This window comes from Hyperolius riggenbachi, chromosome 9, assembly GCF_040937935.1.
Source record: "Hyperolius riggenbachi isolate aHypRig1 chromosome 9, aHypRig1.pri, whole genome shotgun sequence".
In the NCBI taxonomy this organism is placed as follows: domain Eukaryota; kingdom Metazoa; phylum Chordata; class Amphibia; order Anura; family Hyperoliidae; genus Hyperolius; species Hyperolius riggenbachi.
The window spans coordinates 38,719,884-38,791,972 of NC_090654.1; the positions used below are offsets into that span (position 1 = coordinate 38,719,884).

Sequence of the window (72,089 nt, forward strand, 5' to 3'; positions counted from 1 at the left end):
TGTGAATGTTTGTGGTTTCCTGCAAACCATGTACTGTTGGTGGGCCTTGAGGACAGGGTTGGGGACCCCTGTGTTAAAGGACCACTGAAGTGAGAGATATGGAAGGTGGCATATACATTTCCTTTTAATCAATACTAGTTGCCCGACTGTCCTGCTGATCCTCTGCTGCTAATACTTTTAGCCATAGCCCCTCTGAACAAGCATGCAGCAGATCAGGTGTTTGGCCCAGTACACAGAGCGGTTTTGGATGCAATCCGCCGGCCACATCTGCCTGTAAACCGCTTGGCTAATGTATTTTAATAGGCTGGTGCACACCGGCGGTTTGAAGCAAACGTGCCTCCTGCTGCACGTTTGCAGAAGTGTTTCTGCCTCAAAGTATAGGAAAACCACTGAAAACGCTACATCAGAGCGGTTTGCCAAGTGTTACAGAAGCTGTTCAGTAACAGTTTTTACTGTAATATGTGTAATCTGCTACACAAAACACACCCAAACCCACTAGGTATGTTTAGAAAACCTCTAAACATACCTAGAATAGCTCTGAAATCAGCTCCAAAAACCACTAGTGTTTTGTGGATCTAGCGGTTTTGGTGTGCACTGGGCCTTTGACATGGTCAGATCTGACAAGATTAGCTGCATGCTTGTTTCTGGTGTTCTGTAGACACTACTAGACCCAGAGAGGCAAGCCATGCAACTGGTATTGTTTAAAAATGAAAACTATGGCAGCCTCCATATTCAATTCGGTTGTCCTTTAAGGTGGCCACTAAGGATCCAATTTCCAACAGTGAATCTGAAGGGAATACCAAATCCAATGATTGGAAACTATATAGCTTGATTGTTGCTGGCGATTTGCAGAAAACTAAAACAGTGCAGCACTGTAGTGTATTGCAAAGTTGTAGAACTGTGATTGCTCAAAAATAGAGTTTTGTAATCCATGTGTGAATGGTGCCCAAGGACTGGTATGCCAGGCGGCTGCAAGGGACCAGTACAAGACAGGCCTGGACTTTTTTGTACTGGAAGATTCGATGTATATACGTAGGATATAAACTGGCATGCCATAGAGCACAGGTATTAACCACCACATCTTACGCAGCCCTCAAGAGCTTCCAATGTCCATCATTGTAAGCTGCAAAAGACGATTGAGGTGGCCACACTACAATAAAATCCAATTTTACAGCAATTTGATAAACTCTGTTGTCTCGAATAAACCAATTTTTTTTGATTCGTCCGAGAAATCTGGATTTCCTGTATTTGATAAGATCAGGAGTGTTGGATTTTTAGATTAATTTTTATGAAGAGTGAAAATGGCATGTGTGGTAGATTGTCAATTACTTGATATACAGACCCAGGGAATATTAATTTTTTCATAATTTGGGAAAATTGAATGCGCGGTACATTGGTCAGATTTTTGAAAGGTTATGCAGGGAATACACTGAGATTTTTGGCAGATTGTTTGGAAAATCGGACATTCTGAAATCTATCATTCACTTCTATGAGAAAGTGATCAAGCAAAAAAAAAAAAAATAAAATAAAATCTGAAAGTAAATCTGCTAAAAAAAAAAAAAAATAAAAAATTCCCAGCATTAGTCAACAATGTATTGCAATTTTTAATTGCAAAGAAAAAAAAATTTGTATGGTGTGTTGCCACCTTTAAGGGCTCGTTCCCACTGTTGCGACGCGATTTCGGCCGCATTCCGACGCTTGTAAAAACGCATGCGTTTCCACATGCGTTTTTACCCGCGATTTCGCATGGCAGGGTGCCATGCGAAATTAACCATGACACTGCCAGGGCTAAAAATTGAAAAAGGTGCGAAATCGCACGCGAAATCGCGGGTAAAAACGCATGTAACAAACGCATGCGTTTTTACTATTAAATACATTAGCGGCGATTCGCACGGATTCGACGCAGGCGAAATCGTTGGCTCTTTTGTGCGTTTTTTTCACGCTGAAAAAACGCACCTCAACAACGCTACAGTGGAAACAGGCCCATCCACTTGTATTACATGTGCGGATCTGCATGCAGATTCGCGATAGTGGAAACGAGCCCTAAAGCTTAATTTGGCCTGCGATTTTTGACTAGGTTGTAGATTTTGGCCCTTTATGTGATTGAGTTGACACCCCTGCCATAGTTTTACTGAAAGACTGTATACATACACCGATTATATACTAAAGTCACAGGAGTAATTAAGAAAACGTGTCTTGCGCATGACATAGCAGATGTGTAGGGTGCAGATTACCCCTAATCTGTCTTGGCGTTGGGCAGGTGTGCCATCTTCAGAGCTGTTACTCTGCATCCTGATGTAAAGCGATTACTACAGGGTCACCCCAGTCAGAAAGGAGGAGGTTGCAGTATATATGTTGCCATTCTCTATACAGTAATGGTCATTAGCCTAGGATGGGATTAATCAACCGCTAAACCCATTTAAACTGGCGTCCAGATGGCCAGTAAAGTCATTTTCCTGAGCTGAGGCTAGAAGAAAAGCTTGCTGCTGCCCCCTGCGCATGCTAAGCCACCAACAGACAGAAGGCTTATTGGCCAATAATCTGATAAGTACTTTCACTAAAGCTCACAGTAATCAACTGCTGCCGTTGGCTGAGCAGGAGGGGAGGAGGGAGGCGCTGAGCAGGAGGGGAGGCGCTGAGCAGGGAGGGAAGAGGGAGGCACGGACACAGACAAGAGACACCAGACGAAGCTGTGCAAAAATGTTTAATGCAGGGTCACCCTGCACACATGTGGAGTGCCAGCTCTGCCAGGCAACACAACAGGAAATGACTTTAGGAGACTTTGACCACTTGCATGATGTTGGTGAATCCAGCTCCTGGTCTCCAGCCAGTCACAATAATGACGACATCTTCCTTGTTCAGAAATCCTCTGACCTTTCCTAGAAAGAGAAAATAGAAAAGTTACGATGCAGAAAAGATGGTATGTGAGATATAGGTGCAGTTATCACTTTCTATTAAAAGTGAACCCAAGGGGAGCTTTATGGATGCTGCCATGTTTATTTCATTGTAAGCCATACCAGTTGCCTGGCAGTCCTGCTCATAGTCTGCCTCATACTTTTAGCCATAAACCCTGAAAAAGCATACAGCAGATCAGGTATTTGACATGGTTAGATCTGACAAGATTAGCTGCACACTTGTTTCTGGTCTTGCAGCCAAATGGAACAGGACTGCCAGGCCACTGGTATGGTTTAAAGGAAATTAGTATGGCAGCCTCCACATCTCACCTCAGGTTTACTTCGATGTGGCCTTTAACTGTTCCACAAAACATTTGGACGACAATGCAAGGGGCGAGCGCTGTGCAGACACAATTACACTTCAGGCGTGCAGAGCGCACATGTCACTTTTATTGATCCACCATGGCAGATGGCTTAACAGGGCAGCATGCACATTAATCTTTGGCCAGAATCTCAAAAATAATCTAAAGAGTACAAGACTTGCAGTACCACCTCATGCAATAGTCTATGGCAGTGGTTCCCAACCTTTTCCGGCCCGGGGAACACTTTCTGACCATATTTTTCTCCGGGGAACGGCGGGGGGCGCGCGGGTGTTTGCGCGACCTAGTGGACAGTGCCGTGTGTAGCAGGCTATGGGGGGGGCTGGGGTGCGGCTGCATAGCTAGCATAGTTGCCCCAGTATAGGGAGTTTAGTTGCCCCAGTATGGTTAGTATAGTTACCCCAGTATAGCTAGTATAGTCCCAGTATGGATAGGTAGTGCCCCAGTATAGGTAGGTAGTGCCCGGTATAGCTACTATAGTGCCCAGATAGCTAGTATAGTGCCCAGATAGCTAGTATGGTGCCCAGCATAGCTAGCATAGTGCCCAGTATAGGTAGGTAGTGCCCCAGTATAGCTAGTATAGTTGCCCCCAGTGTAGCTAGTTTAGTTGCCCCCAGTGTAGCTAGTTTAATTGCCCCCAGTATAGCTAGTTTAATTGCCCCCAGTATAGCTAGTTTAATTGCCCCCAGTATAGCTAGTTTAGTTGCCCCCAGTGTAGCTAGTTTAGTTGCCCCCAGTGTAGCTAGTTTAGTTGCCCCCAGTGTAGCTAGTTTAGTTGCCCCCAGTGTAGCTAGTTTAGTTGCCCCCAGTATAGCTAGTTTAATTGCCCCCAGTATAGCTAGTTTAATTGCCCCAGTATAGCTAGTTTAGTTGCCCCCAGTATAACTAGTTTAGTTGCCCCCAGTATAGCTAGTACAGTTGCCCCCAGTATAGATGCCCAGGAGGGGGGAAGTAGCGCTAGAAGGAGGGGCAGTGGAGGCAGCGGTGGGGAGGGGGGAAATATCCCCCCCCTCCCTTACCTGGGACCCCTCCTTCTGCCTCTCTCCCCCTCCATTTATCGGTGGCAAGTGCGGGGCGGCTCGGCGGCGGGGAGACATGCGCAGACTTACCACTTCTGCGTTCCAAGCGCCGGCAGCGTCATGTCGTCAGATCTCCGCCTTCAATGCCGCCCACTGTGCTTCCTGATTAGCGGAAGCACAGTGGGCGGCATTGAAGGCGGAGATCTGACGACATGACGCTGCCGGCGCTTGGAACGCGGAAGTGGTGAGTAATTCTCCGCGTGCTAGAGATGGGAAGTTCGGATCTTTTCAATGATCCGGATGATTCGAATCGGATCATTGAAGAGATCCGGATCTTTGATCCGAATCTCGGATCATTTTACTACCGGAAGCATTCGGGGGTGAAATGAACAGCAGGACAGGTCTGTGGACAGGAGAAGGGGAGGGAGTGGACACAGAGAAAGGGAGAAGATGGACAGAGGGCAGGGAGTGGACAGAGAAGGGAGGAGGGACGAGCAGAGAGCAGAAATGTTTGCACGTAATACCCACATGCTGAAGTCATATGCTTTACATATATTTCACCTATATGCTCATCTGTGTACTTTGAAAGAAAAGGTCGCACAGTGAAAGAAAGCATTCCCAGAAGATAAGTGCAAGAAGATAAGTGCAGCTGTTTAGTGCCGAGTGCAGGAGGATCATATAATTGCCCAGCAATCACAGTGTCTGCAAAGTTACTGAGCTGTGCTGAGCCAAAAGTTTCCAATGTGTTCACTGTGCAGCTCTACGGAACAGCCAGCCTGTAATGGGCAGCACATTTCAGCCAGTATGTGTGCTCTACACATATCTGGCAGTGGCAGCCATGTCCCCTCTCTCTCATCTACCTGTCTCCCTGCAAGGCTGCCTCCCATCCAACAGAGCGATCCCTGCTTCCAGGACCCCGCTGCCCGCTGAGAGGGGGCGTGTCGCTCCTGGCCCCGCCCCTTTTGCGATCCGAATCGTTCATTTTGATGATTCGGATGATCGACTCATAAAATAGATTCGGATCAAAGATCCGAATCGTTCATGATCCGGACAACACTACCGCGTGCCTCCCCGCCGCCGACCCCGCACTTGCCACCCATAAATGGAGGGGGAGAGAGGCAGAAGGAGGGGTCCCAGGTGAGGGAGGGGGGGGATATTTCCCCCCTCCCCACCGCTGCCTCCACTGCCCCTCCTTCTAGCGCTGCTTTCCCCCTCCTGCGTTCTACATACAGTAGGAACGCACGGCACACCAGGCAACATGCCGCGGCACACTAGTGTGCCGCGGCACAGCGGTTGGGAAACGCTGGTCTATGGTGTAAGCACACATGAAAGTCTCCATGGTTTCCTGCTCTGTTCATGTCTGACTGCTCCCACCACCAGGGCTGCTCAGACAGTACTCAGCCCAGGCAAGGAAAGTCCTGAATTTAGTGTGAAGTGTTACTAAGGGGAGGGATGGTGGCCCAGGCTGCAGACCACATGCCTAAAGTACTTTCCCTTCTCTCTCCCTGCAGAGTTGCAAGTAGGCCATAACAGTTGGGGGTGAAAAAAATAATCTTACCAGATCGCCGATTCCAGCATCACGCCATCAGGATGTGCCAGCCACTGGCACGTGACCACATGGAATTGGTGATCAGGTAAGTTTTAACGCACTTTCATCTCCCGCGACTCTGCATTGAGGGAAGTGGACAAAGACATCCATCTGCCTATCCAGATTACCAGCACATGCTGTAGTTTGCTCAGTGCTGCTCTACCTTCTGATTCTGTTCAGACAGACTTCTATCATCTCATCTGGACCACACCTCTTGGTTCCATCCACCATAGCCATAAGCTTGGTATAAACATTTGTTTTTGGTTGACCAAGGATTGGCCAATTTTACCACCTCCATGTGTGAGTGCTAACAGATTTTGTAGGCAAGTTTTCATACTATGTGGGAGTGGTAACATTGGCCAATCATAATTGAACATGTGTACCATGCTTAAATGCCAGTACAGATGTTAAGATTTTAACTACTTGGCCAGAATGTTTAGGTGAGCTCTCATACTACATCAACCTATGCCAGTCTCACCTATTTCAATAGCAAACTGCACCCTGCGGTCCACGTCATCCGCCCAGGTCTCCAGCTGCTGCTCGCGGTACAAAACAGGAAACACCCCACGGTTCAGATGCGCCTGGCGAGCCACCTGGTCATTCCGAGTCACTGCGATGATGGGAGCACGAGGGCGATAGCGTGAAATGAGCTGGGCAGACCTGAAGGAGAGAAAACAGAATGAAACTATGGTGGGTGAATGCCCCCTGCAGGTGAACTCAGCCAATGACAGGGTCCAACTAGTGGGCCAGAGTGGCATGATTAGAGCTAGATTACACACACCTGAACGGCAAATCAATTACCAAAATTTTTGCCACCTCCATGTAGCATGAGGGCCAACAGATTTTGAATACCATGTACAGATTTATATCATAGAGACCAAACAAAAAGTTAAGCGTTTATAGGCCAGTGAGAGTGTCAAGTATATATAGAATGCAACTTTATTCCTATACAGGAATCAGGTATGTAATCAATAACACAATTTCCATGATCAGCGCTTTGAGTCCCCAGGGAGAAAAATCGCTATACAAATATAGTTATCATGCAAGTATGCAGCCTAACATTTCGTAGCTACACAGCTACTTCAGAGGCATGGTATTGCAAGTAGAGGTTCATGGAAATATCTATAAACCAAGAAATATATACACAATCCAGAAGCATATAATATAGTGTTGTGCATACCTGGTCATTATGAATCATTGCCAGTGCAAACAGATATGAGGCATTTGGCTTCCTGACTTTGTATGCATTGGTTGTTTTATACAACATTTGGTAGATACAGGAGATACTAAGATTTTGTCTCCATACACATCTACTTGCAGTTTTATGCCTCTGAAGTAGCTGTGTAATGTGTTAGGCTGCTTACTGTATCTACTTACATGATCATGAAAATTGTGTTTTGAGATTTACATACCTGATCATATTGGAATAAATGCTACGTTTTAGTTATACTTTCGACTCAGATGTCAGTAATCACATCTTTACTGATTTCTATTTGTAGACCATAAACAGATTGTGAAGACAAGTCCTAAATACATGGAAGTGGTAAAATTGGGCAATCAAAACATTGCCTACGTGTACTGGGCTTCGGTCCAAATAGGGCCCGAGGCAGAGCATTTGCTGATCAGCATGCTGGGGCCTCCACATTGAGCTGCATGTAGGCATTGCCACATGCCAGTGGGTCACACAGGTGTTGCTATACTGGAAGCCATGGAGATGCCAGCATGCTGCTCAGACAGGCTAATTACAGCTCCAGTATGTTCTGATCGCTACTCTGCATTTACTTTGCTGACCTCATGAAGACCTGCAAAAAGCCCCCTATGAACAGGCCCATGACCAGAGTTGGGACAAGGTCCTCCAGCACCCAAGGCTGAGACACCAAAGTGCACCCCTCCATCCCTCCCACCCCAGCTGTCACACACTGATTGCTATTAGACTAAGAGGCACCCCAGGGCCCCCAAATACCTTAAAGAGACTCCGTAACAAAAATTGCATCCTGTTTTTTATCATCCTACAAGTTCCAAAAGCTATTCTAATGTGTTCTGGCTTACTGCAGCACTTTGTACTATCACAGTCTCTGTAATAAATCAATGTATCTTTCCCTTGTCAGACTTGTCAGCCTGTGTCTGGAAGGCTGCCAAGTTCTTCAGTGTTGTGGTTCTGCTATGCACTCCCCCCTCAGGGGGGAAAGAAACACAAATGATCTCTTGAGATTCAAAAGGAAGGCTGTATACAGCCTGCTTGTGTATGGATGTATTTTCTATGTGTGGACATACTGTACATCAACCTACTTCCTGTTTTGGTGGCCATTTTGTTTGTTTATAAACAAACTTTTTAAAACTGTTTTTAACCACTTTTAATGCGGCGGGGAGCGGCAAAATTGTGACAGAGGGGAATAGGAGATGTCCCCTAACGCACTGGTATGTTTACTTTTGTGCGATTTTAACAATACAGATTCTCTTTAATCTCTTGTTATCTGGCTTGAAGGCACTGCCATGCATTACCTTTTCTTATTTCTCTCTGCTTCAAACACAATAGGGGAATGATAGCTAAGTGATTTGTGCGCCCCTTCTATACTACGCCCTGAGGCTGGAGCCTCTCTCGCCTTTGCCCAGCCCATGACCATTGCCTTTGTGGCCCTGGGTGGGATCAGTTGCCAAGAGAAGTAGACCCAGGACTCAGCCTGGATTTTCAAGCAACTAGCATAACTAGTCAGAAGATCTTTAGCAAATGCATTTAACCACTTCAGCACCACAGGGTTTTTTTGCTTAAAAACCAGAGCAATTTTCACATTTCAGCGCTCCTCCCATTCATTCACCAATAACTTTATTGCTAATCAGATTTAAATGATCTATATCTTGGTTTTTTTGCCACAAATTATGCTTTGTGAGGGTGATATTTGCTTTTAGTAATTATGCTATTATCTGTGCATTTTAAAGGGAAAAAAAATGAGGAAAAAAAATACACTATTTCTCCATTTCCATGCACTATAGTTTTCAAATAAACAATGTTACCATAGGTAAAACCCACACATTGTATTTGCTAATTTGTCCTGGTTATCTCAACATTTAAATAATGTTCCTAGTACAATGTATGGCGATAATATATTAGTTTCTTGTTTGTGTTTTTGTTTTCTCATTGTACTCTATCAGTAATTAAAAGCCCTTTTCTTCATGATTAACAGTAATACACTCTCATGGCATACATATTTTAAAAGCTAATGCTACGTACACACATGCGACAACGATCGTTCGTTAAGAACGACGAACGAACTTTTAACCACCCTGGCGTTCTGATTAAATCGCCAGGGTGGCTGCGGGAGGGTTTTTTTTAAATAAAAAAAAAAACTATTTCATGCAGCCAACTGAAAGTTGGCTGCATGAAAGCCCACTAGAGGGCGCTCCGGAGGCGTTCTTCCGATCGCCTCCGGCGCCCATAATAAACAAGGAAGGCCGCAATGAGCGGCCTTCCTTGTTTTGCTTATATCGTCGCCATAGCGACGAGCGGAGTGACGTCATCGACGTCCTGACGTCAGCCGCCTCCGATCCAGCCCTTAGCGCTGGCCGGAACTTTTTGTTCCGGCTACGCTGGGCTCAGGCGGCTGGGGGGACCCTCTTTCGCCGCTGCTCGCGGCGAATCGCCGCAGAGCGGCGGCGATCAGGCAGCACACGCGGCTGGCAAAGTGCCGGCTGCGTGTGCTGCTTTTTATTTGATGAAAATCGGCCCAGCAGGGCCTGAGCGGCGACCTCCGGCGGTGTTGGACGAGCTCAGCTCGTCCAGACCGCTCAGGTGGTTAATTGATGAAAGAACGAAGTGAAGGTAGTTTTAAAATGTGTGTAACGATCTGATTAGAACGAACGTTACATCACGTAAAGCAACTATTGCGCCTGCGCATAATAATGAGAAGTTTCACGGAGAAATAGTGAAATGCGCATGTCAAGCCTAGTACGAGCGACCGTTTCCAACGATGTACTACTTTTGCAAACGATCGTCGTTGGTTAAAATCCGCCGAGACAGAACTTTTGTAGCGATTTGGCTCGTTCGTCGTTTGCCTTAATAGTCGGTGGTTCGTTTTTTGTAACGATCGTCGTTGGTAAAGATCGGGGAACGATCGTTACAAACTACTATAGTCGCATGTGTGTACGCACCTCAAGTCCCTAGGGTAACTATGTATTCTCTTTTCAATGCTGTCACTTGCTTTACAAGTATTTATTTAGGGGTATAGAGTACATGAAAATAACAGTTTTATTGCTTTTCATTCAGTTTTCTGGTTAAAAAAAAAAAAAAAAAGTCACATGACTTAGCCCTCAGTTGTCAAACACCACAAAATCTATTCTCTCACTTGTCACGGTTAAAATGATACCCTATATACATAATCGATAGCTTATTGGGCATACAGCACACTGTTTACCACAAGTACGCCTATCTACTCCCCTGAGCTTCAAGTAAAGTTTTGTGGGGAGTAGATAAGCGTAGCAAGGGAGGTAAAGTGGTTAATAAAGTTCTTCCAACCAAAATGTCATGCCATTGCTTGCATAGCTGCATGAAAATCTAGGTTGAGCTGTGTGTCTACTAATGCTAGGTACACCATACAGTTTTCTGGCAGATTTACCTGCTAGAGCGATTTCCAACATGTCCCGATCGATTTTTGTTTGGGTCAAAGAACCATCTGATGACTTACAGTTAGAGGTAAACTGAATTTATGGACAGTGTTCATATCTCAGCTATGAGAAGTGCTAACCATCCTAGCAACCATTGAAGGACTATTAACCCTGCTAAATGAATCTAGGACCCACAACAGTGGAGATGAGGCCATTTAGAGGGCGTGGCTTTTTGTAGCTCACCTGCCAGAAGTGGTGAGGACAATGATGGCTCCAGCGCAACATTTAAAAGAGGCCTCCACAGCACCGATGGCGGTCACCTCTGTCAGATCTGTTGTCAGGGGCGTCACTCTGCGCAGTTCCTCAAAAAGCTGCTGGTTGTAAATGGCAGCTTCAGCTTCTCGTGCAATCTACAAAAATAGAAAACTGGTCATCAGATTAAATAGTGAGCAAAGAAAGTTTATGCCAAGACTTCCATCCAATCCAAAATTCACTTCAGAAGGTGGAACAAATCTCGTGTACGATTACACAGTTCTGTTTCTCTGCCTTTCTGTTGCAAGAGGTTAGATAGAGCACCGTCCCCAGCTGCTCTGCCAGCCCATGCCAGGCAAGGTGGAACAGAATCTCCACATACCAGATGCCCTCTCCACAGCAGTCACTTCCGGCTGGGAATTTAGGTCAAACATTTTTGTCATAAAGCAAGGACACCTGTGCTATCAAAGTCATGTGATTACTTTAGCTCACGTGACTGACATCACTGAAATACTAGACAGTGTACCAGAAAGAAAAACTGCATGAAAGTGTCCAAATCATGTCAGTTATTCCGTTACAAGAACCCCCCCCCCCCGGAGTCCATATTGATCCAAGCCCTTTGCCAGCAGCTTTGAGGATGAAATCAAACTCCTAATTGGTCAACACAAAAAGGGTAGTCTTATCCTGTTCATGGATGACAGGGCAGGTAAATTGAGTGGGCAGGCGGGAGCGAGAAAAATAAATGAATGTCAGACAGACAACTCAAAATCTGCTGCTGAGATTCAGTCTCTGGACTTTGTACTGGAATCAGTCAGGCTGATATGAACCTGCTGCTGTGGTGACAGTTGCACATCATATACACAATAGGCTCAATCTACTCGAATTCATCAGGCCGAATTCAATCTTCCACAGTGATTCAACTGAAAAGATTCACCCACTGACCTTCCAGACCAGCCCCAGCAGCTCCTGTGCACAGAGACTGAATATCTGGTCATTATTGATGCTACACTCCCACTACAGTATGTAATATCTGACTCACATCCTGAATACCCACAATGTAATATCTGACTCATGTCCTGAATAGCCACAGAGTCTCAGAAACCTTTTACAAACATGTAACAAGTCTTAGATATGCCCCAGTACAGTCATCCCCTCTCCCCATAGCAATCTGTGCCCCAAGATGCCACTAGATTGTGCCAGTGATTGCAACAGAAGAAGCAGATATTGCGCCCCTGACATGTTTGCAGGCGCCGCAAGCCAGGGGGACACAGTCTTGAGCAGCGCACTCTGCACACCATGTTGCAGGGGATGTGGGGCACAGACAGCAGGGAGCCAACTGGCAAGCGCAACAGCCTTACGCTCCTCTACCAAGAACAAAACCTGCTCCACTGACTTGCATATAAGCCGAGGGGTATTTTATTGTGCTGAAAAGTTAGGCTTATACGCAAGTATACAAGGTAGATTGAGTCAGCCTCTGTATAGGTTCAGAGGTATTGAAAGGGTTGGTTTACACTGAAAGCATGTGTCCACTGGATGGAGGGCTTGCCAGGTTAGAGGGGAGGGGGGGGGGGAGGGGGTGACGAAACAAGCTAGGCCTCCAGTTGAACAGCACTGTAAGTGGTTTCCCTCCAGGGTCCCCCCCACAAATACTGGTGCACTAGAATTACCCTTAAAACATGGTTAGATCAGTTTTCACCTTGCCACTTATCTGCATTCACTCATCACCCACTTCTAAAAAAAAAAAAGTGATTTTTCTACCAGTCTAACAAAAGCCACTACTATTCAATAGAATTAAACAGCTGCCGGCTTGTCCAGATCCCACCCCATCTCACCGCGTGCTGCATATGGACAGCTTCCACAGGGTACAAGCCCTTGGCGGTCTCGCCGGACAACATGATGCAATCTGCTCCATCCAGGACAGCATTAGCCACATCGCTGCTCTCTGCACGGGTGGGGCGAGGCTTGGTGATCATGCTCTCCAACATCTAGAAGGGACACAGATTAGTCTACAGGCAAACAGGGTGTCCTTTTTATTGCTTAGATGGAGGAAGGAGATAACCCAACTTGGCCAGAGAGTCTCCAGTTACACAATAAATTTGTATTCTGGGGAGTTTTACCTGTGTGGCACAGATGACTGGCTTCCCAGCACGGTTACACCGTCCAATCATCATCTTCTGGGCTAGGAACACCTTCTCTGCTGGGATCTCAATGCCAAGATCTCCACGAGCCACCATGATCCCATCGCTGGCCTCTAGAATCTCATCAAACCTGACAACGAGACAAAGCATGAATGCCAGAGACTGATCTACATAGTAGTACACACTTAAAACACCTCGGCAGGGGTCACTAGATTTATCCTTAGTGGGAAACCCAAGTCAGACTCAGGACAGATATCCGCAGCTCAGAGCTGTAACCGAGCCGGACTCTAAGTAGCCGCCGGTAGGTATAGGCAGAGCCTTTGGATCCCAGGGAAGGAGAGTTAGACCCTGGCAGCCATTCTTCTGGTGCTCAGCGCTTTGTTTCTCTAGTCACTAGAGCAGGCTTTCTCAACCAGGGTTCCTTGAGTACTCTGCAGGGGTTCCTTGGCATTTTTCCCCCATCGTGGGGGGGGGGGGGGGGGGGGGGAAGTATAATTAAGCACACTTTAATAGGTAGTACTGTAACAAGAAGCTCTACATTGGGGCATCAGGAGATGGTATAATGAGTGGCAGTGAAATGGGGTAGTGAAATAAACAGCCACACATACTTTTAAAGACCATGCCTCGTGCATAATAAATGCAGGGGTTCCTCGAGACAAAAAAAAAAAAAAAAAAAAAGACAAAAAAAAGTTTGCAGGGGCTCCTTGAGATCCAAAAGTTATTTGCAGGGTTCCTCCAGGGTAGAAAGGTTGAGAAAGGCTGCACTAGAGTCTAGTGAGATTCAACGGACTGCTATAGGCATAGATCACCACCTGGTGGGCAGAGGGAAAATTGCAGTGCTGGATATAGGGGAGGTATGCTATATGCAGGTCTGCTGCAGATTAGCAGTATGACCCCCCCCCCCCCCGCCCAAAAAAAAAAAAAAATTGCACTTTTAGACCCCAAGTCTGAAAGCAGTCATACTGCTAGGGAGGTGAAGGTAGCAAACATTACATTCCTGGAAGATTCTCTGGCAGACCATTGAGATTCTGTGAATGCACAGGGATTTCCTGGCACTTGGAACATGAATACTGCCAGACAATGTTGGTTTGTGAACTTGACTGGGTCCCCTTCTTTTAGGGTAAGTTTACAATAGAAGCATGCAATTTGCATGAAATTTAGGGTGGAAGAAATGAAATTGCATGTTAATCCACATTTAAATGTGAATTTGCATGCAAATTCGCATGCTTTGCTCCAAGAAGGTAACCAATCATAAAACAAATTATGTCGATTCCCGCTTGTGGAAACAAGCTCTTATAAACCACAATTATAACACCAACTAATGTGTGAACTAGCAGCACAAGAAGTAGACCGGTTACCTTTTTACACCCTCGTGATTCTCGATCTTGCTGATGATACGAATGTTCTTCCCCTTTTCGCCCAGTACCTGGCGGATGGAGTGTACGTCCTGCGCCTTGCGGATGAACGAGGCAAAAATCATGTCTACCCCCTGCTCAATGCCAAACTGCAGGTCCAGCCGATCCCTGTCCGACAGGGCAGGCAGGTCCACCTCAGCCCCAGGAAGGTTTACACCTTTTCTGCTGCACAAGTTTCCTCCATTTTCCACTTCTGCCAGGCAGTAATCCGCACCTAACAAGAGAGAATGGTCATTGGGTCACAGCTGTGATCTGATTAGATAAGTCACCTGATCATGTGACACCTGAGATGAGAGTTCTGAGATCTGTCACTATCTCCCATAACATTCCACATTGTAACCCCACCATAGTTGATACATGATCAGTGTACTGTCAGAACAGGGAGCCAGGTTTTGGAGAGGAACCAAGCACCATTCTTTACTACCAGAACAGCTCAATAGCACATTAAAAATGCATGCAAATATAAAAAACCCAACTCTCTTTACATTTAAAGAGAATCTAACTTTAAAAAGTGCTGGGGGGGGGGGGTTTACTTTGAACTTTGATCACATTGAGGCTTCTCCCGTCATGCTCCATCCTACTGTGGTCTCGCTCTGAACAGCGGCCATGTAAATATTTCCCTTCAGGCTCCAGCGCAGTAGTGGCTCGGAATCAGGTAAGGCCTGGTGCACACCAAAACCCGCTAGCAGATTGAAATGTCTTCTTTTTTCTGCAGCGTTTCAGCTAGCATTTTGCAGTTTTGTGAAGCGTTTTTGGTGTAGTAGATTTCATGTATTGTTACAGTAAAGCTGTTACTGAACAGCTACTGTAACAAAAACGCCTGGCAAACCGCTCTGAAGTGCCGTTTCAGGGTGGTTTGCTTTTTCCTATACTTAACATTGAGGCAGAAACGCATCCGCAATCCAAAATCTGCAGCAGCCCGGGAGTATGCGTTTCTGCAAAACGCCTCCCGCTCTGGTGTGCACCAGCCCATTGAAATACATTACCCTAGTGGATCCGCACCCGCAAGCAGATCGCAAACCGCAGCAGAACCACTCGTGTGCACTAGGCCAAATAGCTGATCCCAGTCGGGTCTGTTCTACTGCGTAGTAGAACAACCAGACTGGGATTGGCCAATTCTGCCTGATCTCAAAAGCTGCTACTGCGCTGGGGGAAGGTAAATCTGCGCCACAGCCTGACAAATTGGCGGCTGTGGCTTACGAGGGGCACAGCGAGACCACCATGGGAGGGAGGAGGATGGGGAAAGCATTGTTAGGATCCAGAGGCAAGTACTCCCTAGGGGCATTTTTTAAAGTTTAAGAGTCTTTTTAGGGGTTAATTACAGGTAGTATTCTACTTCCTTTGCCCCCCCCCCCCCCTGCAGAAAATGGGGGGGGGGGGGAAGAGAAACACTGCTACAGACAGATAAGTCACTTTATGAGCTTCACACTGACCCTGGATAATTGCAGTGAAAGTTTGTGCACGAGTGAGTTAAATTCTCAAACATAGCAGCTCATGGTTTCAAATAGCGGAAAGTGCTGCTAAGATCCCTTTAAGGCCCTCCCATCCCTCATCCTTTGCTCTCCACTTCATTACTTACCGATTTCTTTGACTAGCAGTGAAATGAGCCCATCGTCCACAAATATCCGACCGCCAACCTTCACCACCTTAGCAATGTTCTTGTAGTCCACCCAGAGTGTCTTCTCGTCACATTTATCCTGGAAAGCCTCATCTGTGGTGACCTTGATGATGGAACCTTTAACCAACTCCACCTCTGCGTTCTCCCCCTGCCGAGACCCAAGCAATGATACAATAAGAGGATACAATCCAAGGGTAGAGATTGGCACTAAATACACTGGCAGGTAACACTAGTAGCCTGCAGTAATGTGCTTACTCCACTTCAGCAGACCATACATCCAAAGCAGAGAGAAGAGGCAGGGCACCAAACCACAAACACTACAGCACATACATCCAGCCATATCAGGCTTAATCGGGTTTCAGCCTGACAGCTCGCTGGCATTTCTGCTGCTTTATAGGCCACAGTTAGGGCCTGAGCCCACTAATGCAGTTGTGTCTGCTTCTCAGCATTTGTGACATGTGTAACTGAACAGCGACAGAACTGTTAGTGGGCTCAAGCTCTAGAGGTGATGGCCACACCATACAAGTAAAAGATCAAATTTTCCACCAATTTGATAATTACGATCGATCGGTTGTCCCTCCCCCTTCCCAAAAAAGACCCCAACCACACAAACAAAACCCGAGAGCTTCTCTTTGGAGCAGATTCTGTTTTTTTGGCATGTTGGAAATTGCAGATCAACTTTATCAAGAATTGTGTGTGATGGATGGTCAATTACTTGATGTACAGTCATTTTTTTCTGAGCTTTCAATTTATTTAAGATTGGAGAAAATAGGTGTGTGGTACATTGGTCAGAATTTTGAATTGTTAGTCAGAAAAAGCCATTCTTTAATTGAACAGAATATCTGCGATCTTTTTGCAAACTATTTTATATGCGTATTTGTTATGCGATTGTGTGTGCAGACAAACTGGTAGTGCACTCTGACACTTAAAGGGAACCTAAACTGAGAGGGATATGGATGTTTCCTTTTAAACAATACCAGTAGCCTGGCAGTCCTGCTGATCTTTTTGGCTGCAGTAGTGGCTGAATCACACACCTAAAACAAGCATGCAGCTAATCCAATCTGACTTCAGTCAGAGAACCTGATCTGCATGCTTGTTCAGGGGCTGTGGCTAAAAGTATTAGAGACAAAATGATCAGCAGGAGAGTCAGGCAACTGGTATTTTAAAAGGAAAAATCCATATCCCCTCAGTTTAGGTTCCCTTTAATGTTTGTGGCCTCTGAAGCAGCAGAATTGTCCAAAATAGCTAGGCCAAAGGCTTAATACAGTAGAGTGTTATCTGGCCCTAATGGGGATTGGCTTAGATATAAATATTAGTGCTGGCATATTATGCAGCGCTGTACAGAGTATAGCGTCTTGTCACTAACTGTCCCTCAGAGGGGCTCACAATCTAGTCCCTCCCATAGTCATGTCTATGCATTGTGTAGTGCATGCATCAGTCTAGGGCCAATTTAGGGAGAAGCCAATTAACTTACCTGTTTGTTTTTGGGATGTGGGAGGAAACAGAGTGCCCGGAGGGGGGAGATTACAGCTGCCCAGAATCCCCCCCCCCTCCTCAGACCTGTGCAGGGTCTGGGGTCAGGCGCAAGTTGAGACACCAGAATATCTGCAGGTATCCTGCAGCTCACAGCACTGCCCCATTTCTTTCCATGCTACAGCTGCCTTAGCATGGAGCAGCCGCGTGTGTACAGAGCATGGAGCAGCCGCGGGGAAATTAAGAGCCAGGTACAAGCACAGCCCTGCTGTGTGAATGCTTCACTTTCCCCTTCATTACTAATGTCGGCTGTCCTGATTCATTTCTGTATCCAAACTGCTCCTAATCGATCCTGTTGTCGATTGGGAGCAGATTGGACATTAGGAAATCAGATCCCGTCAGTTGAATGGGAAATTAAATTGTGTGTACCCAGCATGATGTGCTACCATATTATAACTAATGTGCGTGGTTGAGTAAGACCTGTCAGGAATTTCTTCCCCTCCACTTTGACACCAGGCAGAATGGGCATGCTGACATGTCTGAACTGATTGTACACGTCCAATGTATCCACTTCCATGTAGCATGAGGGCCTACAGGTTTTGAATACAATGAACAGATTGTGTAGGCAAGCCATCATACTACATGGAAGTTTTACTATTGGATGACTTGTTTGCACCCTGTTGATATGTCCATTACCATGAAGCAGACTTTTGGACTGTAGTGTGAACCTAGAACTTTTTTTGTAGGAAATCAAGTTGACGAGATGACCCATCTGTAGGTGTATAGCTGGCTTTAAAGGTAACCTAAACTGAGAAGAGAAGGATATGGATTTTTCCTTTTTTCTGGACAAGCATGCAGATCAGGTGCTCTGACTGAAGTCAGACTGGATTAGCTGCATGCTTGTTTCAGGTGTGCGATTCAGCCACTACTGCAGCCAAAGATCAGCAGGACTGACAAGCAACTGGTATGGTTTAAAAAAGGAAACATTCATATCCCTCTCAGGTTAAGGTTCTCTTTTAAAGGTTGCAAATATTCCACTACAGAGAACACAAAACAAAACCATTAAGCTTCCTCACCGTTTTGATGATCCCAGTACGAATTTCAGGTCCCTTTGTATCCAGGGCGATAGCGATTGGTCGGTAGAACATGGGGTTTTTAGAAAAGGTCTCGGTGGCCTCCCGAACATTCTTAATGGAACCTGCATGATACTGGAAGAAGGAAGCCAATCAGTAGTGATGCCACTGCACTAACTCAACCACTAATGTTGTGCCAGCTCACCTCATGGGTCCCATGTGAAAAGTTTAACCGAGCGACGTTCATACCGGCCTTAATCATTTCAGTCAGCATTGCCACTGAGCGGGAGGCGGGGCCTAAAGTAACAAGCAGAAAAATGACATGACTAGGAGATGCAGCATACGCCGTAACAAGAAACAAAAAACAGAATCACTAGAAGGCAGGGCCTGGGCTGAAAACAAGATGTGATCATTTGGAGGCAGAACCTGTGTCAAAAAACTGGAAGGCAGGATTTGCATTGTAATAAGATGACTGCATAGTTGGGAGATGGGATCATAAAGGACAACTGGAAGCAGTACCGGAGCCATAACAGGACAGGGATTAACATTAAAAGTGCACTATGACGAAAAATTGTAACACATTTTAAATATATGTGCAAATGAAGCACATTTTACCCCAGAGTAAAAAGGAGACAGAAATGACTTTTCTCCTATGTTGCTGTCACTTACAGTAGGTAGTAGAAATCTGTCAGAAGTGACAGGTTTTGGACTAGTCCATCTCTTCATAGGGCATTCTCAGCAAGGCTTTTATTCTTTATAAAGATATTCCCTAAAAAGGATTTAAACGATGCTGGCTAGCTTCCCTGCTCCCTACAGTTTATGGCAATTGGACAGACAAACTGCCATTCACTAAGTGCTTTTCAAAAAAAAAAAAAAAAAATCCCAGAGAATCCCCTATGAAGAGATGGACTAGTCCAAAACCTGTCGCTTCTGTCAGATTACTAATTACTGTAAGTGACAGCAACATAGGAGAAAAGTAATTTATGGTTCATTTTACATTTTTTCGCCATAGTGCCCCTTTATGGAGCCTAAACTGAGTGATAGAGGCCACCATATTTCCTTTTAAACAATACCAGTTGCCTGGCAGCCCTGCTGATCTATTTGGCATCAGGAGTGTGAATCACACCAGAAATAAGCATGCAGCTAATCTAGTCAAACCTAATGCTTCATACACACTTGGATAAAAGTCTTTGGAAAAGGCAAGATCAGACCAATTTTACCCCCTTCCATGTAGTATGAGAGCCATACCTACACAGTATTCTATGGAGCTGAACTCCCATCAGAAATAAATCTTTGCGAGATGCTGCACACAAAGATGCTGTACAGACACAAAAGATCAGTATCTGCAAAAGATCAATTTCTGCAAAAGATCCGTTCCTGCAAAATGCATTCATAGTCTACGATATCTGCAGATCGCCTACACACCTGGTTTAACAGACAATTATCTGTAGATCAGATCCACCAGGTTGGATCTTCAGATCGGCAGATAATTGTCTGATCTGGAGATGAATGTCCATTAAACAAGGTGTGTATGGGATCTGCAGATAGACTATGAATGCATTTTGCAGGGATTGATCTTTTGCAGATACTGATCTTTTGTTTCTGTACAGCATCTTTGTGTGCAGCATCTTGCAAATATTTCTATCTGATGGGGAGTTCAGCTCCATAGAATAGACTGTAGGTATGGCTCTAATACTACATGGAAGGGGGTAAAATTGGTCTGTAATCTTTCATTTTCCAAATACTTTTATCTGACGTGTGTACGCACCTTTAGTCAGAAACACCTGATCTGCTGCATGCTTGTTCAGAGTATGGCTAGAAGCATTATGCTGGGTATACATTACGTTTTTCATTAGATGTGTTTGATAAATTCCGTAATGTTCCTCTTGATCGTTTTACTGCTTGATTCCTCATAGAAGTGAATGGAAAAAGATAAGCGGAAGAGGAGAATTGAGCAGAAAAAAAAAAAAAAAAAAAAAAAAACCCACACGATTGAGCTGAGAATCGAACAGGAACCAGGCAAGCTGCATGGTTTAAAAATAAAGGTAACCCCCATATCCCTCACTTCAGATGTCCTTGAAGATAAATACTGGGAGGCTGAATTAGGCCATAAAAAAAAAAAAAAAAAAAAAAAAAAAGGGGGACACCTAAATCTACAAGCTGCACCATGTTACAGAACAAACCAACCAAATTTTCAACTACTACTTTTACTACCTAAACTATGAATACCCTTTATAAAATTTTCACTGTCCTGGTGTCCCCTAAACGTCTCCCCTTGGTCCTGGATTTACCCACTAACACAATAACTGCACTTAGGCAAACAGCTTGCACTGCCACCGTCTTCACTGGCCTACAAACAGCCTGGGCAACAAAAAGGGTCTACTTACCAATGGTGCAGATGATGCTAGTGTTCCTGGCGGTGGTGGGCTCAGAGTCGATGTCCAGCAGGCACCAGTGCTCCAGATAGGTGTCTGCCATAAAGGCACTCAGCTGCTGCTTCTGGAAGAATGCCTGGCCCAGCTCCTGGGTAAGCTGTGCCATGTTTTCTGACAGACGTCTGCTGGTCACTAAGGGTCAGAGTAGGAGAGATGATGAAGTAGAGAGGACACAAGAAAGTAGAAACCGTAACATTGCTCATATTTATACTGATCAACGCTTTACCAACAGTCAGACTGTCCCTTTTAGTAAAAGTAACCCTTGCCATCCTTCACACAGAGCAAGCTGCCCAGACGATGTAAAGAACTTCCTATCAGCCCTACACACAGGTCTACCAACACGGATACACTTAGTGGGGTTCCTCAGAGACCACCTGGTCATATAGTCACTGAGATCCCACAGAAAGACTGCTAAGTTACACAGGCATGGTCAGCTGGTTGTCCTGGTTAAACATTAACCTTTTGGACCTGGAGAAAGTTCAGTTCAAACATTGTGGAGCCCACAGGGAGGAGTAACACCACCCACACAAAATGCTATTTAGCACAGATAACTAAATTCAGCCATTAATGACGAGACCAGCGAGCGGATGTCATCCAGCAACCCCCAGCAGATGGGTAACAGCCATAATTATTTGAAGAGCACGAGACTGTCACGAGGAACAAAATCGCCATGATGGAGGCAAGAGGCCATTGCAGGGCAATGTGAATAGAGAAGTATGGACATTATAGGAGAGACTGGCCAGGCAGGAGGCAGCAAATCAGCTGGGGAGGAAGATAGAACAGGAATCAGATAAGCAAGGTGAAAGCAACAGCCTGAGAAGAAAGCAAGCAGCAATGGGCATTACAGACAATATTGAGGAAAGGCAGTGCGGCAGCACAAGGGTCACATCTGAGGTAGGGCAAAGGCCAAAACCTGTGTGAGCTCCCAATTGCTCCAGTACAGCTTGTTGATCCTTTGTGTGCCATGTCCTTTCTGTTCTCAAGTACTTGTGAACAGGAGTGGTACCTGTGGGATAACTGGCACCAGCTGACCGTGGTTCTATATTGGCATATATTCTGGCAAGGAAAACTTCATTGCTTAGCATAAGGACCCACATGATTGTGATGTGGTGTATAGGCTGCATTGGGACACAAGGGAAAGGACAGGATATGGACAAAAGAGTTGTGGTAAACACATGGAGACCTCCAAAAAAAAAAAAAAAAAAAGTTTCGTAGTCAGCCAACCTCACTATGCTAGAACTACGCGTAGTTCTACGCAATTACACTTTGCAAACTACGGTTTCGAAGTCAAAAGCTTCGCTACGTTGCCATTTCGTAGACTACGTGTTACAATACAGAAGCTTTGCATAGTGCAAAGTGTAGTGTATGCGGACACTTATGTCCTTATGCAGAAAAATTTCTGCAATAATCCGCTAAATAGGCGCATGGGTGAATATATGCGTACATTCCACCTTCCAAAGTGGAATTGTATACGTATAGAAGGGCAATACTATTTCTGCGCATGCATAATAATCCATATAGATGTAGTTACCGCACACAGTTGACTTCGCAATACATACGTCAACTACGCATAGCAGGCGAAGCTTTGAATAGCGGTACTACGACTACGCGGAAATACGTACACAATGTTTTTAAACTTAGTCTATGAACTACGATACGTAGTTGTGGACTACAATGCGTAGATTCGCACTGGCGTAGTTTACGAGCAACCCTGTTTGAAACCCCACCCATCATATCCCAAATTGTAGCAACCCAAAAGAGTTGGTCGCACTATGGTGGCAACCAGCAGAGTGCCTTCCAAGGCTTGAAAACCACCTGAAGGCACTGCAGAGCATACTTGGTGGGTGGGAAAAGGGTGGGCTAAGGTCCAATAAATTAAGTACACCTGCTGAATGGAACTAGAATGCACTTTGCAGAACACTATACAAGTTGAGGGACATGTTGGCCGAGTTCTCCCACTATGGGGCCCTATAAACCTGCTCTGTGTGTACGTTGACCATTAACTGGTTCACAACAGCTTTGTGCAGCAGCTTCTACTCACATTTGCTGAAGTCAGGAAAAAATTGGCAAGCCATGCGGATGGGCACAGCATGCCATGCTGAGAAAATGGGGTAGGGAGGAAGTTGTGTGGCGAGCATAGCGCATGGGTGTAAAAGTACGTGCGCCAAACAATGGCCATGCACCAGGATGTGGGTGGAGCCAAATTTACATGAACTTAGCAATGGTGGGACATTAGACTAGGACTATAGTAGGAGTAGATTGTGAGCTCCTCCGACACAGGTGCCTCCCCAGTTTAGGCAGTGACAGGTGAACCCCAGGTTAGGTAGTGAGGTGGCCCCCCCTCCCATTTAGTGACAGGGACCCCCACTCACCATCATTCAGCCAGTGTTAGACCTCAGAATCAGCCGACAAGAGAAACAATCCCAGCGCCCTCAGTTGACGCCCTCAGGCAGTTTGAGGCCTCCTGTCAGGTGGGTCATCCAAGCCGCTTGGATCCCTTCAACACTCAACCACTGCATTATCCACCAGTAGGGGTGCCTTCACTGCTAAAAATTATACTCCCAAATTACCAACACCACCCAAATTACCCCCAGGGCACTGCCATAGCTGCAGTTATCAGTCTATGCTGCGTCCAATTTACCAAAGTGATGCTGGCACCCAAATTAACTGCTTTAACCCCCTTGGCGGTAGGATTCTTTCTGGATTTTAGGGTCTAAAAGCGTTGCAATTTTTTTGCATGCTTTTAGACTACAGGATCCTCTGAGAGATGAGTAAAAACACCCGCTATGCACATTACTCTGCATAGACCTCCGGCGGCTACCACGAGTACAGCTCAGGGTTACCGCTCCGAGCTGGACTCGTGATTATCACTCCCTCTACGCTGTCCTCCGCCTCCACAGCCCGGCCACCCCCAGGAGCATACTGTGCAAGCGCAGAAGTCTCCTGGCAGTGTGGAGCGGCCACACTGCGCATGCAGAGACTGGCCAAGGCTACCGGGAGCCCTTACTGAAGATCTAGGAGACTGAGGAGGACGTTGAGGGAATCAGGCCAAAGGGGGCTGGAGGTAGCCCCAGGTATGTATGGATTTTTAGGTTTCATCTCAGGTACACTAAAGCTAAGAGTGCAGTACCTCAGAATCTGCCACTAACCGGATAATATCCAATCTAGGACAACATCTTATATTGAGTGGACCCTCCTAAAGGTGCATACAAATCCAATTCAGATTGGCCAAATTAAAGGCCCATACACGTTCGTTTTTTGCGGACGGGTCGTTTGAACGTCCCGTCGTTTGCCCGCTAAATCGGGCGTATGTACAGACTGTAGTTCTCGTGATAAGAGTGAGTTTGAGCAATCCGCCCGGCTGATCGCTGAAACACTCTTATCACGCGAACGACAGTCTGTACACACGCCTGATTTAGCGGGCAAACGACGGGAGGTTCAAACGACCCGCAGTTTGCAAAAACTGGCACATATATGGGTCTTTACCACTTCCTTGTAGTAGGAAGGCCAACAGATTTTGAATACTATTGTGTAGGTAAGCTCATACTACATGGAGGTCACAAAATTGGATGTGTGTACACACCCTAAAAACCAGGAAAACCACAATTTTAATAAGGATTTGCCAATCACTGACCAATTTTTCCACCTTCATGTAGTATGAGGGTCAGATATTGAGGCCCTGTTCACAGTGCTCAGTTGCATTGCAGAATAATTCTGTAGGTCAACTTACTGCCCATACAATTCTATGGGGCTGTTCACAGTAACGGACAGCGTTACTAACTCGCTGCATGCAGGGTTTGCGTTAAAGTCTATGTCCAGGCTCCACTGCACACTCCTGCATGCGTTATGCAACAGAGGACCACTGTGAACCTAACCTACCCTCATGAGGCAGAAGGTCAGTAATTACCATGCCTTATTTCACTAATCCCTGCTCAGTAAGTGACTTACCAGCATGCAGCAGGTCAGCGGGCAGGCAGGGGAGCTGTGTGTAGGACTCAATTTTCCCTACAGTGCAACCTTGTTATCCCTTTAGATGTGCTACAGCCACCAGGGGGAGCTCTTCTGTATGCTACAATTCAAATAAGCACATCTAAAGGGATGCTTTTTGAAAATTCCCTCTTTGCTATACGGAGAGTCCCACCCAATTACACTTCCTTTCAAATCAGCATGAGAAACAGGGTGGAGTGGTTCTCCCTATTGGCTGCCTGGCTCTCCCTAGTGACTGTCAAACCTACCGCAGAGAGACAGCATGGGGAGAGCCAGTTAGCTGCTGTCAGCTGGAGAAAATTGAACACTTTTGGCCGGTAAACAGAATGCGGAAATCTTTGTAAATTACAGTTTGACATTTGAGGCAATTACCGCACAAGTTGGTAATATACCTCACTAGTCGGTAATGTTTATTTGCTGTGCGGTGATGGTTTAGTGAATTGGAACGTGGGAAGGTGATCGGTAAAATCATCTGTTTCTGCATTACTGAATGAGTGCTTTGCAAATAGAGCCCATTGTGGTGTTAAAATTGGTCAGTGATTGGTCAAAGTGTGTACCATGCTTTATGCTATGTACACACTTGAGATAAAAGTCTTTGGAAAATGAAAGCTCACAGACCAATCTTACCCCCTTCCATGTAGTATGAGAGCCATACTCTACACAGTCTATTCTATGGAGCTGAACTCCACATCAGATAATCTGTGCAAGATGCTGGACACAAAAATGTACAAACATGCAACAGATAAGTATCTGCAAACATATCCTTTAAAGAAAAACCTTTTTGATACAGCTGATACAGATCCTGCAGTGTGTCCACTTCCTGCTCTCATTGAAGCAGACATAGGGTTAACATCCTGTGTTTACAAATTGACAGCTCTGCAGTGGCAGAGGAGATTCCTGAGCACACAGCTGAGAGATCTAATTACAGAGGTGATTTAGTCAGATAATGGGGAACTAGACAGGCTAAGCTCTAAGTACAGGACACACATCTCTCAGTTTTCCTTCTGCCCTGTGCAAGAGTCCAGGTCCACTTTAATAGTCCTATGCCACATTCTTGTTCCTCCCCCCACTAATCCAGGTTCCAGTCCTCAAGTACCCCAAACAGTGCAGGTTTGGTGGAAATCCACAGAGGTAGTTAGTTAATGAGCTCTGCTAAAACACTAATTACCTCACCTGTGAAGGTTTGTAGTTTTCTGCAAAAGCATGGACTGTTTGCAGATACTTTAGCACAGGGTCGAGAACCCCTGCAGAACCCCTGCTGTAGAGAAAATAATTCAGGTAGACAAAAAAAAAAAAAAAAAAAAAAACACCTCACTGCAATTTTCATCAATTGTAATGAAAGTGAATGGGAGAGATTTTAAAAAGTGCTAGTCAATTGCAAAATGCTCAGAAAAGCGCTTCTAGTGAGAATTGGCCCTTTATCATTGCACTAAGGGTCTTCACACAGGCGAGTTCCTGATATGCAGACCTAGAAGTGGCAGACAACAGTGGGCCCCTGTGCAAAATTAAAAAAAAAAAAAAAAAAAAAAAAAAAAAAAAAAGTACCCCATGACAACAAATTCCTGTCGAAATACAGCAGATTCGTTCACTGCTCGAATCAGTGGTGAAATCCTTAATGCAAATGTTAACCGATCGATTTCTAACCAAAATCAATTGGCGATCTGCCCAGGTGGAAGATTTAACTTGATCGCCAGCAGGTTGGAAGCACATTGTGAGAAAGCAAAGTCTACTGTTTGACTTTTCTTCTCGTCACAGAAAGTAAAGCAAAGATGGAGGAAGACGCTGGAATAAGTAAGACTGCAGGGATCCCGGAGGAAGTTCGATGACGTCAGCGTGACGGCGTGAGGCGCACGTTGGAGTGCAGAAGAGCCCGACCAGGAAGCTGAACTGGCGCGCCACTGGAGAAGACCAGGAGCCTGCAGAGTGGCGCCGAGGGCACGCCCTGCCTGCCACGGTCTGGAGGAAGCCCCAAATAAGTGGATGATTTTTTTTTTTTTATTTTTTTTTTAACACAGAGCAACCGTGAACCTTCCCTTTAAAGCGGATCAGAGATGAAAAACTATGACAAGTAACTCATCTATAGCTCATCTTTAGATAGTTTACACAGCAAATCTAGCTGCAAACAGCTTCAACAGTCATGTTTATTTATTCCTGTGATACAATGACAGCAGCCATGTTTTGTTTGTCACATTACACAGGCAAGCTGCTCTGCATCTCCAGCACTAAGCTCACTCCCCTCTCCTGCTCCTTCCTCCCCTCTGCCTCTGAAATCTCTGGCTAGTAACCTCCTCCTGCCCAGACTGAGCTCCCATAAGCCCTTGCTACATGGAGTGCCAAGGCACTTTGAGCTGTGGGCAAGGCTTGTTTAGTTTAGGGAATTAGGATTTAAAAAAAAAATTGGCTGGAGGAATGCCCTATAAACTATATGTGAGGAACACAATTATGCAAGGAGTAAAAGTTTCTCAGATCCACTTTAAGTGTAGGGTCCCACATGCAAATGGCCATAACAGATCATGGGTGGATCCAACTGAGGTTTCTAACAGCCACAAGGTGGGTAGTGACATAGGGAGGAAGAGACAGCCACATGGGGTACACAGAGATGAGGAAAGCCCCAACAGCCATAAGTGGGGGAAGGGGGGTTAGTGACAAGGAAAGACAGCTACAAGTTGGGTAGTGACACAGGGTAAGAGCAAAGCAGGATCAACCACCAGGCAACCTAGGCAGGCACTTGGGGCCTTGTGGGCATCAAGGGGCCCATCTGCCCCCATTATTTGACCTCCCTTCAGCTTACCAAAAAGGGGGCCCCAAATCTACTGCCTTGTTTAGGGCCCCATTCCAGCCTAATCTATTTCTGGGAGTGATACAAAGGAAGAAATAGCCATATAGGAAGGGCAGGTTACAGAGTGATACACTAGACAAGAGGATAATCCAGCCCTGACTACAGCTGCACAGGCCTATTTTCACCTCAGACCTGGCTAGGCATAAAAAGCTTTCCCTATGGAAATCTATGGTAACAGTGCAATCATTGCCCACAGCACCATGCTAGATAGTGTGTATGGCTATAGCTGGAAGACTCTGGGCAGTTTCCGCACAGACAGGAGATACTGTGCCCACAGGAAGTTACTATACAAAACTTCCTAAAGTGCTAAACACAATAACAAACGCTAGACTTTGTAACACAGCTATAACAGAAAGTGCAGGAATACAGCATGTGAATGAACCCTTATGCTCTGTCTGCAGACACTCCTAACGCTCTATCAATAGACTTTATACATTCCAGCCCCTCCCAGGTGTGTGATGGCTGAACCCCTCCAGATCTCCTGACTCCCCTCTGCCTTACTCCAGACACCCCCCATACATCCCCAGAGCCCCACAACAGTGCAAGTACATCCTTATCCCTCCTATAATACAGAGGCTCTCTCTCCACTATACCTGGCAGGCTGATGGGCTCTGGCTGAGCTGGAGTTCAGGAAATAGACTGAGCAGGGCGGACAGTTAGCGATTCTCCACCCAGCCTCACTACTACCTCCACCCATCCAAGTTATATAGCCGCTGGTGGGACCAGCATTAACCCGTTATGGTCTGTGCGCCCCCTGCTGGGCTGCGGCTGCCTGTACAGGATGTCAAGACTTCCTACACAAGATACTTGTCTGAACACATTTGCTGGATGCGTAGAGGGGGCGGCACGGCAGAGGTCTTAAAGGGATACGCCACAAAAACGAATCGATACAACATTTGTCGCTGACACTCAAAGGGCTCTATTCTCAATGAGTTACCGCATGAGTTAAATTAGGTAGTGATAAACACCGACCAAAATATCTCCATTTTGAAATTCACACATTTTTGTCTCACTAAATTACCTCATGCGGTAAAAGTGAGGTAAAAGTGTGGTAATTACCTCAAAATTTATCTCCAATTTGAGATTCTTAATTGAAAAGTTGGTGTTAATTAAGGATTTTTTTTTATCACCTACAAATGGTAGGTGATAATTATCACTTCTCAGCTTTTGGCCTTCAGGATGGAGCCTTTTGAGCTTTCTTTGCTCGAGTTTATGTCAATTTTACATAGAAGGCAGAAAAGACGAGTGTGTCTAATCTCAAGGCGCACTTTCAGACCTCGTACAGTCTTTTAGATGATGTTATAGATGGCAAGGAGGAAATTCCTCTCTGCTCTAAAAGATAAGCAACAGCATAATAACCTTTAAAGAAAAACATTTTTGTTACAGCTGATACAAATTCAGCAAAACATTTCCAGTGTATGTACTTCCTGCTTTCATGGAAGCAGACGTAGGGTTAACATTCTGTGTTTACACATTAGCTGCTCTGCTGAGGCAGCCAGCTGGCACAGCTGAGAGCTCAAATTACAGTAGTGATTATTCACAGATGAGGTTGAATTAGACAGGCTAAATTATATACATACAGGGTGCATTTTATAGGTTTTCCTTCTGTCCTGTGCAAGAGTTCAGGTCCCACTATCCTGGGTCGTCTCCAGAGCCGGGACAAGGTCCTCCAGCACCCAAGGCTGAGACACCAAAGTGCGCCCCTCCATCCCTCCCACCCCAGCTTTCACACACTGATTGCTATTAGACTAAGAGGGCCACAGGGCCCACAACCTCCCCAACACCTTAATATCTAGTTATCTGGCTTTCAGTCACTGCTATGTATCCCCTTTTCTTATTTCTTTCTGCTTCAAACACAATTAGGAATGACAGCTGAATGAATTGTGCGCCCCCTCCTACACTGCGCCCTGAGGCTGGAGCCTCTGCAGCCTATGCCTCGGCCCGGCCCTGGTCGTCTCTGTGTAATGGGTGGCAAGTATTTGGGCTGCCCTACAGTGCTCAAAAAAGCTTTATTTCCGTACATATTACTGACAGTTTTATCACCTGTTTTATCACCTGTTTTACCACATTTTTATCAAACATTTATCACACTTGGTACATTTTTAGTGAATACTCACTATTTTCACTATTTTTAGTGAATTATAACTGGAGGTCATTTTTCACCCAAAAAAGAGTTACCGCACCTGGTTTTGTGAATAGAGCTCAATGCCATTCAGATTCAGTATTATCTTTTACAAAGGTGGATTTGTAAAGAACACTTTAATATACACACACTGAAAATTAAAAAAATCACGTTTGAAAACTATTCTTAATTATAACCAAACATCAAAAGATGAATAGGCCAGACTGACTCTGAACTACATATAGGGGCTCTATTCATAAAACTTTACCGCAAGTTTTCCGCTCAAAACAGGACTTTCCCGACCATTTAGCAAAGTGGGCATTCATAAAAGCTGTTCCCGCATGAAAATCTACAATTCCCCAGCAGAAATTTCCGCCTTCTGCAGTGTTTTTATAGATTTATCTAGAAAAAAGTAACAAAATGGCCATTCATAAAGATTAGAGGAAGCGGTATGTGGACGGGAAATACCGCTTCCTCGAAGCCTGCGGATTACATACAAGTGAATGGGACAGACCTCCCAGAGAGAGCAGTGCACGCTGCCGGCGTAAGTGTTTCCGCATACCTTCCGACAGCTTACCGCCAGCCTTCAGCGGGAGATCTCTGCAACTTGCATCGCAGCTGGCAAGATTTTTATGAATGACCACACAGAAGTCTAAAATACTGATGCGGTATTTTCCCTCCACAATTTTTTCCGACTCCAATGTTTTATGAATAGAGCCCATAATGTATGGGGCTGCAGTCCCCAATGGGCTCTATTCATAAAAAACTTGTGGCGTAAATACTTGTAGAGGTAAAATACAGCAGCGGTATTTTACACTTCTGGGTGGTCACTCAAAAAAATCTTGCCAGCTGCGATAGCAGAGCGGAGATCTCCCGCTGAAGGCTGGCGGTAAGCTGTCAGAAGGCATGCGGAAACACTTCAGCCGGCAGAGTCCCTCCTTGCACTGCTCTCTCTGGGAGGTCTGTCCCATTCACTTGTATGTAATCCGCAAAATCAGAGGAAGCGGTATTTCCCGTCCACATACCGCTTCCTCTAAACTTTATGAATGGCCATTTTGTTACTTTTTTCTAGATAAATCTAGAAAAACACTGGAGAAGGCGGAAATTTCTCGCTCTGCTGGGGGATTTTAGATTTTCATGCGGGAATAGCTTTTATGAATGCCCACTTTGCTAAATGGACGGGAAAATCCGCTGTTTTGAGCGGAAAACTGCAATGCATATATCCAGGAAGCGAATGGTGGATTTATCTGATTTATACTTTTTATGGCACTAGGCTAACCTTTTTATGACTCCCCTTTCATGTGCAGCAGCCCTCTCTCATTCTATGCAAAGCCCCTTTTGCATGTGTGACATCCATGTCCAGATCCAGAAGCCCTCTCATATTCCATGTGCAGCCCCCTTCCATGTGCAGCAGCCCCCCATTACAGGTGACGCTTTTTTTTCCATGTGTGACATCCATGTGCAGCAGCCCTTACCCATTCCATGTGCAGCTTCAATTCCATGGCCAGCAGCCCTCTCCTATTCCACCATGTGCAGCCCCCCTTCCATGTGCAGCAGCTCTCTCCCATTCCATATGCAGCCCCCTTCCATGTGCAGCAGCCCTCTCCCATTCCATATGCAGCCCCCTTCCATGTGCAGCAGCCCTCTCCCATTCCATATGCAGCCCCCTTCCATGTGCAGCAGCCCTCTCCCATTCCATATGCAGCCCCCCTTCCATGTGCAGCAGCCCTCTCCCATTCCATATGCAGCCCCCCTTCCATGTGCAGCAGCCCTCTCCCATTCCATATGCAGTCCTCCTTCCATGTGCAGCAGCCCTCTCCCATTCAATATGCAGTCCCCCTTCCATGTGCAGCAGCCCTCTTCCATTTCATATGCAGCTCCCCTTCCATGTGCAGCAGCCCTCTCCCATTCCATATGCAGTCCTCCTTCCATGTGCACAGTGCAGCAGCTCTCTCCCATTCCATATGCAGCCCCCCTTCCATGTGCAGCAGCCCTCTCCCATTTCATATGCAGCTCCCCTTCCATGTGAAGCAGCCCTTTCCCATTCAATATGCAGCCCCTCTTTCATGTGCAGCAGCCCTCTCCCAATTAAATATGCAGTCCCCCTTCCATGTGCAACAGTCCTCTCCCATTCCATATTCACCTTCCCCCTTCCATGTGCAGCAGCCCTCTCCCATTCCATGTGAAGCCCCCATTCAATGTGTAGCACCCCCATTGCATTCCATGCAAAGCACTTTTTCCATGTTTGACATCTATTTGCAGCACCTCCAACCATGTGCAGCAGCCCTTCTTTTTGTAGACTGTAAAAAGGGATGGTCAATGTGATGTACATTAATCCATTAATCTGAATTGATGCAGGACTATACACATTTCCTTAGAATTATTAGCCTTTTGTTGACTGTTCCTAATTGTAAGCTCTCAAGGTTTGAGTCCTCTCCCCCTAATGTTCCCTGGTTCTGCTGTATGTGAGAGAAATATGGAGGCTGTCATACTTATTACCTGTTAAACAATACCAGTTGCCTGGCAGCCCTGCTGATCTCTTTGGCTGCAGTAGTGTCTGAATCACACCTGAAACAAGCATGCAGCTAATCCATTCAGACTTCAGTCAGAGCACCTGATCTGCATGCTTGTTCAGGGTGTATGGCTGACAGTATTAGAGGCAGAGGATGGTCAGGATAGCCAGACAATCCACATCGTTTAAAATGAAATAAATATAGCAGCCTCTATATACCTCTCACTTCACTTTAGGTGAGCTTGAAACAAGCATGTGGCTAATCTAGTCAGACTTCAGTCAGAGCACCTGACCTGCTGCATGCTTGTTCAGAGTCTATGGCTAACAGTATAAGGCAAGCGTCACGCAAAATTGAAATCTCATCACATGCTGCATGAGATTTCCATTGCCAATCATTACCTGAATCACAGAGGCTTTTGGAAATCATGGCAGGCCCGCAGAGAATACATCACTTGCGTTTAGCAGTGCGATTTCGCATTGCGTGAATTTAGTGAATGTGCCTTCTACAGAACCGTATCAGAACCATACAGTTATTGTCCGCTTCTGATCCAGTTCTGTATAATGCCTGAAGAAGAAACATTTCGAAAGCTTGCAATAAATTGTGTACAATTAGTCATTAAGGGCCCTTTTCCACTAGCAATCGCTAGCGTTCGCGCTAAACGCTAGCGATTGCCATTCAGCAAAGTACAAAATTTTCCGGCAATTTCCCGGCGATTGCAATGCACTGCGGCGCGATTGCTCTTGAATAAAAAAGGAATCGTGGTAGTGGAAATTACCTACCGTGATTCCTATGTTAAAAAGCAAACTGTAGCGATTTTAAAATCACTAGCGTTTTGCGATTTTGCGATTCAGCATCGCAATTGCCGCTAGTGGAAAAGGGCCCTAAAGGTATCATCGGAATCAACATTTGTTGGTTTGATGTGTGATTTTGCCTGTGCTTCCACCAAGTGTGACCCCTGTCTAAAGCTGGAAGCATACTTGTTCAAATCGCACTGCAAAACACAAAGGATGTATTGCTATAGGCCTGCCGCCTGACACATAGAAGCTGACAACATGTGCTACTTTTTCGCATACTGCATGCAATTCAGAGGCAGAAGATCCACAGGCAATTTGCATTGTTTAAAAAGAAATACATTTGTCGGCCACCATATAACTCCTGTTGGTTCTGCTGGCGGGTCCATGTAGCTGCTACGTACAAAAAGCTGCTGCCGCACTGCTGCGCGCTCCCGCGCCTGTTTGTGGGCTCCTGTGTCACCGCCCGTTAGCCCGGAGATCAATGAATGGGAATGCAGGTCCCATCCATTGATCTAAGTCCCCATTAGAAAGACCGACGGCTTCTGTGATAAGCTGCGATCTTTCTGAAGAAAGAAAGTTTCACGTCCTCCCTTCACTTCCTGTAAGCGTGATCGCTCGCTTATAGGACAAAAAGAAAAACATGACTGAGGCCATCTTGTGGCCAAATAGTAAAACTACATCTACATACAATTTTTTAATAAACAGACACACAATTACATTTAAAATTAACTGTTTACCTCCCACACTCTTCAAAAAATACCCAAAGAAAATTTTTAATAAAAAAAAATGACAATTAAAAAAAAAAATTGTGACCTAAGGGTCTGAACTTTTTTTTAATATGCATGTTAAAGAGAACCAGAGATGAAGCACCCTCTTGTATTTTACCTTATAAATCAGTGGGAACATGACAGTAAACACCTAATCTGCTCTTTGTTTCATTGTTCTCTGTTTAATCTGACTGTTATCACCTCTGATAAGAATCCCAGACTGAGCACTCAGTCTAGCTTTGCTACGGAAAGATTATAGCTGAGTCTGTCTTCTCTGGTGTCTTTTCAAGCCCAAGACTGCCCCCCTGTGGCTCTGCTATAATAATTCAGCTATAATTATTCCCTGCAAAGCCAGACTGAATGCTCAGTCCGGGATTCTTATCACAGCTGATAACAGACACTTTTAGCAGTGAGAATGAAACAGAGAGCAAGGTAGGTGTTTTCTCTAATGTTCTTACTGATATATATGGTAAAATACACAAGGGTGCTTCGTCTCTGGTTCCCTTTTAGAGGGTATATTATTATATATTTTTTTAAATTATAAGCTTGTAAATAGTAAAGGACGCAAAAGTGAAAAAATGCACCTTTATTTCCAAATAAAATATTGGCGCCATACATTGTGATAGGGACATAATTTAAATGGTGTAATAACCGGGACAAATGGGAAAATAAAATACGTTTTAATTATGGTAGCATGTATTATTTTAAAGCCGAAAACTGAGAAATAAGGAATTTTTTCAATCTTATTCTTAATATTCCCATTAAAATGTATTTAGAAATAATTCTTAGCAAATTGTACCACCCAAAGAAAGCCTATTCGGTGGCAGAAAAAGCAAGATGTAGAGCATTTCATTATGATAAGCAGTGATAAAGTTATTGACAAATTAATGGGAGGTGAATATTGCTCGGATGCATAAGGTGAAAAAACACAGAAGGTAGAAGTGGTTAAACCCTGGCCAATTCACATTCAGCACTGTTCCGTCATCCTGAACAGCTACGGAGTGTCCCTATGCCATTCATGACTTTGGTCACTCCCTTGCCTGTCATTAGTCAGCCCTGTCAGTCCAGTCTCCTGCTAGTCCTGTCATCCATCAGTCCAGTCATTAGTCAGCCCTGTCAGTTCAGTCTCCTGCTAGTCCTGTCATCCATCAGTCCAGTCATTAGTCGGCCCTGTCAATCCAGTCTCCTGCTAGTCCTGTCATCCATCAGTCCAGTCATTAGTCGGCCTGTCAGTCCAGTCTCCTGCTAGTCTTGTCATCCATCAGTCCAGTCATTAGTCGGCCCTGTCAGTCCAGTCTCCTGCTAGTCCTGTCATCCATCAGTCCAGTCATTAGTCGGATCTGTCAGTCCAGTCTCCTGCTAGTCTTGTCATCCATCAGTCCAGTCATTAGTCGACCCTGTCAGTCCAGTCTCCTGCTAGTCCTGTCATCCATCAGTCCAGTCATTAGTCGGCCATGTCAGTCTAGTCTCCTGCTAATCCTTTCATCCATCAGTCCAGTCATTAGTCGGCCTCTCAGTCCAGTTTTCATTCAGTGCTGCCACTGGTCAGTCCAGTTGTCAGTCCTGTTAGTCCAGTCTTCAATTAGTCCTGCCAACTGTCAGTCCTTATTTCAGTCAGTCCTGTCATCAGTTAGGCCAGAAACCCACTAGGAGCGATTTTGTAAATGCTTTGCATTTTGAAAACTCTTGTTAGTGTAATGCTATGGGTGTAAACCCACTTGAGCGATTTGATTTTATAAAAATCCCCCATAGCATTGCATTAGCAAGAGGTTTTTCAAATCACTAGAGATTAGAAATCGCTCCTAGTGGGTTTCTGGCCTTAGTCCTGTCACCTGTCAGTCCTGTCCTCAGTCAGTCCTGTCACATCAGTCCAGCCTTGTCATCCATCTGCCCTGTCATTCCAGTCCGTTCTTCTTCCCTTATTTCAGAGTCCACCCCTCCTGTTCTTCTCATCACTGGTGGGGCAGCCCTAGGGGTTGTGACCTGGTGGTAGGTGGAAGTAGTCCGTTGCCCGCTAAGAGTGATGGCCCATCATCCCTTGCGGGTTGCACTGGTGAAGACCTGTGCTCACTTAGACTCCATGCCACTGGTACTGGGATCAACAGGAGCTTGACAGTGCAAATTGTGTAGTGCCACTTGTGAAATTAACGCAACCTGCATTACCCAGGTAAAGTTGGCTCTGCTAATTTAACATGCTACTGACATAGCCCATGTTACCCAAGCAAAGTATGTGTTACCTAGGTAACACTGGTTGCGCTAATTGTACAGCACGCGCTATGTAGTCAGTCAGTGTAAGTAACGGTAACATTACAAGCAGCACACAGTGATTTTACAAGTACCGTACTAATACTCATTGAAATATTGTGTGACCCACATTACTTAGGTAAAGACCAAATTGCTAGTGTAAATTGCTTGGCAAATAGCTTAAAGGGAACCAGAGATGAACGATTCACACAAAATAAACATATCAGTTGATAGCTTGTAAAGAATATATGCTCTACCCGATAATTTCGCCACTCTGGTGTGCCTTTTTGAGTGCTTTTTATCCATTATTGCTCCAGGAAATATCCAATATGGCCACCTGTTTCCAGGTTATGAGGTGTTCTGGATGTGCTGTCTAGGCTATATGAGACTATAGACAAGCAGGGCTGCTGTAGGCTTTCATCTGTGTGCTTTCAACTTCATATTCTGGTATGCTTTGTGGCTGCCTGTAGGAAGTGTCTCTCATAGTAATGAAACTGTATACAGTAGATAATAATGATGACTGGCTGCACAGACAGAGCACACAGATCACACAGCCACACTTGTCTGTTAGACAGAGATTTTTCCTGCAGCAGCAGCCCCTCCCATGTCATCACAGCTCTCAGTATGTAAAGCATGAAATTTGAGCAAGGAGGGGGAAGGCTTGGGCTTGAAAAGACTCCACAGAAGAGTGACTCAGCTATAAGGATTCCAGGTCAAACCTCGACTGAATGGTCGGTGGACTCTTATCACAGTTGATAACAGATAGATTAGACTGAGAAGAATAAAACTAAAAGCAGGGTAGGTGTTTACTGTCATGTTCCCACTGATAAATGTAATAAAATACATGAGGGTGCTTCATCTCTGGTTCTCTTTAAAGGACCATTATTGCAAAAAAAAATTATACAATTTAAAATTTGTATGTATGCATATGTATAAAACGTATGTTTCTCCCTAAATAAAATGAGCTGTAAATTACTTTTCTCTTATGTTGCTGTCACTTACAGTAGATAACAGGGGCGTTGCTAGTCCCAAAGATCAGTGGCACATGCACGGGATCTATTGGGGGTGCCCCAGTTGTCCCCCCAGGCAGAGTCAGCTGTGGTGCCTCAATGGCGGTCATGCTGGGAGCTGTAGTGCATCAATTGGGGGTATGCTGGATGCTGTGGTGCCTCTATATGGGCATACTGGGTGCTGTGATGCCTTAATGGGGGCATGCTGGGAGTATTTGTGCCTCAAAGGAAGGCCCGTGGAAGCACAGAAGGGGTCCGCTGGAAGGTCAAGGAATGCCATATGGGAACTACCAGATAAACTGTCGGCAGGCAGCCCGCTCGCATCCATCTGAAAATGGCGCCTGTGAATAATGGCGCACAGTGTTGCCGCTAATCCGTTTGCCGCTTATCGCTATTTAACGTTAAAGCCTTATTGTTATTTAGCGTTAAAGCCTTATCGTTATTTAGCGTTAACACACAGAACCCTCTCTGCACCTATCCCTAACCCCTAAACCCCCCCGGTGGTGCCTAACCCTAACCACCCCACTGTTGGTGCCTAACCCTAACCACCTCCCTGGTGGTGTATATTGTACTGTAACTATACCTAACCCTACTCTCACACAGAACCCTCCCTGTACCTAACCCTAACCACCCCCTTGGTGGTGCCTAACCCTAAGACCCCCCCTGGTGGTGCCTAACCCTAAGACCCCCCCAGTGGTGCCTAACCCTAAGACCCCCCTGATGGTGCCTAACCCTAAGACCCCCCAGTGTTGCCTAACCCTAACCTTGACAGTGTTACATTAAATCCATTCACCATTTTGCAGTTAAATAACGTCTGCAGTTTGGCTTATGTAGGGCGCTATTGATAAATAACGTTAGTGTGTGTCACTATTGATAAATAACGTTAGTGTGTGCCACTATTGCTAAATAACGTTAGTGTGTGCCGTTTTTCTTCTTTTTTACCTGTGAGCCATTATTATGCAGTACTAACGATAAATAGCGATAAGCGTATCTTTTTAATGCGGCGCCATTTTTATGCATAGGCGCTGTGCGCCATTATTCACTGATCGCCTTTTACCTAGGTAACGCGGGTCGCGCTAACCGCGCCAGTGCCGTAAGTGCCGGTAAGATTGCCATGTGCTACTTGCACACAGTAAATTTTACCTCTGATTAGTGAATATTGGGAATGGTCGGAAATGCAGATTTCCAATTCCGTGGAAATTACTGATTCTGTGGATTTCCGATTCCGAGGTCATTTTTCGCATCCACCAATTGGCCAAATACTTCCGAGTGGACTCTACATTCTCTGATTGATCCAATGCTTTCGAGTTCTGTGATTGGGCTAAAAATACAGAGTTGTGGTAATGCAGTATTTCAACAGAAATCCAATTTTTGAGTTCCAGTCGGAAAAGCTGATTACTGGTTGGAAATGTGGAAATTTCATGTCCACTGAATCCGAATGAGCATCCCTAGTGAATATGCCCCATGAAGTCCAACAAACATTTCACCATCAATGGACCTTTATGAGACAACAGGCCAAGATTCCCTCTACACCATTTGCACATACTAGTCGATATATTTCATTGGAAAATGCAAACATTCTCAGAAGTCGCAAAGGTAATATTGTGTTACATACATAGGAAGATAATCCTTAAATGAAACTGGATTTGGCTAGCACTTCGTAAGGGATTATGGGATCTGTAGAATAACTTTCAGGTCACAGAGCAATTTGACATCTGTTCTAATTTCCTTGGAGACATTTCATTCGTCACAAGGTGACCTTTATGGATCAACATTAGCTGTCTTAAACCCCTTTAGACATCCAGACTAGTGATTAATTATAGAAAACGTGCTGGTCTATCAAGAGCCCATGCTGGAGATGCCTTGATTGGCAAGTTTCCTATAAATTATGGGCATGTTGGTTGTCTGACAAGCTAGCAGATTTGCAGGATTGAACTGGAATTCAGGAGATATAATGCCTCTTTGACATATGCTGTCTGGAAAATAGACTCTAGAGGGAGCCAAAGCTTCAAAGAACCAAACGATGTCTGATGCATGGATAGGCTAGCTCGGGCTGGACGGGCTGGACGCTGAAGAGAACCACTCTGCAGGAAATGTGTCCCTCAAATCAAAAGCAAGCCAACTGGCTTTCTCCTCAATTGGTCCTAGACTACGATAGACATGTAACTACGATTGGGAGTAGATTGTAAGCTCCTCTGCTTATATATATATATATATATATATATATATATATATATATATATATATATATATATATATATATATATATATATATATATATATAGTCTTCTACTCAGATACAGGGTAGCGTACTTGTTCCCTCCCTCATCCATCTGGCCTATAATGACATCCAGGGCCGGATTTGTACTTTTTACCGCCCAAGGCCATTATCACCAGCCGTCCCCCTGACAAACAGCCAACCCCCAACCACACAGAAGGGGGACAGAGAAGGGGAAACAGGGGGTATAGAAAAGAGGAAAGGTTATTAAACTATTCAGGAAAGTCAGAAATAATTTTTTACCCTAATTTCACGTGTTGCAAAACACAAATCCTCAATATTATTGTGTGGTGACAAAAAATAACTGGATACAAAAATAAATCAATACATTGCAGGTAAAAGGTTAAAAAATATAAGAGAAATCAAGAAATGATTGTTCTTCTCCATGTATTTTTTTCATCTTGTTTAATCCACTATCAGCCTGCAGGTCATCATCTTTACCACTGGCAGACAGGAAAATAAGACAGCACCCATTGCTATTATCTATAACCACACCCCCTAACAATGTGATAGGCTGAAAGACTGATTTTTTTTCATAGATATACGTATGCACAAAGGGAGATATTGCAGTTGAAAACAGCTGTTATTCCCCACAATGCAACAAGGCTCAGACAGGAAACTGTCAGGGCCATGGCCATGACATCACACTGTGGGAAGTTTTTTTTTTACCACAATATATATATTTGTGAAAAGGTAAAGATTACTCATGGGAAGGGACTATCAGCTACTCAGCTATCATATCAATAGCTTTCTGTCTCCTATCTACTAAGCTTACCATGTAGGTGACATCATTTAGGTGTTTTATGATGGTCTAAGGCCCCTCTTATGCTGCCTACACCTTATTCTGCCACATAGGGGACATACACTTTTTTATAGGGCCGTATTTTTGGAACGACCACAAAAGCCCGACCCTTGGGCGGATGCAGCCTCAGGGGGCACCTGAAAATGAAATAGGGGTTGTTACATATGAAAGAGGGGGCTGGAAATGGGGAGCAAAAGGGAAACTGATGCCCAAAGGAGCTGTTCATGAAGCAGAGGGGGCTGCAGTACATGGATAATACACATGGAAGAGGGGGCTGCACATGGAATGGGAGGGGCTGCAGTACATGGATAATACACATGGAAGAGGGGGCTGCACATGGAATGGGATGGGCTGCTGTACATGGGTTATACACATGGAAGAGAGGGCTGCACATGAAATGGGAGGGGCTTCTGTACATGGGTTATACACATGGAAGAGAGGGCTGCACATGGAATGGGAGGGGCTGCAGTACATGGGTTATACACATGGAAGAGGGGGGTGCACATGGAATTGGAAGGGCTGCTGTACATGGTTGATACACATGGAAGAGGGAGCTGCACATGGAATGGGAGAAGGGCTGCTGTACATGGGTGATACACATGGAAGAGGGGGCTACACATGGAATGGGAGGAGCTGCTGTACATGAAATGGGAGCCCCAACATACTTGGCCTAGGGGCACAAAAAGTATAAATCCGGCCTTGCTTGTTGACCCAAGTGATACATTCTTTCCCTGGCATTTTGATCTTACCACTGTTTGTGTTTAACCCAAGCCTGGGTCATGTTTTTCAGTTAGTGACTTTTTAGTTAGTTTTTTTTCTGATCCTAAAGATGTATTCAGTCACAGAGAGTTCAATATTGTAATACTTAACTTCTCACGTCTTGTGGATAGCTCCAAAGGTCCTCTCACTCGCCTACTCTATAGGAGCTCAAAGGGTGAGAACTCCTTGAAAACCCTTCTTTATACATACAGTACTGTGCAAAGGTTTTTGTAATGATCCGCTCAGCTGGCTGCACAGGCAGCCAGCTGTTTGACCATTCCTTATGTCTGAGAGATGCAGGTCTCTGGAAAAGAGACCTGGCTTTATCTTGCAACTTTCAGAGTTGCTTTGCTGAGGAATTTGCATACATGCAAATTGCTCAGCTGTCTCGTTGGAGGGCTGGCAGTATAAAAGCCTGCTGCTGACCAGAAGGCTTCGCTGGTCATAACGGTTTGTTAAATCACTCTTGGAGTGTCAGCCTTTCCTGTTGGATTGTTGTAGCTAGCTTAGAGTAATTCTGGGGACTGCACTAGGCAGCCTCTCTAGTGCAGTTAGCCTGCTTATCTGTTTTGTCTCTCTGTTGCGATTGTCCTGTTGCCAACGGTGGTCATCAGGAAATCGTTCTGTCTGTCTGTGGGTGCTAACCAGGACAGCGGTTGTTACTGGTAGCCCCTTCTGTTTTATCTGTCTTACTTGGATCGCACTAGCCTCTAGCGGTAGCGGCTGTGGATCCTTCTGATCGCTTTCTTGGAGTATAGCTGGAGCAGCGGTTGCCACCGGCTATCTCATCTGTCTGTCTTGCTTGGATCGCACTCGCTCTGACGGAAAGAGCAGTGGATCCTGCTAACTCTGCTTCTATACTTGGATCGCACTCGCTCTGGCGGAAAGAGCAGTGGATCCTGCTAACTCTGCTTCTATACTTGGATCGCACTCGCTCTGGCGGTAAGAGCAGTGGATCCTGCTAACTCTGCTTCTATACTTGGATCGCACTCGCTCTGGCGGTAAGAGCAGTGGATCCTGCTAGCTCTGTTACTTTACCTGGATCGCACTCGCTCTGGCGGAAAGAGCAGTGGATCTTTCCTATCCCACTTCCCGTCCATCTGTCTGTCTTGTCTGATACGAACGCTTGCTGTAGGCTCGGTGAGGTAACCGTTAAGCAATCGCTCACGTTCTCTCTTTCATGTTTGGGTGGCGGGGGTTAGTTAGGCGTGCTTGTCTCTGTTGTGCTTAACATGCGGAGACCGCGCTGTAAACGCGTTCGCTGTTGCGAATGAGTGCGGTGTTCGCGTTTAGTTAGCGTTTGTTATTTTCCTTATCTTCTCATTGTATGATTTGCTGTGCCTTTGCTACTCTCGTGCCCTGTCTTGCTTAAGCCTTGTGCCACCTCTGGCAATCGCCTCTCTCGCGATTGCATTCCTACTTTGTTTCTGCTGTTGTGTGTGCACTGTCGTGGGTTGGCGACTAGATTGGTGCACATACATACATTCTGTCTCTGTGCTCATTCTCATTCGCAATCGCTTCTCTTGCGATTGCATTCTCACTCGGTTTCCTCTGTTGAGTGTCCACCGTCGCAGGTTGGCGGCTAGATTGGTGGACATACATACATTCCTCATCTGTGCTTATTCGGTCTTGTGTTGCTGTTAGCAATTGCCATCTCTTGCGATTGCCTTCTCACCTGATCTTCATGGTTGTATGTTCATCGTCGCTGGGTGGACACACATACACTCTGCCGCTTTACTCTCTCTCTTTAAGGGCTATCTTGCCCTGCGTTTCTTCCCTTCGTACAATTCCTGTCTGGCGTCTGTGGCGGGGCAGAGGAGCTGTTCCTCTGCACTCCACAGCTCCATCTGCCGACAGGAATTTCCCTCTACAGGTGCGTTGCACCTTTTGCTGGGTTCTCTCAAATTATATGCTTGTGGAGGATTTCCGCAGTATCAGCGCACGTCCTGTGCGCTGACCACGGAGAGAATTCCACAATCGTTACAGTTTTAGGCAGGTGTGAAAAAAATGCAGTAAACAAAGAATGCTTTCAGAAATATAAATAATGATTGTTTATTGTTATCAATTTACAAAATCCAAAGTGAGCGAACAAAAGTAAAATTTAAATCAAATCAATACTGCTTCGGCAAGGTTTCAAACAAAGATTTCAAAGCAGACTGGGGTTTCAAGATGTTCATGCTCTTTTGAGGACTGTATACACATCGGTCAGCCAAGAAAGCTTAGTGCAGAATATGAAAGACACATCAAGCTTATTACCCTTCGAAATTGGAAGATATCAAGCAGTACCATCAGCTCCAAATGTCAAAAACCAGTGGGATCCCGATGCACCCATCTACTGTCTAGAGAAGTCTGGCCAGAAGTGGTCTTCACTAGCCAGTGCTCCCACCAGCCAACAGACTCTCGCCAGAGTCGGGACAAGGTCCTCCAGCACCCATTGCTGAGACACAAAAGTGCGCCCCTTCATCCCCCACCCCAGCCGTTGCACACTGATTGCTATAAGACTAAGAGGCGCCCCAGGGCCCCCATGCCCCCAACACCTTAAAGAGAACCCGAGGTGGGATTTAATTATGTTAGTGGGGCACAAATGCTGGTTGTGCACACTAACACCAGCCTCTGTTGCCCCATGGTGTGTCTCCAGGACCCCCCTGCGCGCCGCTATACCCTCCGCAGTGCTAGCGACACACAGTGTGTCGCCAGCACAAAGTTTACCTATGCGGTGTCAGTCAGCGCCGCTCCCCCGCCTCATCTGTATCGGCGCTACCCGCCCACGTCCCTTCCCTCCAATCAGCGGTGTTAGTGTGCACAACCAGCCTCTGTGCCCCACTACCATAATTAAATCCCACCTCGGGTTCTCTTTAATCCCTAGTTTTCTAGCTTGCAGTCACTGCTATGTATCCCCTTTTTATTTCTCTCTGCTTCAAACACAATAATGAAATGATAGCTAAGTGAGTTGTGCGCCCCCTCCTACACTGCGCCCTGAGGCTGGAGCCTCTCTCGCCTCTGCCTTAGACCGGTCCTGACTCTCCCCCACCTTTAATACATTCAAATGAGCATTCAAGATTCACCTTTTCATGTACGCCTACCCCCTGCATCAGTACCATACTTTCTGCTAGGCATTCTGCCAACAGATGCACCTATTGTCTCTACCCCCCACCCTTTAGAATGTAAACCTCTGGCAGGGCCCTCCTTCCTAGTGTTTCCAGCTTAATTATGCAATCTTACTGTCTGTCACCCCTCTTGTGGACTAGAACAGACTCTATTTTGAACAAAGACACAGAGTTACTGTTATCAACGACATTTGCATGATCTTGTTTTGTTGTGAGTTTCTTGTATGTCCTACCTTGTATGTTAACCTATTTAGCTATTGTGCAGCAAAGCGTAAAAAGAGTTGCAGCCAAAAAGCCACACCTCTGATGTGGAAACAAGGCCAAGCGACTCAAGTTTGCACGAAAACATAAGAACTGGGGTGCAAAAAAATGGCAGCAGGTGCTCTGGACTGAGTCAAAATTTGAAATATTTGGCTGTAAAAGAAGGAAGTTTGTGCATTGAAGGGCTGTAGAGAGTCTGCAGACAACAGTGAAGCATGGTGGAGGTGGATGTTCCTTAAAAGTTTAGGGCTACATTTCTGCAAATGGAGTTGGAGATTTGATCAGGATTAATGGTGTTCTCAATGCTGAGAAATAGAGGCAGATACTTATCCATCATGCAATACCATCAGGGAGGCATATGATTGGCCCCAAATTTATTCTGCAGCAGGACAAAGACCCCAACAAACATACAGCCAAAGTCATTGAGAACTATCTTCAGTGTAAACAAGAAGTCCTTGAAGTGATGGTATGGCCCCACACAGCCCTGATCTCAACATTATCGAGTGTGTCTGGGATTACATGAAGAGACAGAAGGATGTGAGGAAGCCTACAGCCACATATCCACAGAAGATCCGTGGTTAATTCTCCAAGATGTTTGGAACAAACCACCAGCCAAGTTCTTTCAAAAACTGTGTGCCAGTGTACCTAAAATAATTGATGCTGTTTTGAAGGCAAAGGGTGGTCACGCCAAATATTGATTTGATTTAGATTTCTCCTTTGTTCATTTGCTGCATTTTGTTGATTGATGAATATAAATGATTAACACTTCCATTGGATCATGTAAGGGGCTACAAAGGACTAAAAAGCTCTCTTACTAAAATGTGTAGACGCTGACACATCATTGCATTCCAGGGGTTCTGGAGGTGTGTCTAGCTTACGGGGTTGGCAAAGGATAATTTGCATATGGGAATGAGGGAAGGGCATAAGGGTGTGGAGGAAATAAGGGACAGTATAGGGGGCTGGGATATATATAGTCCAAAGTAGTGAGGAGGGTATGGGGGGCAGTATAAGGGGTATATAGTCCATGGAGTATCATGTTCCTCTCCAGTTGGTGGCAGGCAGTGCTATATCGGGCTTCTGTTTGCACAGTTGTTTTCTCTTCCACCAGTAGGATGTAGAGTTTCCTCTCCTCATCTACAGAGGTGAAATTTAGGATGTGGGTGGAGAGTCTCTGGAAGTGGGCAGTCCTCACAGGTTTGTATTTGCTGCAGTGTAGCAGAAAGTGGGCCTCATCCTCCAGGACCCCCTGGTCATACTGCTTGCACAGTCTCTCCTCTCGGACTGCCTTGCAATTAGCGAAGACAGACTCAGGTCTGGTGAAGGAGGACTGATCCCATGAAAAGGTTGGGGAGGGTCTCATTTTGTGGAGAGAATCAGGGCCACAATCAGCCCATACAGTCCCAGGACCTCGGCAAAGATGAGGATGAGGATCATGCCTACGAATAGCCGGGGCTGCTGAGCTGTCCCCCGCACACCTGCAGCACCCACAATGCCAATGGCGAATCCCGAAGCCAGGCCGCTCAGACCCACACTGAGGCCGGCACCTAGGTGCAAGAAGCTCTTGTATAGTGGGATGGCGGGTAGGATGTTATTGGCGATAAGCACCGCCACAACCAATCCATAAATGGCTATGATACCAGCCATGACGACGGGGATGATGGACTTCATGATCAGCTCAGGCCTCATGACAGACATGGCTGCGATACCTGCGCCACTCTTCGCCGTTCCATAGGCAGCTCCGAAGGCACTGAACACCATTGCTGATGAGGGACCCATGACGGAGAAGAACATGTAGTAGTCAGGCACAAAATCGCAGGCAGACATCTGTAACTCTGTGTGGGGTTTCTCTTTAACCTTGAGAAACTACTTTTTTCCTTGAATGCAGCAGTAAAGAAAAGTCCTGGAGTCAAAGCATTAACTCTTCTTATGTTGGATAAGTGTCCTAGCAAGTCTCAAAAATGATGTAAGGAGTATGCAAGAATTGTTCTTTTCACAGAAGAATCTCAGAAGCATAGTAACATCAAGCAACGCAGCACTTATCTTCTATGCCTGTATAGCAATGTCCTTTACGAAGCTCTTTGTACATAGGAAACAGTCTCACCTGCAGGAGTAACATCAATAGAACACTTTCACTTTGCTATATACAGCAATGTCTGTCTTAAGATTCTTCATGCATAGGTTATTCACAGGTTAATCTTTCGCTACTTGCTGAGTAATGCTAAGCAATAAAACCCTCCAATTGTATAATCCTACAGATTTATGGTAGCTGAGCTGAGGTTCTCTACATAGCAATGCTCTGCTGGGCAATGTTTACTGCTGGGACTTCTTACTGAATAGGTGCTGACCCTAGCCAGGATTCCAACCCTGGTCACCCATCTCAATAGGGCCCTTAACCAGAGCACTGGTCTCAAAGCACTCTAGAGCTGCAGTCACTAACTAACAGGTACACTCAAGGGGCCACCCTGCAGTGTTAGGAAGTCTTGCCCAAGGACTTCTTACTGAATACTGTGTTTCCCCGAAAATAAGACACTGTCTTATATTAATTTTTGCTCCAAAAGATGTGCTAGGGCTTATTTTCAGAGGATGTCTTATTTTTGGGGGAAACAATGGTAGTTTTCCTATACAAAATGTATATACTGCATGCCATGCTGAAACACAAGCAGCATACACAGAGCTTGTGATTGGCAGATAGAAGCTCTCACTTACAAGAAATTGATTCTGCTGCTCATGAGGGTAAGAATCTATTTCCACGATAGGATAAGCTGTGTGTCCTGGGAAGAGGTGAAGTGCTGTTGATGCTTATCAGGACAAATCAGGAGTGCTGGCTCCAACAAAAACACAAATTGCCTTACACACATATACAGGACTGTAGAACTCACATTATACTGCTGCTCTCCTGGGCTTTGTATTGAGCGTGACTTGCTGGTCTCATGTGGGCTACTGCTAGGGCTTACATTCGGGAGGATGTCTTCTATTTCAGGCATGCTAGGAATTCCTGCTAGGGCTTATTCTCAGGGGATGTCTTACTTTAGGGGAAACACAGTAGGTGCTGGCCCTAGCCAGGATTCGAACCCTCGTCTCCCATTAGTACCAGTACACTACTATCCAGTCACTACTTTGAACACTGGGAAGAAATATGTAGGCCTGTATCTTTAGCATAAGCTCCCCACATGCTCTCTCCTTCTTCCTCCGTAGCATAAAACAGTCAATCAAATTTCAGCCATTCATTTTAAATGGGAAAATTTAAGCTGCAGCCATTCTTACACTGTTAATCGCAGGGTTTTCAAACTTCCCACACTTGGCCACTGGGTGAATGAGATTAAGATTCAGGAAGATGGGTGGAGCCTACAACAGCCAATCAAAATTCACCTATTGATTTTCTGTAACGATTGGTGTCAGCAAGAAAAGATTTTCTGATTATTGGTGATCTGCAGTATCACCAATAATACAGATGTTATACCTGATTATGTGGTGATCTGCAAAATCACCAATAATGCAAGTATAGCAAGACACAGGAAACCCAGGTGTAAGATAAGTGTTTGGCGCAACAGTAAATATAGATAGAGATACCCACTATCTCAGAGGAGCTGGTAGAGGGAGGTATCTCTATAGAACACTGTAATCAGTACTCCAGCAGGCTGGAGACACAGAGGAACTAGTGATCGGTTCACCCGAGGACCGGAATGTACCTTATCACCCGAGGAACGGGTGATTCAGATAGTACTGTAGCTATCAACCTGAGAATTAGGTGATTAAGACTGTACTGCAACTATCAACCTGAGGAGCAGGTGATTAAGACTGTACTGCAGCTATCAACCTGAGGAGCAGGTGATTAAGACTGTACTGCAGCTATCAACCTGAGGAGCAGGTGATTAAGACTGTACTGCAGCTATCAACCTGAGGAGCAGGTGATTACTAAACTGAGAATCCCTCACCAGAACTAAGCTCACTGGTGAGGGTAGGAGAGTCAGACAAGCAGGATCGGCAACACACGGACAGATACGGTACAAAGACAGAAGACTGTATCAGAGTGAGGTATAAGCTGAGTCGACAACAAGATCAGATAGGCATAGGCACAGAATCAGAAGGCAGAAGAGTAGTCAAGGCTAGCAGAGGGTCATAACAAATAATACAATTCAATTTAGTACTTTAAGCTATCAACAGAATCTGGCTAAGTGTGGATCCCCAGCTCCTGCTGGTTCTTGCACACTTTCAGATCTGACTAAGGTCTGAGTGCTAACACGTAGCATTTGCAACGGCAGACAAAGAGCAACTGACAGGCAGGTCCTATATATATATATACTAAGTGACAATATATATATATATATAGTCACTCAGCCAATCCGGAGCACTACTGGAGTCAGCTGACCGGCTGATCAGCTGACTCCCCTTCTACTTGCATAAAGGTCCTGTCGCCTGGCGCGCGCGCAGCCCTCAGTCTATGTGCAACTGAGGGACCAGGCAAAACTCCAACATGTAACTGCGTGGCGGAGGCCGCCGGCTGAGACGCGGATATGGCCGCCATGCCTCTCACCGCCGCGGTGGCCTCTCCGCTATCTATTACATTTTCTTTTTTTAATCAACAAAACATAGTTTATTGAGGTCAAAGTCAAATACAACGGAAGACAAAGTCAAATACAACAGAAGACACCTATTGATTTTCAAGGGGAATATTTACATTGCTGCCACTCTTACACTCTTAACCTCCCTGGCGGTAAGCCCGGGCTATGCCGCCGGGAGGCACCGCTCAGGCCCCGCTGGGCCGATTTGCATAATTTTTTTTTTGCTGCACGCAGCTAGCACTTTGCTAGCTGCGTGCAGTGCCCGATCGTTGCCGCTACCCGCCGATCCGCCGCTATCCGTCGCGCCGCGCCCCCCCCCCCCCCCCACCCAGACCCTGTGCGCTGCCTGGCCAATCAGTGCCAGGCAGCGCTGTGGGGTGGATCAGAGTCCCCCTTGACGTCACGACGTCGATGGCGTCGGTGACGTCATCCCGCCCCGTCGCCATGGCGACGGGGGAAGCCCTCCAGGACATCCCGTTCTTTGAACAGCATCTCCTGATCTCCGATCGCCGGAGGGGTTGGGGAGATGCCGCTGAGCAGCGGCTATCATGTAGCGAGACTTTGTCTCGCTACATGAAAAAGAATTTTTTTAAAAAAAAAAAACGCATTTGCTGCCCCCTGGTGGATTTTTAGCAAACCGCCAGGAGGGTTAATGGCAGAGGCCTCAAATCTGGAACAGTCAGTGACTGGGAGACAGGGGTTTAAATTCTGAAAAGGGGGCGGGCCACAAACAGCCAATCAGATTTGTTTGATTTCAAATTCACTAAAGGTGCGGGGCTACAAACTGCCAATCAGATTTCATTGGTGGATAAACTGCTTCCATTCACACATTTTTGATGCCAGGAGCCCGGAAGCTCACAAACTTGGTCATTGAGTGAATGTGTGTCAAGGTTACAAAAAGTGGGCTGAGCCAAAACAAATTTCACTGGGAAAATATAAACTGCAGCCATTCTTACACTGTTAATGGCAGGGTTTTCAAACTTTGCACAGTTGGTCATTGGGTGACTGGGATTAATATTCAGAAAAGTGGGTGGAGCCTAAAAAAGCCAATCAAAATTCACCTGTTGATTTTCAAGGGGAATATTAAAATTGCTGCCATTCTTACACTGTTGATGGCACAAGCCTCAAACCTGGTACAGTTTGTCATTGGGTGACTGGGGTTCAAATTCATAAAAGGGGGTGGAGCCACAAACAGCCAATCTGATTTGTTTCATTTCACTGGGAAAATACAAATTATTGATGCCAAGGACCCCAATGCTCACAAACTTGGTCATTGAGTGACTGTGTGTCCAGGTTACAAAAAGTGGACAGGGCCAAAAACAAATTTAACTGGGAAAATATAAACTGCAGCCATTCTTACACTGTTAATGGCAGGGTTCTCAATCTTTGCCCAGATGGTCACTGGGTGACTGAGATTATTTAGGGAAGTGGGTGAAGCCTATAATAGCCAATCATAATTCACCTGTTGATTTTCTAGGGGAATATTTAAATTGCTGCCTTAAACCTGCTACAGTTGGTCATTGGGTGACTGGGGCTCAAATGCTGGAGAGGGGCGGATCCACAAACAGCCAATCTAATTTGTTTAATTTCTATGGGAATATACAAAACAAAATATAGAATACTTAGCCCAGGTATGAATATGGTGGCATCAGCATCAGGATGGTTTGGAGTGACAAGGAGCCCCCTCACAACGACCCCACTAGTATCGCGGGCGTTACCACGCTTTTTCAAGGAGAGGAAAGGCAATCGTGGTAACGCCCGCGATACTAGTGGGGTCGTTGTGAGGGGGCTCCTTGTCACTCCAAACCATCCTGATGCTGATGCCACCATATTCATACCTGGGCTAAGTATCCTATATTTTTTGTTACACTATGCACTTTATCCATTGGTCGTTTTCCACCATTTGTTGCACTTTGCTTGTCAGCCCTTGTTTGAAACTTTGAGATCTGGGCTTTTCCAGACATGTATTTTCTTGTTTTGCACTATATTCTTTACGACAATTATTGCATGTACATTGTTCACTGTATAGATATTCATGTGCTAGGCACAAGGTCACTGTCTTACTGAACCCAGGTTCAAGGGTTGCACAGGGAGGTTGTTTGATCCCATGTGCAACTGCATCTTTATACAATCTACAGGATCTTCTCAAAAAATTAGCATATTGTGATAAAGTTCATTATTTTCTGTAATGTACTGATAAACATTAGACTTTCATATATTTTAGCTTTATTACACACAACTGAAGTAGTTCAAGCCTGTTTCTGGTTCAAAAGTGGGTTCTTGCTTCCATCCGCTGAAAAGCTTTATGGAGATGAAGATTTCATTTTTCAGCACGACCTGGCACCTGCTCACAGTGCAAAAACCACTAGTAAATGGTTTACTGGCCATGGTATTACTGTGCTCAATTGGCCTGCCAACTCTCCTGACCTGAACCCCATAGAGAATCTGTGGGTTATTGTGAAGAGAAAGTTGAGAGACGCAAGATCCAACACTCTGGATGAGCTTAAGGCAGCTATCGAAGCATCCTGGGCCTCCATAACACCTGAGCAGTGCCACAGGCTGATTGCCTCCATGCCACGCCGCATTGAAGCAGTCATTTCTGCAAAAGGATTCCCGACCAAGTATTGAGTGCATAACTGAACATAATTATTTGAAGGTTGACTTTTTTTGTTTTAAAAACACTTTTCTTTTATTGGTCGGATGAAATATGCTAATTTTTTGAGATAGGAATTTTGGGTTTTCATGAGCTGTATGCCAAAATCATCAATATTAAAACAATAAAAGGCGTGAACTACTTCAGTTGTGTGTAATGAATCTAAAATCAATGAAAGTCTAATGTTTATCAGTACATTACAGAAAATAATGAACTTTATCACAATATGCTAATTTTTTGAGAAGATCCTGTATATTGGCCAATACTCATTATTATATGACTGCATCTGATATTCAAGGTTATAGAGTACTTTTATGGGTAATTTTTTAAATGTTTTTATTTTTTTTCTGTTACTTGTGATTGTACACTGTGAGACTTTGTAATAAAGATTTATTATATTTTTTCTACCATATATAATTATTTTTTGTATTTTTGAGTGGTGCTATTCCTAAAAAGGGTTTCTTTTCTTCCTAAGTACAATACAGCAGTGGTTCCCAACCTTTTCCGGCCCGGGGAACACTTTCTGACCATATTTTTCTCCGGGGAACGGCGGGGGGAGGGGTAGATGGGGGGGGGGGTGCGGGTGTTTGCGCGACCTAGTGGACAGTGCCGTGCGCAGCAGGCTATGGGGGTGGGGGGGGTGGGGGCTGGGGTACGGCTGCATAGCTAGCATAGTTGCCCCAGTATAGTGAGTTTAGTTGCCCCAGTATGGTTAGTATAGTTACCCCAGTATAGTGCCCCAGTATAGCTAGTATAGTGCCCCAGTATAGCTAGTATAGTCCCAGTATGGATAGGTAGTGCCCCTGTATAGTGCCCAGTATGGGTAGGTAGTGCCCCAGTATAGCTAGTATAGTGCCCAGTATAACTAGTATAGTGCCCAGATAGCTAGTTTAGTGCCCAGATAGCTAGTATAGTGCCCAGTATAGCTAGCATGGTGCCCAGTATAGCTAGTATAGTGCCCAGTATAGGTAGGTAGTGCCCAGTATAGGTAGGTAGTGCCCAGTATAGGTAGGTAGTGCCCCAGTATAGTGCCCAGTATAGCTAGTATAGTTGCCCCCAGTATAGCTAGTTTAGTTGCCCCCAGTGTAGGTAGTTTAGTTGCCCCCAGTATAGCTAGTTTAGTTGCCCCCAGTATAGCTAGTTTAATTGCCCCCAGTATAGCTAGTACAGTTCCCCCCCAGTATAGATGCCCAGGAGGGGGGAAGCAGCGCTAGAAGGAGGGGCAGTGGAGGCAGCGCTGGGGAGGGGGGAAATATCCCCCCCCCTCCCTCACCTGGGACCCCTCCTTCTGCCTCTCTCTCCCTCCATTTAGCGGTGGCAAGTGCGGGCTCGGCGGCGAGGAGACATGCGCAGAATTACTCACCACTTCCACGTTCCAAGCGCCGGCAGCGTCATGTCGTCACAGATCTCCGCCTTCAATGCCGCCCACTGTGCTTCCACTAATCAGGAAGCACAGTGAGCGGCATTGAAGGCGGAGATCTGTCGACATGACGCTGCCAGCGCTTGGAACGCGGAAGTGGTGAGTAATTCTCCGCATGCCTCCCCGCCGCCAAGCCCGCACTTGCCACCGCTAAATGGAGGGGGAGAGTGGCAGAAGGAGGGGTCCCAGGTGAGGGAGGGGGGGGATATTTCCCCCCTCCCCACTGCTGCCTCCACTGCCCCTCCTTCTAGCGCTGCTTCCCCCCTCCTGCGCCCTACAGTAGGAACAGGTCTGGCGAGAGGCCAGACCTGTACGGCACACCAGGCAACATCCCGCGGCACACTAGTGTGCGGCGGCACAGCGGTTGAAAAACGCTGCAATACAGTATCTACTTATGTATGTGTTGTTGTTTTTTTCTGGCATATTACGGCTAGGTCCGGATTTAGGCCAAGGCCAACCTAGGCCATGGCCTAGGGCACCACAGGAGCAAGGGCACCAAAGCAGCTGCCTAAACTGGTGCTGCATTTGCAAGCTTGCAAATGCTGCAATGCAGGGAGATCAGGCGAGCGCCTGACAGCAGTACTCTGCTGCTAGTTGCCTGTAGAGCAGCCATCTTGCTCTCTGTGCACGTTTGCATTGTGGCCGGCGGCTATGGACTTGGGCAGCGTTGGAGACGGAAAGGAAGAGGAAGCTTCTGCACTGGAGAGGAGTGGAGAAATGAGTCACACTGATGCCTGCTGCGGTGTGAAGGTGAACTGGCTACCTATACTGAAAGGTTCGAGGGTGGGAAAAAGAGGGATTAAGGGACTCATCTGGCTACTTATACTGGCTGGATAGTGTACTGGTTAAGGGCACCGCCTTTGACATGGGAGACCAGGGTTCGAATCCTGGCTAGGGTCTGTACCTATTCAGTAAGGAGTTCAAGGCCACACTCCCTAACACTGCAGGGGGGGGGAGCTCTTGAGCCTGTCCCAGTGGCTGCAGCTCTTGAGCGCTTTGAGTCCAACAGGAGAAAAGCGCTATACAAATGTTCGGATTGGATCGGATATACTGGGGGGAGGGGTTATCTGGCTACCTATATTGGGGGAGGGGTCATCATGCTACCTATACTGGTGGAAATGGGGAGAGGGGTCATCTGGCAACTATACTGGAGGGAAGGGGGGAGGGGTCATCTGGCTATACTGAAGGGGGGCGGCAGCTGACAGTGGCCTTGGGCGGTGAAGAGTACAAATCCGGCTCAGATTGTGGCTGAACCTGCTGCTTTAAACAGTATTCTACCACAGAAAGGTGTGTGCTTCTTTAAAAATAGCAAGACAAAGGCAATTAACAATGAAAGAGAGACAGACCATCATAATGCTTTATCGAGTAGGACTTATTTTTACAGAGAAATTGTGAGGAAAAGCCAAGGTGTTAGTGAGTAAAGTCTCGTTTACCATCAAAAAGCACTCAGAAACTGTAAGAATTTTCTGACAGGAAGAGTCTGGCAGACCTTAAGCCACAACAGCCATGTCATGGGACCAAAGCTTCAAGTTGGCTTCATACTGTGAATTGGCGGCAGTGGTGCGGCCCAGTGGCACCGCCAAAAACAGACCTTCCAGGATTACCACGTTAGTATGCAGTAATCTCCTTCTGGCTCACATCCAAACAGGAAGTGACGCTTGCTTGCGGTCACTTCCTGTTTTGGAAATACGAAAGTGTGTGGAAGTGTATTGTAAAAATATTCTTCCACGCATGCGCGCCCGCAACGCCACCACCAACATTTTTTAAAACACCTGTGTCGCCATAGATTTACTAACATACTTCCGGTCCGACGCAGATCGCTGCAGGATGCCGCAGGAGCCGCACGGTAATGTAGGTATGTGTGTGTGTTAGATAAGGCCCTTCTGGCGCAGTGTACCGCAACGTGGAAAGTAAGAACTACCCCATAGACTTTTATTAGGCTGCAGTGGGGTGCGGTACATTTACCACACCGCAACACCTCAGTGTGAAAGGGCCCTCAAGGAAAACTTAAAGAGACTCTGTAACAAAATTTTAATCCTTATTTCTTCTATCCTATAAGTTCCTATACCTGTTCTAATGTGCTGTGTCTAACTGCAGCCTTTCCTATTTGCACAGTGGCTGTATTATCTCTGTTATATGATCTAATCTCCTCTCCTCTGTCCGGTCTGCCAGGCTCAGGCAGTCAGGCTGGAATGTGCTGTGCTGCTTGTGATTGTATAGAAGCTATACACACCCTCTCCAGGCCCCCTGCACACTCTGTATGACTCACACACTGAGCTCCTCTCAGCGTATCACTTGCTATGTCTTTTGTTTGTAAAAACTGCCTAAAACTGGCAATTACAAGCCAGGATTGCAGCAGGGAGTGGCAGAAACAGCACAGAGGGGCCCAGGAGAACATAATGAATAGAATGGTATGGTTTTTATTGTAAGAATTTTAGAGTACAGATTCTCTTTAATAGTTGTTGTAACAAACATTTCTCTGTTTCAAATGTAAATAGAAATCTTCAATATGTAGGTTTGACAGGTTGATTTGCAGCAGGAAAATGCATTGCTAAGATATCAAAATAAGGAAAAAGAGGTTTGCCTGTGCCATGAAATGCCACCAATGGACTACTGAAGACTGGAAAAAGCTGTTACGGACTGATGAAATTGAAATCTTTGGTTCATCACACAGGATTTTTGTACGCTGTTGAGTAGGCAAAAGAATGGTTCCCCAGCCCAGTGCCAAACATGAATGAGGAATGTGATGGTCTAAGATAGTTTTGGTAGAAAGATGTCCTTTGTGTGGAAATCCAAGAAAGATCCTTTGTTCAGAATTTTGTAAAAATGGGAGCCAGCCTCAGGGCCCTTTTCCACTACCAGCGTTTGCGATGCTGAATCGCAAAAACGCAAATCACTAGCGATCTTTAAATCCTTAGGGTTTGCTAAATAACATAGGAATCGTGGTAGGTATTTTCCACTACCACAATTTGATTTTTGCAAAAGCGCAATGCCGCAGAGCAGTTTTTACTGCCACTTTGCTTTGCAATGCATTGCATAGCAAAATCGTGATCAGGGGAGGACTGGGACCTTTTGGCCTGGGGGGAAAACACAAACTAGAGGCCCGTTTTCACGACAGCCCCAGCCCAAACGACATCACACACGTGCCCCACGTGCTATATGCCGGTAGTCACGTGGGAAATACAGCAAGGACACTCAAGGGACAGTGTTACAGGTAAACTATAAATGCACTGGCACCGGGGGGTACATAATACATTTTAAGTTACAACAGTCAGGGTTTCTATCTCTTACACACAAGTCCTGCAAGCAGCCCTTCTGGAGTCTAGGGACTGTCTGCAAGCAGCCCTTCTGGGGTCTAGGGACTGTCAAAAACTTTTTAACCTAGATAATATCTTATGTAGCTGTGCACATGCAGTTAACAATGGTTAGAGACCAGACAGATTTTTCCCACGGACCCTGCAGGCAAGCCTCTGCTCTTTATCATGCTGTGTATATTTACTAGCTTGCCCGCCCTGCAATTGCTCTGTATTTGGGCGTTTATTTCCCTCATTCAGCCTAGTGTTTCACATTGCCTTATACAAATACCTGAATTCACTAGGCACAGTGCCAGCCCTAAATCATTAAATGAGAGGCAGCCTGGGGGGAAATCTCCCCCTTCCCCCCTGGCCAGTCCTCCTCTGATCGTGATCCTCATTAGTGGAAACATTTTTGGGACTTGTGCAATCACAATGGCTAGCATTTAGCGCTAGCGATTGCTAGTGGAAAAGGGCCTTTACGGTCCTCTGGCTGGCTTCAGACAAGTGGTCAAAAATGGAGGACTGAGATTAAATTTCAGCCTGTTCCTTATGTAAGATCCTGCTTTGAGAGTGGAAATCAGGGGCAGGAGTTTGGGGTGTATTTTTATTTTTGGCGGGAATCTTAAATCCCAAATGTATGACATTTCTATATATCAGACCACCAGAGGCGGGACAAGGTCCTCCAGCACCCAAGGCTGAGACACCAAAGTGCGCCCCTCCATCCCTCCCCCCTCAGCTGTCACACACTGATTGCTATTAGATTAAGAGGTGCCACAGGGCCCACAACCTCTCCAACACCTTAATATCTAGTTATCTGGCTTGCAGTCGCTGCTATGTATCCCCTTTTCTTATCTATTTCTGCTTCAAACACAATTAGGAATGACAGCTGAATGAATTGTGCGCCCCCTCCTACACTGCTCCCGAGGCTGGAGCCTCTCCAGCCTATGCCTCGGCCCGGCCCTGCAGACCACATTCATTGCACACAAATAATAATAGCAAATTCTCAATCCTCAAAGAATATGGATCACATTAATACCAGACATGAATAGTGTGACACATTCCTTTCCTGAGAAGTTTAATTATGGGGCTGTGGCTTACATCAGTCCCTTAATAGTGATATGGAAATTTGCGTCCGGTTACCAGCGATCAAACTATATACTGTTATATACTGATACACACCGATCATAAGTACGGTATCTCTTAAAAAGGCAAAACTCATACAATACAGCTATTTTATATCTGGTCATAGTGGCTCCACAATGCCTCTGTCCTGCTGTGGTGAAAGCTTGCTTTCTACTGTACAGTAAATTACCAAATGGTTCTTTTCAAGCTGGTGTTAACACCTATGTGTAATATGCCCCATGCAAGAATGTCCTTTGGTCCAGGTACTTAAAAAAAACAAAACATTGTCATCCCAGACTATTATTATTATTTATTAGATTTATATAGCGCCAACATATTGCGCAGCGCTGTACAATAAATAGGATTACAGACAATGATAACAGGGTTGACAGAACAATACAGGTAACAGACCATAGATACAACAATACAGGTAATAGCAATAAGATACACAACACAATGCAGATAATAGTACAATGCCAGATCATAAACTGGAATGGTAGTGGTACCAGTCCAGTTTATGATCTGGCATTGTACTATTATTGGACTATTATTGGACTAGCAGCTGTTTCCAACTGGAATAGGCAAGACCCCAGGCTGTTGCTCAGTACTACAACTACTCATCTGATCTGAATTGTAACGTGAAACCCAATCAGCGATCAGAAAACCAATTGTGATTGTGTTTTTCACGATTCGTTTGTGACACCATGTAATATCCACTGGTATGCACCTAGTTGAACAGGGGTTCCTCATACAGTAAGATAATGACCCAAAGGTTCAAAACATAAGTTCAACCTGTGTCACAACTACCTTAGGAAAAAATAAGAAAATGTTAAAGAGACACTGTAACATCAAAAATATCCCCTGGGGGGTACTCACCTCGGGTGGGGGAAGCCTTGGGATCCTAATGAGGCTTCCCACGCCACCCTCTGCCTCACGGGGGTCTCGCTGCAGCCCTCCGAACAGCTGCCGACAGACCCGACTGTCAATTCAATATTTACCTTTGCAGGCTCCAGCGGGGGCGCTGTGGCTGCTTTCGGCTCCGAAGTAGACGGAAATACCCGATCTCAGTCTGGTCCGCTCTACTGCGCAGACGCCGGAGACTTGCGCCTGCGCAGTAGAGCAGACCCGACGGCGATCGGTTATTTCCGCCTACTTCGGAGCCGACAGCCGTCAGAGCGCCTGCACAGGAGCCGGGAAGGTAGATATCGACGTCACCGCTGTACGGAGGGCTGCAGCGAGACCCCTTCAACCTCTTGTCAAGTTATATTGCTTACTCCTTACCTAAACACTCACTGCCTGTATGTATACTGCATACTTCTCCACCTCTTGATTCCCCATTCCTTTAGATTGTAAGCTCGCAAGGGCAGTGCTCTCTCACCCTTTTGTGTCTTAGAATTTGTTAATCATTTCATAGCTTGCGCTCTTTTATACATTTTATTCATCATATTACATTTGTCATTGTCATCATTAATTCTGTATTTTGTACCAGTGCTCATAGTTTGATGTATATATATTGTCTGTATTATTATGTACCGATTAATGTTTTCCTACTTTGTACAGCACCACAGAATATGTTGCCACATTATAAATTATTATTAATAATAATAATGATAATGTATTCATGAGTATCCGCCCAAACCCAACCCTCTTGTCCCTGTATTCCCCGCCCACATTATATAAAAAGACAAAAGTAGAGTTGCCCACTCACATCTAACCATGAACATATAAAGACCACCCATGTAAAATAAAACAACCACCGGTCACAGATGCGGAGTGGTTAGTGGACGAGGTGACAATGCCTATTTACTACACTGCAAGTTATTCACTTCGGAGTCCCTATAACAAGGGCCCGGAAGTAATGATTTTAAAGTTCAATTCTTATGCATCTGGCTCATAGAAATTAAATGTTTAGTGTACTACAATGAGCATGCACTTAGATCGTTTTATTTCATTTCCATATACCTATCCCTGGGAGTCTTGACGATTGGCCATAAATGGGTCACTATGGCAAGAGACTACGATTAGACCTTATAACTTGGGTCTTATTTACCCCTGGTGAGCGCACAACATGATGGGTGTTGGTGGTGGAGAGACACAAGATTAACGTTGAGGCGTGGCAGAAGATAACCAAAGGATAGATCTGGATGTATGGATGGATAAATGCAGGGCCGCCTTCAGGGCATCACAGGTGGGACTACAGTATGGCACCCCGAGTTTGGGGCCCGGTGAACAATGCCACGCACATGTGTCCCAGCTGCAAGTCTTTCACAGAATGTATAGACTGTCAGTGAATGTGGCTGTGTTCAACTCGGCCGGCCAATTTTGCATTGCGAATTTTTGTGATTTTGCCATGTTTTTTGCCATTCTCATTTCAGTGAAAGAAAATCGCAATCGCTGAGAAAATGCTGAATGCAGCGCGTTTGGAATGTTCACAAATTGCAAGCCCTGCTCAAGCACTGCAGTGAGTAATCCCATAGGATTACATGTGTCACAGTGCTTTGCTGATCGCCGACAACCACCTTAAATATAGGGGGTTCACTGGAGAGAGGAGTGAGGGGGGCCCAGTAGGTTTTCCCAGTATGGGGCCCAGAAATTTATGATGGCAGCCCTGGATAAATGGAAGACTGGATGGAAGGATGAATGTAACTTTGGATGGGTGAGAGTCTGGATGGTAGGCTACATGGATGGATAAGTGTCTAGATGGAAGACTGGATAGAAGGATGGATGGAAAGCTGGATGGAAGTCTGGGTCTGGATGGATAGATGGAAGTCTGACTGGATGTGGTGGGCATTTATTTTAAGTACAGCCTCTGGGTATCCCAAAGGCTCATTGTGTGGATACTTGTGGACTCTAGTGGTCTCGTTGAGCTGTCCTACAGTATGCTGCACTGTGAGAATGAGCTTTAACTTAAACCGGACTGATGGTCAATGTGTGGTTGTCTGGAGTTAAGGTCTTGTCTGTGATGCTTTTTTTTGTTTTTGTTTACAACTTGCTTCTGATGGACTGTGGATTCTGTGTAGGTCCTAGGTTTTACTCCTGTTGTGTATTGGTCTGTTGGGTTGGGTCTTCCTTCTAGTGAATATTTTTATATAGTGGGTGGAGCTTCTGTTGAGAGTGTGTGTATGGGAGCACGAGAGGAGGTGCACGCGCAGCTGGGCCAAGCATGCACAGAAGAGAGCGGCTGGCCAAAATACCGGGAGCTATTACACTTGAATGGAGCCGCCAGAGAGAACAGCGAGAGAGACCACAGACCTCATGGGGCTGGAGAAAGCCCTAGGTAAGTATAAATACTGCCGTTATCCCTGTCTCAGGTTCTCTTTAAAGTTCCTCTTTAAAATTTGTTTTTAAACATTCCTTAATGTGTTAATTAAAAATACTTAGTCAGGCCTATTTATACATGACTTTTATTTTATTGGAAAAGTCACTGTAATGGATTTACTGGCAAGTTAAGATACACTCAAAAATCGAGCCAAGATCTATCCATGCCAAATGTTAAGAATCTAGGCTCTACAGAGAATTTTTTAAACAAACTGGCATCTTCTCTGCAGGAGGACAGCAACCATTGTGACATCAGAATATCCTCCAGCTGCGCTCCTGTGTCTGCCATGCTCATTTCTGCCTCTTGTAAAGCACGTGAGCAATACCCAGATAAATATCTCTGGACAGCCCATTGGCATGCTGGGAAATGAGCGTCTGCAGCTTCTGGTAACTCTCTTCCTCGTATTGTCTGTAGATGGTTGGAAGATCCAGCTCCACGTACAACTGCTTTACCCGCTGCACCTTCTCCGCCTCGTCCTGCCCATAGTTCTCCTGTGTATCACAGAACAGCAAGGGTTAATTCTGCATTGAGCTCCATCCACCACTGCACACCTCCATCCGCCATTGAAGACTCATACACACATCCAATCTTAATTGTACACTTTTACCACTTCCATGGAGTATGAGAGCTGACTTATACAATTTGTTCAAAGTATACGTAGTTGCTGGTTAACCAATGAGATAGGGACTGTAGGATCGTTCTTAACCTGAATCTGTTCTTAAGTTAGAACACTGTGCCATCTCTGTCCCCTGTACTTCCTCTGTGCCCCCCTGTGCCTCCAATGCCCCCCTCTGTGTCACCTCTGCCCTCTGTACCTGCTTACACAAGTTTAAAGAGACTCTGAAGCGAGATTAAAAATCACTTTTTACCTTATATTCAACAAAAAGCCGCTATCCTGCGGCAGAACGAGGGGTCTTTAACCCCCAAATCCCCTCCGTGGTGCCCGGGGAGTGCTTCCTGTTGAGGCAGAGCTAATGGCTGTAGCTCTGCCTCTCAGCGCGTCTATCAGCGATGAGCTCTCCCAGCCCCTCTCAGTCTTCCTTCACTGAGAGGGGCGGGGAGAGGCGGAGATCCGCCGGCTGATAGACACGCATGGAGGCAGAGCTGCGGCTCATAGCTCTGCCTCCTATAGCAGCAAAGTCCACGACCAAGAAATTTGTGGATTTTGCAGGTGGGGGATTTGGAGGGTAAAGACCCCTTGTTCTGCCGCGGGATAGCAGTGTTTAGCAGGGGCAAACATGCCCTTGTTGAATATAAGGTAAAAAGCGATTTTTAATCTCACTTCAGAGTCTCTTTAAAGCCATTTTTTCTTTGAATTTTTTAAAATCGATTTTCTCAAAAAACTAAGTCCAGTTTGAAATTTGTTTTTGACTTGTTCTCACAGAATCCATGCCGTTAGTAACGGCAGGTCGTTTTTTAGTCGGGCATTCATAAGCCGGGGACTACCTGCATTAAAAACAGGTTGGCCTTCATAGTTCATGGAAGAGGTAAAACTGGATGTGTGTAAGGACCTTCCGGCATCAGAATACAGGGACCTTGGCCCATACGCAAATCACTGTTTCTCCTGAATTACCTTCTAGGAGATCATTTTTTATCTTCACTTTAAAATGTCTTTTCACCACTTTGCAATTGAATAAGTGCCAAAAGTTGGCAAAAAAGTACTGGCAAAATTATTTTGAGTATTTTTTTGCTTGCTGGTGGCTGAAAGGGCATTATATTAACATGTTTTAAAAATATCACCTAGGAGAAAATTCAGGAGAAAAAGAAAATTGCATATGGGCCCTTGACTCCAACTACATGCAGGAGTCTCCACCACCCCAAAAGGATTAACAGAAATGTGTTCCATTTACTTTCAGAAGCCTCCTCTGGTTTAGAGAGACCTCTTTTCCAACTCACCTGTGTGATGTATATCAGCAATTGTGTTGGAATTAAGGCTTTCTCCCTTTTGGTTAGAGAGTAACTTTACTAAATATTACGTAATTAATAAAGTTGCTTATATTTTACAATATTACTTTATAAAGTATTTTGTCAGTGCTTGCCCATTGTAAAACCTTTCCTCCCCTGATTTACATTCTGAAATGTATCACTGGTGATGGCATCAGGGCTGAATTTACCATAAGGCACTATAGGCACATGCCTACAGGTGCGTGATGAGGGAAAGGCGGCTCATTCCCCTTCCCAAATGCCTCCTTCCTTCCCTATGCAGAGTCCTGATGAGAGTGTAAATGAGAGGATACTCACCCAGCTCTCGGCATTCCACTGACCAGATCTCCCTTCAATCGGGGGCACCACTCGCTATTTAATACTGAGCGTACCTCTGGCTACCTGATGCTATGGGACACCTGTAGCTACCTAAGACAGGCAAAGGAAATAATGGGAAAGGGACAGCTGGGACACCCAGCAGGCCAGCACACTTGCGGTGTGGTGCGGTGTGGTGCGGCAGTGACCTTGTGCCGTGCCCAGTGCCCACTGCTCGCTCGCTGGCATATAAGCATCTCATTACACAGTGTGACATCCTTGTGTGCCCACTGCATCCTTCAGTGACCTAGTTGTATATCCAGTGCCCACTGCTGTGCCCACTTCATCCTTCAGTGACCTTGTACTGTGCCCACTGCATCCTTCAGTGACCTAGTTGTATATCCAGTGCCCACTGCTGTGCCCACTGCATCCTTCAGTGACCTTGTACTGTGTCCACTGCATCCTTCAGTGACCTAGTTGTATATCCAGTGCCCACTGCTGTGCCCACTGCATCCTTCAGTGACCTTGTACTGTGCCCACTGCATCCTTCAGTGACCTAGTTGTATATCCACTGCCCACTGCTGTGCCCACTGCATCCTTCAGTGACCTTGTACTGTGCCCACTGCATCCTTCAGTGACCTAGTTGTATATCCAAGGCCCACTGCATCCTTCAGTGACCTAGTTGTATATCTAGTGCCAACTGCTGTGCCCACTGCATCCTTCAGTGACCTTGTACTGTGCCCACTGCATCCTTCAGTGACCTAGTTGTATATCCAGTGCCCACTGCTGTACCCACTGCATCCTTCAGTGACCTAGTTGTATATCCAGTGCCCACTGCTGTGCCCACTGCATCCTTCAGTGACCTTGTACTGTGCCCACTGCATCCAGTGATTCATTACTAGCAACATGTCTGGCAGGGTTTCGCGGGGTGAGAGGAAAGGGAGTTCAATTGCCTCAGCCACTTCTGGGACTGCTCCACGTCCAGGGAGAGGACGCCCAGCTGTACGTGGTCGTGATGCAGCAGAAAAGGGGGGCAGCAAAGCCTGGGCCGAGTCAGCGGACGCCATTGTCCAAATATTTTAAAGTTTCTGGTACCCGTGTGGTGGTTGAGCAAATGGAACCTGACGTACTCATGGACATCATGACTTCCTCCCAGACCTCTACTGTGAGCACCACTCCAAGCAGCAGCAGCAGCAGCCAACGTCCCACGCTTGTTGTGACATCCACCCCAGCACCCACTGGTCAGCAGCCCTCCCAGGATGACAGCGTTCTGTCCCTCAGTCCGGCATCTGGGAACCTGCTGATGCAAGAAGCTCAGGACTTACTGGGGACTGATGTGGCAGAGATTGAGATCGGGCCACAATCACAAGCGTTGTTAAGTTCTGGTGATGAAGAAGAGGGGTCTGTGTCTGGGGATGTAGGGACAGAAGAGGAGGCGGGGGAGTCAGAGGAAGAGCTGGATTATGATGATGCTGCTGATGATGACGACGTTGTGGACCCTAACTATGCGCAGCCTGCTGAGTCCGTGGAAGAATGGTCAGAGCAGGATGACGAGTCACCTCGGCCTAGGCAAGGATATCGCCATATGTCAGGCAGGGGCAGGGGCATCGGCAGCAGTGGGCGTGGAGGAAGTAGACAGGACACTGCTTCAGCCGGCACCACCACCATGCAACCCCCGGCAACTACTACCACACATTGTTCCGCTGTACCCTCTGCTAGTGGGGGCCGCAGTAAATTAAAGTCACCAGTGTGGGATTGCTTTGACGAATGTACTGATGACAAAAGGTATGCGGTGTGCAGGTTATGCAGCAAAAGATTGAGCCGTGGGAATAGTCTGAGCAAGATGGGTACCTCATCCCTCCAGGGCCACCTGAGAAGCCGCCACTGCCGCGAGTATGCGGAGTTTAAGAGGAAGCAGGCACTGCTGGCAGGGGTTCCTGAGAGCAGAAGGCCCACCAGCGCAGCAGCATCATCCCTCCCTCAGGGTCGTGAATCCCCCACAGCAGCAGCAGTAGTAGTAGCACGCAATCGCTCTTCCACCTCGGCTACTCAGGACACAGACATTGAGGCTGGCAGCCAGTGTTCGTCTCTCTCCTCTGTCTCCCCTGCATCCCAGCATCGTCAGACCCTGCTGAGCGACACCTTTCAGGGTCTGACCAAGCCTCTGCCTCCAAGCCACAGGCGGATCCGCAAACTAAATGGCTTGCTGGCCCGGGCCATGGCATCACAGCTGCTTCCCTACTCCCTGGTGCAGGAGGGGAGCGCCATGCGGACGCTGCTCCAATTTGGCATCCCCGAGTGGCAAGTCCCCAGTCGCCACTATTTAAGCAGGAGCGCGATCCCAGCACTCCACAAGTTTGCGGTGGAAAACGTGGCCCGTTCCCTGGACTACTCTGTGGGCAAGCGGGTCCACGTGACCATGGACTCGTGGAGTAGCAGATTTGGGACAGGTCGCTACCTGTCCTTTACGGCCCACTGGGTGACACTGATGGAAGGGAGGGAGGACAAGAGCGCATCAGCCCAGCTAGTGGTGCCACCGCGCGGGATCAGGGGGGATGCAGAAGGGTCCTGCCACGACACTCCCTCTGCACCCGGAAAGCAAGCCCGCCTCGGCAGCAGCAGCGCCAAGCCTCGGCACTGCCAAGCCCTTTTAAAATTGGTGACCCTGGGGAAGGAGAGGCTTACGGCCACCAACGTCCTGGCCGCCCTCAGGAAGCAGGAGCGGAGGTGGCTGACCCCCAGAGGCCTGGAAGTGGGGTATGTGGCAACCGATAACGGGGCCAACCTGCTGGCAACAGTGCAGCAGGGAAACCTCCAGCACATCCCCTGCTTGGCCCACGTGCTCAATCTTGTGGTGCAGCGCTTCTTGCGCACCTACGGTGGTACGCTTTTTCCGCCTGTCAGCCACTGCCTCTGCACTCTTGTCCACCTTACAGCAGCAGTATGGTAGGCCACAACACCGGATGATCATCGACATGCCAGTTCGCTGGAATTCGACTCTGGCCATGTTGGAGTGGCTGTGTCAGCACAGGCTGGCTCTTAGGGCCTACATGCTAGACCCAAGTGTCCCCAGCAACCAGCAAGTCCCCATGATTACTGCCACTCAGTGGACACTGATGCAGCAAGTATGCCTGGTGCTGAGTCCCTTCCTGGAGGCAACCAAGATGGTCAGTGAGGAGCGGGCCTCTGTGTGCCAGTGGGTGCCCTTGGTTTGTCTACTGGAGCAGGCAATGGACAATTTAATTGAGCGTGGGGATGAAGCCCTGAGGCAGTTGGAAGAACAGGAGCAGATGGCAGCACAGTCCAGCTCAGAGGAGGGCTCACAGCAGGTAGTGGAAGAGTTGGAGGTCCCTAACCTGAATGAGGAGGAGGAGGAGGAGCAGAGTGCAGCAGGCGTTGTACGTGGATGGCGGTTTGAGGAGGACAACGACATGGCACAGGAAGAGGACAGGCATGCGTTATGGGACAATGGTGAGGACGAGGAAGATCTTGCTGGCAGGGCCCACTTGTTTCCCATGGCTGTGCACATGTTGCGCTACCTTCGCAGGGACCCCCGGGTGATCCAGATGCGTTCAAGGGAGGACATCTGGATTACCTTGATGCTTGATCCCCGTCTGAAGGGGAAGCTGGGAGACTTAATGACGCCATCCACCACCGAGCAACGCACAAGGGAGTTGAAGGAGGCCCTTGTGCGCAGACTACTGGAAGCATTCCCCCAGCCTTCCACCCCCACTGTAACTGCTCTGCCAAGCCAGCAAGAGGTGCCTGCCATTGCCACTAGCAGCACAACAACAACCACCAGCACCAGCAGCAGCAGCAGCAACTGGTGCCCCGGAGACCTGAAGAGCCTAAGCAAGAGCCTGTATGCAGTGCAGCAGCCCAGAACAGAGGTGCCCGCCACAGCATCCACCACCAACCAGCACAAGCAACGACTGACCACCATGGTGTCTGACTATATGGGGTCATCCAGCGGGCTCAATGACACCGACAGCCCCGTGGACCCCTTAGAGTACTGGGTCAAGAGACTGGACATCTGGAGCGAGCTTTCCCAGTACGCCCTGGAACTCCTATCCTGCCCTCCTTCCAGTGTCCTCTCAGAGAGATGCTTTAGTGCGGCCGGTGGCGTGGTCACAGAGAAGCGCTCTCGGCTCTCCCACGCCTCTGTGGACAAACTCACCTTCCTGAAAATCAACCAGGCTTGGGTGGAAGGTGAGTTCTTGGCCCCTATTGTCGGACACAGGGGGACATGAAGTGGCTGCTGCATGTGCTGTTGTTAACTATGCCTGCCTTTATAAAGACAGTTACTACCTGCCTAGTGCCTACCTTGGTTAATTTTTTGGTGTTATGGTACTACTACCAGTAAGTTGCCATGGTCCTCCTTCTGAGCTGCTGAACTGACCGCCCGCTTTGTCCTCCTGACTCAGTCGCTACTACACTCTGCGTTCACACTGCCCGGGTCACTGGGTGCATTTAATTTTTTGGCCAGCACTATGACGCTGTGCTGCTACTACTACCACCAGTATGTTGCCATGGTCCTTCTGTGCTGCTGAACTGACTGCCCGCATTGTCCTCCTCCTCCTGACTCAGTCGCTTCCACCAATGTACTCTGTCTGCGTTCACACTGCCCGGGTCACCGGGTGCATTTAATTTTTTGGCCAGCACTATGACACTGTGCTACTACTACTACCACCAGTATGTTGGCATGGTCCTTCTGTGCTGCTGCTGCTGAACTGACCGCCCGCATTGTCCTCCTCCTCCTGACTCAGTCGCTTCCCGCTGCTGCACTCTGCGTTCACACTGCCCGGGTCACTGGGTGCATTTAATTTTTTGGCCAGCACTATGACGCTGTGCTGCTACTACTACCACCAGTATGTTGCCATGGTCCTTCTGTTCTGTGCTGCTGAACTGACCGCCCGCATTGTCCTCCTCCTCCTGACTCAATCGCTTCCACCAATGTACTCTGTCTGCGTTCACACTGCCCGGGTCACTGGGTGCATTTAATTTTTTGGCCAGCACTATGACACTGTGCTACTACTACTACCACCAGTATGTTGGCATGGTCCTTCTGTGCTGCTGCTGCTGAACTGACCGCCCGCATTGTCCTCCTCCTCCTGACTCAGTCGCTTCCCGCTGCTGCACTCTGCGTTCACACTGCCCGGGTTACTGGGTGCATTTAATTTTTTGGCCAGCACTATGACGCTGTGCTGCTACTACTACCACCAGTATGTTGGCATGGTCCTTCTGTGCTGCTGCTGCTGAACTGACCGCCCGCATTGTCCTCCTCCTCCTGACTCAGTCGCTTCCCGCTGCTGCACTCTGCGTTTTACACTGCCCGGGTCACTGGGTGCATTTAATTTTTTGGCCAGCACTATGACGCTGTGCTACTACTACTACCACCAGTATGTTGCCATGGTCCTTCTGTTCTGTGCTGCTGAACTGACCGCCCGCATTGTCCTCCTCCTCCTGACTCAATCGCTTCCACCAATGTACTCTGTCTGCGTTCACACTGCCCGGGTCACCGGGTGCATTTAATTTTTTGGCCAGCACTATGACGCTGTGCTGCTACTACTACTACCAGTATGTTGCCGTGGTCCTTCTGTGCTGCTGAACTGACCGCCCGCATAGTCCTTCTCCTGACTCAGTCGCTACCACCACTGCACTCTGCGTTCACACTGCCCGTGTCCACTGACAACTCTGCTGCGATGTCATTGCTAATTGCTGCAAAAAAAAAAAAAAAAAAAAATTACAAAAACCTCTCTGGGGCCTTTTTGGGGTCAGCCACTCATCCTCCTCTAGCGGTACCTTCGCCGCCAAGTGCCATTGGAACTCGCCTTAACCACTTTGATTGCTTAACGCGTATATCCCTTTTTAAAACCACGTATTACCAATTAATAGCCCCATTTACAGTGGTGATTTGTCTTTAAAAGCCATTAAAAAAAAAATTTGGGGAATTTTTTATGTTGAAGTTATGTTGCCCCTTATCACCTCGATAATCCATGCAATTTGGGGGATTGTAGCATGTATGGGGGCTTTGTTATTAACGTTAAAAGAAAATCCGCCTCCGGGCGGGAATCCACGCGCGATTACGCCATTCACGGCAGAAAATCCGCGTGGTTGCGTGGACGCGGACGAAAATCAGCATGCGGCGGGGCCGAATGCGGGTTTTTTTTTTGCAACCATGCGGATTGCCGAATTCGTGGATGAGGCACATCCGAGCATCCCTGGCCAGGATATCTGTGCCTATAGGCTCCTGTGAGGTAAATCCGGGCCTGGCAAAAAGTATCAAATTTATTTTGAGATATTTCCTCACTTTGTTGTGGGTTAAAAAGCACTTTATTGGCAAGATGTAAACATATCACCTGAAAATTCAGGAGAACAAGGTCAATTGCATATGGGCCCTGGTCTCCCAAAGTGCACTGAGAGACGAAGGCTGCATATTAAACAGCCTATGCTAAACATCATTGGGAAGGCAGGGCTACATAGCAAGATATATATAATATAGGAATTGTTTCTGGTGCTGAAACCAGTATAATTAACATAAAAGTAGTAACCTGAATAATTTACTACCACTTACTAATGTATTTTGTGACATAAGATGTTGACTATAAGACACACCTAGGTTTAGAGAGCAAATACCAGGGAAAATATATATATACTGAACTTGAGCAACACCTAATCCATGGTTCCAGCAGCAATTAGAGACCTCTCCTCTCCCTCACGGCTCCTCTAGTGCCGGCTTCTGCTGATCGCGTCATCAGCAGAAGCCTGCACTAGGGGAACAGTGAAGGAGAGGAGAGGTCTCGGATCGCCACTGGAGCTGTGGATTAGGTTAACTGTGCTTCGGATAGTTATACAGTACATGGAGGCATAGGAGGACAAGTCTAACTGCTAAACTATTAAGATACAAACCAGCCTCCCTAATGGCAGTTACAAATGGCAACTGCTGTTCAGGAAATGCTTTTGAAAACAAAGAAAACCCTGAGAATCTCAGATGAAGTGATGGACTGGTCCAAAACCTGTTGGTTCTGTCATATTTTAACTGCTTACTTTTTTCGCTGGAGTGGTCCTTTAACCACTTGAGGACTTTACCCCTCTTAAAGAGACACTGAAGCGAAAAAAAAATTATGATATTATGATTTGTATGTGTAGTACAGCTAAGAAATAAAACATTAAGATCAGATACATTAGTGTAATTGTTTCCAGTACAGGAAGAGCTAAGAAACTCCAGTTGTTATCTCTATGCAAAAAAGCCATTAATCTCTACGACTAAGTTAGTCGTGGAGAGGGCTGTTATCTGACTTTTATTATCTCAACTGTAAGTGAACTGTTTTCTTTTTATCTGCTAGAGGTGAAGTCATTACTTCACAGACTGCTCTGAAAGACTCATTTTGAAAGCTTAGTGTTGTGTAATCTGCACATATTAGAGAATGATGCAATGTTAGAAAAAACACTATATACCTGAAAATAAAAGTATGAGAATATTTTCTTTGCTGCTAATCTTCTAGTAATTATTCATAGTACACAACCAATTCATTATATCATATATTTTTTTTCGCTTTAGTGTCTCTTTAAGGACCAGACCCTTTTTTTCCATTCAGACCACTGCAGCTTTCACGGTTTATTGCTCGTTCATACAACCTACCACCTAAATGAATTTTGGCTCCTTTTCTTGTCACTAATAAAGCTTTCTTTTGGTGCTATTTGATTGCTGCTGTGATTTTTACTTTTTATTATATTCATCAAAAAAAGACATGAATTTTGTCAAAAAAATGATTTTTTTAACTTTCTGTGCTGACATTTTTCAAATAAAGTAAAATTTCTGTATACATGCAGCACGAAAAATGTGGACAAACATGTTTTTGATTAAAAAAAAAACCCCATTCAGCCTATATTTATTGGTTTGGGTAAAAGTTATAGCGTGTACAAACTATGGTGCAAAAACTGAATTTTCCCATTTTGTAGCATCTATGACTTTTCTGACCACCTGTCATGTTTCATGAGGGGCTAGAATTCCAGGATAGTATAAATACCCCCCAAATGACCCCATTTTGGAAAGAAGACATCCCAAAGTATTCACTGAGAGGCATAGTGAGTTCATAGAATATATTATTTTTTGTCACAAGTTAGCGGAAAATGACAGTTTGTGACAAGAAAAAAAAAAGTTTCCATTTCTGCTAACTTGTGACAAAAAAAAAATGAAATCTGCGACGGACTCACCATGCCCCTCTCTGAATACCTTGAAGTGTCTACTTTCCAAAATGGGGTCATTTGTGGGGTGTGTTTACTGTCCTGGCATTTTGGGGGGTGCTAATTTGTAAGCACCCCTGTAAAGCCTAAAGGTGCTCATTGGACTTTGGGCCCCTTAGCGCAGTTAGGCTGGAAAAAAGTGCCACACATGTGGTATTGCCGTACTTAGGAGAAGTAGTATAATGTGTTTTGGGGTGTATTTTTACACATACCCATGCTGGGTGGGAGAAATATCTCTGTAAATGACAATTGTTTGATATTTTTTTTACACACAATTGTCCATTTAGAGATATTTCTCCCACTCAGCATGGGTATGTGTAAAAATACACCCCAAAACACATTATACTACTTCTCCTGAGTATGGCAATACCACATGTGTGGCACTTTTTTGCACCCTAACTGCGCTAAGGGGCCCAAAGTCCAATGAGTACCTTTAGGATTTCACAGGTCATTTTTGTTTCAAGACTACTCCTCACGGTTTAGGGCCCCTAAAATGCCAGGGCAGTATAGGAACCCCACTGATGACCCCATTTTAGAAAGAAGACACCCCAAGGTATTCCGTTAGGAGTATGGCGAGTTTATAGAAGATTTTATTTTTTGTCGCAAGTTTGTGAAAAAAAAAACAATAAAAATCAATTTCCGCTAACTTTTGAAAAAAAAAAAAATCTTCTATGAACATGTCATACACCTATGCGTTTCGCAGGCTAAACCTGCTTCATACACCTATGCGTTTTGCAGGCTAAACCCGCTTCATCAGACAAATAAAGGATAGGAGTACACGACAGCAGAGTGTCCGGGTAACACCTGGCGCCAGGTGTTACCCGGACACTCTGCTGTCGTGTACTGCTATCCTTTATTTGCCTGA

The 72,089-nt window shown here is 46.1% G+C and overlaps 3 protein-coding genes across 4 annotated transcripts in view; all 3 read right to left on the reverse strand.

The window, feature by feature from the left end:
* Positions 1-2,691: 2,691 nt before the first annotated feature.
* Positions 2,692-28,407, reverse strand: PKLR (pyruvate kinase L/R). Of its 2 annotated transcripts, none has more exons than XM_068252555.1 (11): positions 28,304-28,407; positions 20,837-21,016; positions 18,655-18,746; positions 18,453-18,584; positions 15,865-16,051; positions 14,229-14,499; positions 12,850-13,000; positions 12,565-12,717; positions 10,724-10,890; positions 6,360-6,541; positions 2,692-2,879 (listed from the first exon to the last, which is right to left on the reverse strand). In XM_068252555.1, the coding sequence occupies exons 2-11, from the start codon at positions 20,988-20,990 to the stop codon at positions 2,773-2,775; spliced, it is 1,596 nt and encodes a 531-aa protein (XP_068108656.1). In that variant the 5' UTR covers positions 20,991-21,016; positions 28,304-28,407; the 3' UTR covers positions 2,692-2,772. The 2 variants fall into 2 exon arrangements, with proteins under 2 accessions (XP_068108656.1, XP_068108655.1); XM_068252554.1 differs by lacking the exon at positions 28,304-28,407 and adding an exon at positions 21,111-21,278.
* Positions 28,408-45,723: 17,316 nt separating this feature from the next.
* LOC137531561 (V-type proton ATPase 16 kDa proteolipid subunit c-like) lies at positions 45,724-46,191 on the reverse strand. Its single transcript, XM_068251481.1, has one exon. It carries the CDS (start codon positions 46,189-46,191, stop codon positions 45,724-45,726), a length of 468 nt encoding a protein of 155 aa, XP_068107582.1.
* A 14,658-nt stretch (positions 46,192-60,849) lies between these two features.
* The window catches only part of LOC137532256 (farnesyl pyrophosphate synthase-like), a 31,011-nt gene continuing 19,771 nt past the window's right edge, over positions 60,850-72,089 (reverse strand). Inside the window, exon 10 of the mRNA XM_068252556.1 lies at positions 60,850-61,230. Coding sequence (XP_068108657.1) covers positions 61,030-61,230 — 201 coding nt within the window. The 3' untranslated portion in view covers positions 60,850-61,029. The remainder of the gene's footprint in view (positions 61,231-72,089) is intronic.

Coding starts and splice junctions, on each gene's coding strand:
- PKLR (XM_068252554.1), bottom strand. CDS start 21,153: ATGGCAAGGGTTACTTTTACTAAAAGGGACAGTCTGACTGTTG. Junction 13,001..14,228: donor AATCACGAGGGTGTAAAAAG/GTAACCGGTCTA, acceptor TCTCGTTGTCAG/GTTTGATGAGATTCTAGAGG. Junction 12,718..12,849: donor CAGTCATCTGTGCCACACAG/GTAAAACTCCCC, acceptor TGTCCCTTCTAG/ATGTTGGAGAGCATGATCAC.
- LOC137531561 (XM_068251481.1), bottom strand. CDS start 46,191: ATGTCTGCCTGCGATTTTGTGCCTGACTACTACATGTTCTTCTCCGTC.